The sequence below is a fragment of the Bubalus bubalis genome, chromosome 19 (assembly GCF_019923935.1).
Source record: "Bubalus bubalis isolate 160015118507 breed Murrah chromosome 19, NDDB_SH_1, whole genome shotgun sequence".
Lineage (NCBI taxonomy): Eukaryota > Metazoa > Chordata > Mammalia > Artiodactyla > Bovidae > Bubalus > Bubalus bubalis.
The window spans coordinates 27,538,210-27,610,298 of record NC_059175.1 but is presented as its reverse complement, the minus strand read 5'-3'; the positions used below and the strand labels follow the sequence as shown (position 1 = coordinate 27,610,298).

General features: G+C 41.0%; 1 protein-coding gene and 1 long non-coding RNA gene across 5 annotated transcripts; one reads left to right on the top strand and one right to left on the bottom strand.

Annotated features, from left to right (window-relative positions):
* Positions 1-35,963: 35,963 nt before the first annotated feature.
* Positions 35,964-47,478, top strand: ISL1 (ISL LIM homeobox 1). 2 transcript variants are annotated; one of them, XM_044932444.1, is made up of 6 exons: positions 35,964-36,259; positions 37,095-37,284; positions 40,011-40,270; positions 42,069-42,355; positions 43,568-43,735; positions 45,185-45,723. In XM_044932444.1, the coding sequence occupies exons 1-6, from the start codon at positions 36,232-36,234 to the stop codon at positions 45,197-45,199; spliced, it is 948 nt and encodes a 315-aa protein (XP_044788379.1). In that variant the 5' UTR covers positions 35,964-36,231; the 3' UTR covers positions 45,200-45,723. The 2 variants fall into 2 exon arrangements, with proteins under 2 accessions (XP_044788379.1, XP_006047638.1); XM_006047576.4 differs by lacking the exon at positions 45,185-45,723 and adding an exon at positions 45,740-47,478 and having other exon boundaries at positions 35,967-36,259.
* Positions 46,583-48,295, bottom strand: LOC112580626. 3 transcript variants are annotated; one of them, XR_006546555.1, is made up of 2 exons: positions 48,083-48,295; positions 46,583-46,693 (listed from the first exon to the last, which is right to left on the bottom strand). It is a non-coding gene; the product is annotated as an uncharacterized LOC112580626 (long non-coding RNA). The 3 variants fall into 3 exon arrangements; XR_006546556.1 differs by lacking the exon at positions 48,083-48,295 and adding an exon at positions 47,486-48,000; XR_006546557.1 differs by lacking the exon at positions 48,083-48,295 and adding an exon at positions 47,565-48,000.
* Positions 48,296-72,089: the final 23,794 nt, after the last annotated feature.

Here is a 72,089-nt window from a genome sequence, read left to right as displayed (position 1 = left end):
ACAGTAAATGATAAAGTGTAAGCAAAAAAAAAATAACACAAAAATCAAAGATGCAATATGAGTACAGATGCCTCTCCATACCATGTCAAAAGGTTTTTATATCCTGAGAATCAATCAACAGTGCATCAAGAAGATTTGGGGGAAAATTGCAGAGAATTCCCAAAGAAAAGCTTGAATTTGTCACATCTTTGACAACTGTTAACATAGCAATTACACTGTCTTTACAACTATTTGCATTTATACTGTATTAGGTATTATAAGTAAACTAGAGATGAGTATCCAGGAGAAGGGGTATTAGTTAGATGAAAACACTATGCCATTTTATATAAAGGACATGAGCATTTTATATAAAGGATGTCAGCTGAAAAATTGATGCTTTTGAATTGTGGTGTTGGAGAAGACTCTTGAGAGTCTTGGACTGCAAGGAGATCCAACCAGTCAATCCTAAAGGAAATCAGTCCTGAATACTCATTGGAAGGACTGATGCTGAAGCTGAAACTCCAATACTTTGGCCACTAGATACAAAGAACTGACTCATTAAAAAAGACACTGATGCTTGGAAAGACTGAAGGCAGGAGGAAAAGGGGATGACAGAGGATGAGATGGTTGGGTGGCATCACCAACTCTATGGACGTGAGTTTGAGTAAGCTCTGGGAGTTCACAATGGACAGGGAAGCCTAGCATCCTGCAATCCATGGGGTTGCAAAGAGTTGAACATGACAGAATGACTGAACTGAACTAAGCACGCATTGGTGAATTTGGTAATCATGGGGCTCCTAGAACCAAGCCTTCCTGAAGCTACTGAGGGATGATTTGTTTCAGTAAACCATTACAATTTCATCAAATAGATTCAAAACTATTTAAACTAAGGAAACCCCTTCTTTTAAATATTCAAATTAATTTTTAAATTTATTTTAAATTTATTCACTACTTTAAACCCTTTGCAAGTACGCACACATTCATATTCTTTCTTCCTCTCCCTCTCCCTCTCTGTCTCTCCCTTTCTCTCTCTTCTATACAGATAAATTCAATCCCGTGGTTATTTTTTAAAAGTATAGTATGCATGTCTTAAGGGCTTCCCTGATGGCTCAGATGGTAAAGAATCTGCCTGCAATGGGGGAGGGTTCAATCCCTGCATCATAAAATCCCCTGGAGAACAGAATGACAACCTGCTCCAGTATTCTTGCCTGGAGAATCCCATGGACAGAAGAGCCTGGAGAGCTATAGTCCATGGTATTGCAAAGAGTCTGACATGACTGAGCAGCTAAAAATTTCACTTTCACTTCATAAATGTCTTAAAGACTAATGCTAAAACTATTTAAGATCAACACATAATGCTAAACAAAAATATCCTTATTTTAGCTTTCTAGTTGACAAATATTTATTAGATAAATTATTGACCAAAAAAGTCAAGATAAATTCTTTTGAAACTAAAAATTACAACATTATTTTTACTTCCAAAAATTGTAATACTGCAATTGTTTTTAAAAGTATTATATATTAATAGGTATTATTTTAAATTGATTTGCCCCTATATTTACTTTGCTACAAAATAACTATTATGGATGGCATAATTTATCTCCCAATAATGGTGCAGATTCATGAAAAAAAGAGTGTTTTTTTAATTTCTATTTTAATTATTTATTTTATAGCAGTAATAAACATGTATATTAGATCAGTGTTCTGAGCCCTATATGCTTTAAAAACTGAACAGTTTTTTTAAACATAGGTTATAAAGAACAATAGTGATATACATGAAATACAACATCATTTATATCACTTTCTTAAATCTTTCAGTCCTGGCAGAGACCACAATTAATTCAGAACTTCTCATTTATTTCCTATCAAAGATTTGGCTACAATACAATAAAAAAATAGCAAAATCCAATTTTTTTTCAAACTCTTGATCAAAGTATAGATGCTGAAGCCAAAACTGAAAGTGACTGGATTTTTCTATAAACTAGCTGACCTGTTTATTCCAGAAATAGTCACCATTCAGTCACACTAGCCATGACAGATCAACACCTTGAAGATTTATTGAATGCACCAGATTATGATCAGTAAATGTTTGCTTTATGTAGACTCTGAATACTACAAATTATCAACTACAGATATTTTTTAAGTAAAATTTTTTCTTGGGTTTACCATTGCACCACCTGAGAAACCCTATGGAATAAATGTAAATTGACAAACTGTAAATTAAAATTCTTTCCCAATTCTGAGAATTGTGGGCAGAAAAGGAGGCAAAGTATAGAGCGGCTAAAATTAATATAGCTTATTTGAATGTAGGGATCTCCCTGGTAGTTCAGTGGCAAAAAATCTGTCTGCCAATGCAGGAGACACAGGAGACTTGGGTTTGATCCCTGGGTCAGAAAGATCCCCCGGAGAAAGAAATAGAAACCCACTCTAGTATTCTTGCATGGGAATATTGGACAGCAGTCTGGAGGGTTATAGTCCACGGGGTCGCGTAAGAGTCAGACATGACTTAGAGAATAGACAACAATTTGTAGAGATTAATTTGAAAACACTTCAAGTTCAGAATACTGTGGTACCTCACAAAATAGACATGGAGTATATATTTAAGTGTGAGACAGACAGGTGGGGCACTTCAGTCCTACCATTGATGGACTTGCATATCCATAGGATGGGTCCTCAGAACAGAATCGGTGTCTAGGGAACAGAAAGGAAAAAGTAAGGGTGATAAAGAAAACAAATATATTTACATATGTAGGAACTAGACTGCTTGATGAACAGAAAGAAAAGCTCTTGAAAATAAGGCTTAATATATAGTGTTTAAAGTTATGAGGAAAGAGTAAACAGTACTTTTCTAGTTTCTAGAAAAGGATAAATAGTAAATGACAAATGTCATTTATTTTATAATATCTGTAGCACAAACTAAAGTGAAACAACTGTAATGGAGGGTAGGAAAAAAAAAAAAAAACAAAGTTTTCTTCATTTCCAGACCAAATGCCAACATTAAAACAACATTAAGTACATATAAATGAAGGTAGTTTGGCTCAGACAGGCTGGCAAATATAACATTTAAGTGAAAAAGGCACCAAAATGTTTCCTTCTCTACTAAAACCCCAAAGAAATTTAATTTAAACTTAATTAGAGTTTTAAGTAGAACATTACACATTAATTATCCAGTCTCCAAGGACATGCAAAATAATGTCCTTTTGCAGGAAGTTGGTTCAGCATTGACTAGTTGCCAACTGTCAAACTACGGAATTTCTAAAGAGAATTGAATGCAGAGGTTTAAAAAGGTAGAGGAATTAAGATAATATATACATGTATAAATAATTGGTAGCGCTCTTGTTATAATTCTCTGTGAAACTATACATTTAAAATGAGAGAAGCATAGTGCAAATGGGAAAGTTTTCATTTAAATCTTTTAAAGATAAGAAAATATATTATCATCTTACATAAATTGTCACTTTTTTAAGAAAAATAACTTTAATTTAAAAATTCAAGTTGAGATATATGTCCTTACAATCCACAAATCTTTTATCATTTATTTATGAATGTTTATTCTTTCAAATAAATGATGAATCTGTAAATTAAATATCCAAATGGTGAATAATGGTACCTAAATGAATTTATAGGAATTTCTTATATGCAAAATATGTCATTAATATTTATTATCTTCAAATTGTACATGTACACAATACAAGTAACTGAACACAGGAAATCAGCATGCCTAAGAGTTTGATGTGGATTATGAGCCCAGACATTGGCCAGTCTTCAACAAATGAGAAACTTTAATCAAAAGCTCCGGACCAAACACCATTAACTGTTTGAATAGGAACTGAAGTAAACTTCCATTGGGAGAATTTCATGCTGCCTGAAATTTTCACTCTTAAAAAAGTAACAAAGTTGTAATTTCCCTCCATCTTCCAATGGTATTTGCATATTGCTATGTGTGTACAGTTTCAAAATATGAATTTTACATGTAAGTGTAAAACTATATTCAAATTAGACATTTAAGAATAACAAAATAGTTTGTTTTTAAACTGTATTACCATTCCTCATGTTCATTCTGCTTCTTTTCCTATAACCAGTCATTTTAAAATGCATTAAAAATGCATTTGAATGCATTCTTAGAGGATGTATATTGTGGGTTTGCACTCACATATTTTAACTTTATAAATGTATTTTCTCCATAATTCCTTCTGCTTCTTACTTTGTTTTAATACAACATACTTTCAGGGTCTATAAATTTCCTGTTACATTTCGACTGAGGTAGCCAGCTCCCAGGATGGCCCCCAATGATTCACACTTCTTGATGAGAATGTTCATGTTTGATTACCTCCCACTGCGAATCAGCACTGGCTGTGTGTGTGACCAATAGGATGAAGTAGATAAGAGGCCATGTGACTTCTGTGGCTAGGTCATGAAAAGCAATATGGCTTCAGCCTGATTCTTTCTCTCTTAGGATCCGTGCCCAGGAAACACATAGAGGAGGAAACCCAGGTCAAAGCGAGAGGTCACATATAGACAATCTAGTGAACAGACCCAGCCCAAGTCTTAGCTAAATGCCATCTTAAAAGGTCAAAAATATAGTCCGTTTTCAGATAATTCCAGTTTCTAAGTAGCTCCAGCTGAGGCCAAATGGAACGAGACAAGTCATCCCCATTAAACTGCAGACCTAGGTTACTTTGAAGTTCTGAGAAGTAAGTGCCAAGCAGAGATCAGATGTTCAAGAAATTTGTTCTGAAAAATGCTTGTGAAGGACAAAGCTGGGTGGGGCAGGGGGAGCAGAAGTTGAAAAGAGCCTTCAGATTATAATGTAAGTATAACACTTTTGATAAGAAAGAAGGAAGAAAGGAGAGTTGGTTAAAAAGAATTTCAGACTACACTGATTTTCTAAAAAATCTTGACTAGGCTGATGGGGACGTCCTAGGAAAATGTTGCCCATAAAGGAGTCCAATATTAGGCAAAAATATTGTAATGCTTTTGCCATGCTCAGTCACTGGCTAGGGGGTGCCCTGGGAGAAGATGGCCATGGCATGAACACCATAGCAGATTCAATGGTACGGTAACTGGAGTTTGTCACTTAGCGGTGCTCCACACTGAAGCTTTTCTCCACCATCTACTCCATTCAATGCACAGAGCCACTTTTCTATGAATCTTTGGGTAGTAGGTCCTTTCTACCAAGAGGACGTTCCTTCTTAAAAAGGTTTTATTTCATTGGCTCTGATGGTGCTACACACCAGTGATTTTCTCTGGCTATTCCCCAGTCTCCTTGGCCGATGTAGTTATTTCTCCAGTTTTTTAGTACCAACCCCACTTTTCACAATTTTTTTTTCTTGTTTTACTTTCTCACATGTAGAAAATCATTGCATGCCTGGTAAATGAAGACAAGTGCATTACCAGCTTACATCTTTTATAAGCTCTCCTCTCTCAGTTCAATTTAATGCTTACAATTTTTCTTCCAAAGAATGGGTTTTTCTGGACTTGAGGCTCATCTAACTTCTTAAAGACATTTTTACTTAATGTAAAGAAGACAGTAGATAACACACAATACTTTTAGACAAAGATCATGTTAGGAAAAGAGCTAAAACTGAAACAATCCTCTCATTCGAATTCTTAAAGCAATTTAGATGTTCTTACTAGTATACCAGTCTATGTTCTCAATGATGAGTGTGAGGAAATGTTTGTAAGTATTTATATTCAATATGTGGTTAAGAGTTCAGGTAACTAGAGATACAGACTATTTGCAGTATTAGGTGACTCATTGATGACTCATCCACATGAGAAGAGAACATGTTTTTATTTGGACCTAAAAGGAAATATGAGTGGGATATGGCTGTCAAAAGAATTTGAATTTCTTGAGGATGTAGGTAGAACAATGCTTTCAAACCCAGAAAGAAAATACTATGTACATCTAAAAATATGAGACCACAGGGAAAAAGAAAGATTTATCTGAAATATAAGACTAAATGAGTGTTCTGTCATAAAAGTAAACACAAGAGAGATTATATAATGAATTATGCCAAAAGTTTGAGAAAATATCGTTTTACTTTCACATGGAAAGTGGGGAAGGGATGACCCTAAATCTTCCTTGATTTTTATGACCGATTTAATTATCACTCAAATAACTTTTTGATGTATAGAAAATAGTAAGATAAAGTATATATCAATAGTTACATTTTGTTAGTAAAGAACATTTTCATATTGTATTAACATATTGTATTTTCATATTGTATTAACATCAAACAGTAGCTCTATAAGAATGCCAAAGATGGGGTGGAGGGGGTAGAAATTGGTTGTCTTTGGATCCCTGTTAATATTTGTTCCCAAGTCTATGCTACCTAATAAGAATGCACCACCACCTTGTGGAAATTCCTTCCAACTACAAACACATGATCCCAAGATCCAGATGGATTCAAGGAACAAATTATCAGATCAACCTATTTTATTTTCATTTCATTTAGTTTGACTATTGGTTCTACGTGGGCTTCTCAGTGATGAAGTGATAAGGAATCCACCTGGCAATGGAGGAGATGCAAGAGACTCAGGTTTATATCCTGGGTTGAGAAGATCCCCTGGAGTAGAAAATGACAATCCTCTCCAGTATTTTTGCCTGGACACTTCATCAGACAGAGGAGCCTGCCAGGCCACAGTTGATAGGGTTGCAATGAGGTGGACAGGACTAAGCAGCTGAGCACAGCACAGCATAGTATTGTTTTTATGTGGCTTACAACCAAATCTTAGTCTCTCAACCCAGCCTCTCTCTTCAACTCTAGTACTATCTTTCCAATTGTTTGGTTCAATTTCCCACTTGATAGCTTTGCTTCCACTTAAAATACCATAACTTCCAAACAAAATTCTTCAAAATAGTTCTACTTAAATGCATGGACACTCATATAAGTAGTGTTCAATCATCCAGGTTAAAAACGTTGGCCTTCTTTGACTTATTCTTCACCTTAAAGTTAACCATCAAGTTCTGTTTGTTCTAACCCTAAATGTTTTTCCCTATTGTCCTCTTCTTTTTATCTCTATTGACAAAAATCCTAGATTATGCCTTCAAATTTGCATACCTAAACCATTATACATGCTAAGTCACTTCAGTCATGTCTGCCTCTGTGATGCTATGGACTATAGCCCACCAGACTCCTCTGTCCATGGAATTTTCTAGGCAAGAATACTGGAGTGGGTTGTATTTCCTTCTCCAAGGAATCTTCCCAACCCAGGGACTGAACCCAAGTCTCTTACATCTCCTGTATTGGCAGGTGGGTTCTTTACCACTAGTGCCACCTAGGAAGCCCAACTAAACTTGGAACGATCAACAGTCTTATAACCAGTATATATGCTTCTAACGATGGGACCTAAGATCATGGCATCTGGTCCCATTATTTCATGGCAAATAGAAAGGGAAAAAGTGGAAACAGTGGCAGACTTTATCTTTTTGGGCTCCAAAATCACTGTGTTCAGTGACTGCAGCCACAAAATTAAAAGACATTTGCTTCTTGGAAGAAAAGCTATGACAAACATAGACAGCATATTAAAAAGCAAAGACATCACTTTGCCAACAAAGGTCCATATAGTCAAAGCTATGGTTTTTCCAGTAGTCATATACAGATATGAGAGCTGGACCATCAAGAAATCAGAGCACTGAAGAATGGATGGCTTCAAACTGTGGTGCCAGAGAAGACTCTTGAGAGTCCTTTGAATAGCAAGATCACACCAGTCAATCCTAAAGGAAATCCTCCCTGAATATTCATTGAAGGGCTGATGCTGAAGCTGAAGCTCCAATACTTTGGCCACCTGATGTGAAGAGCCAACTATCTGGAAAAGACCCTGTTGCTGGCAAAGGTTGAGGGCAGAAGAAGAAGGAGACAGAGGATGAGATGGTTGGATGGCATCACCAACTCAATGGATTTGAATCTGAACAAACTCCAGAAGATAGTGAAGGACAGGGACAGGAAAGCCTGGCATGCTGCAGTTCATGGGGTTGCAAAGAGTCTGACCTGACTTGACTGAACAACAGCAGTGCCTTCGGGGTCTCCTCTTCCCCCACCGCCACTATAAGTACTGTATCTCTCTCCTGTGAAACTTTACTTGGTCTATTTAGATTCTATGGCCTCCAATACACTTATTAATGTCTAGACATTCCCTGACTTCTTTCACAGCATTGTGCTGAATACTGATGTTCCAACCATAATCTCTACTATGTCCCAAATGTGCTCTCGTATTTTCCTCCCTCAATTTCTATGCTCACACTCTCTCAGGCATGACCCTTCTACCACATCCAGAAGTCAGAATTTTTGTGTTTGCATATTCTCACAGTGAAGTTTAGCAAACTTAAAGATTTTTGACAGAAAAATTCTTTTACCCACTCTGAAAAATATTCCAACCAGATTTTAAAGAGATACACATGCAGTAATGACTATTGACTTGACAAGTTAGGTAGCTAAATCCAGATTGGTAATCAGTGGCATTAAAAAAGCTGATATATGAAGGAAGAGAATCTATCCTCTCCTATTTTATTTTTTATCTACTTAACTTGCTATGTGGCTTTTTTTTCCTATTGTATTAAATCCTAAACAATTTTTTAACTTAGAGTTTAGAAGGCATTTTGATCTTCCTGTTTTATTTGCTAGCCCAAATTGCCTTACTAACCTTGCATTTTAATCAAATGAATTTTATGCTTTTTCAAGAGAATAATGTGTATAACTTTAGCTTTCAACGGATAACTTTCTTGTACTTGGCAATATAGTTTAGGATGATTTGGGAGTATGGAGTAATAACTAGAACTGGGTATATCTTTAGAATCAGATCAGATCGGAATTGTAATCGTTTTTCAAGAGATTTGGTAGGATTGGGAGGAAGCAAGATAGATCACCTTTTAAGTAAGATATACTAGAGAACGAATGAGATGAGTGGTATTCAAAAGATTATTAAACAGAGGAGACAGACTTTGGTCAAGTTTTTTTAAGCAGCACCAGGGAGAGCTCCCTGCATATGTTAGCCTCTGTTTGAAGGAAACTAATGGTCTGCTCTTTTACTGCTGGCAGCTAGAAACTTTTCATATGGACTTGATTCCCAATCGTAGTCTATGTGACAGCATAGGTCTCAGGCTTGTTAAGTCAGATCCCAATCCTCAGTTGATGAGGCTCCACACTCATATACCTAAAAATTATTGGGATACATTCAGTACAGATCAACTGGGAGTTTAGGCTACAGGATTAATTTTGGTGGAAAGCGATTCTCCTAAAATCTCAAGATCTTCTTAGTCAAAGTTTTTTTCTCCACCATATAATTATCCTGGAGAAATGGGATGAAAAACATCACCTTGCCCAAGATCATACCTCCCTTGACCCCATGTCCCAGGACAGCCTAAAGCCCTAGTTCATACAGGGTTATAAAAACCAAAACTCTCTTTTCCCAATTTTGCGTAACTCTGAAGGGCCATTAAAGCTTTAAGTCCATCATGGGGTCACCTGAAAGCTTGTTGGGATTATACTATAACCCAACTTCTTATTCAGTCCAATCCTGGTTCATTTCCTTTTCCCAGAAGTGTGAATAAATTCCCATCCTGGCAGGAATAATTAACCCAGACCATAAGGAGAAGGTGTGGATGCTGTTACACAATGGAGAGGGGAAGGACATGAATATATTTGGCATTTAGGTTGTCAACTGGGATGTGCATGACACAAGAGCAGCAGCCTCAAAAGAGCACAGTAGCAGGACCTTGCACCCCTCAGATGAGGGTCTTGCCACCCCACCAGATAAGCCATCTAGACCAGCAGCATTTCCAAGGATGAAGCAAATCTAGATAATAGAGGAAGGAGATGCTGAGCATCGGTTGCACCCTTTAGAGGCTGGAGATCAACTAAACTTTCTCTTATTTATTCTGCTGAAGAAAAGAGGCCCATCAGAACCCTGAAGGAGCTGCTCTCAATTTGTCCTGTAAAGCAAGTGGAGGCAAGTAGCTCAAGGTTGGACTGTGAGAGATGCTGTGCTGTCCTATTCAAATCCCCCTTTGGGGCCTGAAGAGATGATTCTCCAGCTGCTGGGAAGTCTGTTGAAAGCTTTTAAATCTGTTCTCAGCCCTTTGCAGAATTATCATAAGCTTAAGAGAGCCAGAGAGCTGTTGTGGCTCTCAGAGCAGCCCATACCCAGTGACTAGTGAGTATGAGACAATCTTGAAGGCCCATCCCAGCTTCAACCAAGAAGTTGGCTAAGACCTTTGTTGCACTTGCATCACAACCCAAATTCTCTTCCTACTTAATTCTGTTTCCTTCCTTTTTTCAAAAAACACACTATTCAACTTCCTACACACTAAATTTCCATTTCAAAGTCTGCTTTCCAGGAGATTCAATCTGATATCTACAACAGTAGGTGAATTAGATATCTCTGAAAACAATATAAACTTTTGCTAATGGTTAAAAAAATATCACCTTCATGGTTTGTGAAGGAAATAACCTTTATATTATGTGTGCTCAACCATATCAATGTGCTCGATTGATGGAAAGGTATAAATTCTCTAGAGTTGTCCTCACTTTTGTCCAGCAGGAATGTAGATATACATATTTCAAAACATTTTTAAATGTTGCAAAGATATCTTAATACTGAAGAGAACTAAAGTTATAAATCCATAATGTTCATATCCCACAAGCATAGCCAAAAATTACATCATATATATAAATTAATTTTCAATCAAAATATCCCAGGTTTCAGTTTCAGGAGGATCATTAGTCAAGGAGAATAAACTCTCTATTATTCATCATGATCAAGAAAAGGAATGTGTCGATTAATTACAGTATTTTTAATAGAGATTCCATGTGCATTATGTTTGAATTACCAATTTTCAAATAATTCAACACATGATATACATTTAAGATCCAATTGACTAAAAATAATCTAACTTTTTTAACAATGTAAAAGTCATTTTAGGATCTTGTTACATCACAGGTTTATCAATATTGACATTGTCATTTAGAATTGCAGGAATGACTACTAATGGAGACTTCTGCTGTTGAATCCCAGAATAATTATTACACTGTTACAGTTTCAACTACATGTTGTAGTTGCAAAGACCACCAGAGACCATCATGCTATCCCTTAACTGTATCTCAGAGTTGAAAAGGAATAGATGAAGCATACATTTAGCTTTCAAGTTATAAACTAGTTGGTCATGATGTGTGACTTAAGAATAAATGGGGAGAAAAAGTGAACAGTAGTAGTAAGCAAATGCAAAAATATGATAGACCAGTGTTAAGAAACATGTGTACCTATCCTGTCGGCTCCATGGAAATAATTGGCAACGTGAAGCTCCTGCATTAGAATCTTTGCTCAAGAAAGAAGACAGGGTTGCTCTGATACATTTCCTATGAACAACTACAATTCACTTCATGAATACATCTGACATGTACTCACTATCATTTCAGGGCTTACTCTACCTTGTTGTCAAGGAAACAGACAGCAGGCTCACTTAGGAAGTAGTGGAAAGAAATCTGTAAAAGAAGAGAAGTATATCATGTGCTGCAGGAGTAAGAGCTCCCTTCTCTGAAGGGGACCTTGATAGGTTTCCAATGTTAATGAATAGAACCCAAAGTCACTGCAAAACATGAAATCTGAGCATGACAGAAAAGATGTTATGAAATGCTTGCAGAAGGCAGAAAATTAATAAAGGTGAACTGGCTTTATATTTACAGAGAGTTTTTTTACATAATACACTCATTATACCCAACATAAGGTATGCTATCTACATTTGAAAATTAATAAACTGGTTGCATTTAGTAAGTTAGCCATTATCTTTAAATTAGTTACTATAAACAAGGATATAAGCAGTTGACCAAATGTAACTAATTTATTTCAAGTTATAAAGTCACCTGCTTGGGGGAATATGATTTTGTTAAAGCCAATACATTGAAATGATTAAGACCTCAGCTTCTAAGTCAAATATCCTTGTAATGAAATTGCAGCTAACTACCAAAGGAATAAAAAAAGATGGTACTTTCAGAGGGGTTTAAATAAGAATTACTGAAAGGATTCTTTGCAGAGGTGTGGGAAAGTTGAAAGGAACAACAAGGTATAAAGGTACACTGAAGAATTCAGGGATGTGCAAAAAATGGAAATCCATTGCTAACCTCAAGAACTCAAGAAAAGAATTACCAGAATTTGATGATTACCCATCAGGAACTATAACTGTATGGAAAACAGACTGCTGTAGCCAGGCAGGAAGGGAGCAGGGTGGCTATAGTATAGGGGAAAAATACCACCACTCTCATCTTATTTCACCCTTAAAAACCCTGCTGAGATCTCCCTTAAGTTGAAGCCTATCAGAAGTCAAAAAAGAAAAAAAAAAAAAAGAGAGAGAGAGAGAGAGAGAGAGAGAGAGAGAAAGAGCCTGATGTGATTTAACAGTTCAACCTTATAGAGCAGGGTAGAGGAAAGCAGAAAATTGATCTAAGAAAGCAAAATATAAAATGATAGTGAACATATCAGCATGTTAATTATATTACCTGAGACATATTACTTATGTTTCTGTTTCATCATCTTGGGAAGTTGAAAACTTGGAAGAGATTCAAAGCATAAAGACCTAAATATATACAACAGTGTTAACACTAAATGGAGCATTAGTTTAACACTTTTTTTGCAGTCTTCCAAAACTTACTTTTCAAATTATGAAAAGCAATTCTTAGTTGTCCCATGTATAACACAGTCTCTAGGTTTAATCTCTTAATAGCAGAAATAGCAGCTTCTTTCACATTCATAGCTAGTTGGGGATCTTTGATCTGAATACAGAAAATGGCTCCCCAAAGATGTCGTTGTTGTTCAGTCGCTCAGTCATGTCTGACTCTTTGCGACCCCATGGACTGCAGCACGTCAGGCCTCCCTGTCCTTCCCTGTCTCCTGGAGTCTGCTCAAACTCATGTCCCCTGAGTTGGTGATACTATCTAACCAAAGATGCTCAAGTCTGAATTCTTAAAACCTGTGAATATGTTACCTTATACTGCAAAGGAACTTCACACCTGGGATTAAGTTAAGAATTTTAAAATGAAGAGAGTGTCCTGGATTATCTAAATGCTCCCAAAGTAACCACAAAGTTCCTGAGGAGAGGGAGGCAATAGGGTCACAGTGCCAGAAGGAAATAAAAAGACAGAAGTAGAGGCTTGAGTGATTTGAGTAAGGGGTGATGAATCAAAGAATGTGTGTAGTCTCTAGAAGCTGGAAAAGGCAAGGAAACGGATTCTCCTCTAGAGCCTGCAGAAGGAATACAGCCCTGCAGACGCCTTACATTTAGAACGTTAGCTGAAGAACTATAAGATAATACATCTGTGTGATTTTAAGGCACTGTTTGTGGCCATTTACTACAGCAAAAATAAGAAACTAATACAGAGTTTCTGTTCTTTCTTTCTGATGCCCCAGATCCATTTCCCACGCCTTCCTGTTTGGGTCTGTGCCAAAGGAGGCTAACCTTTGGCTTCTACCTGAGATCAGTGAATGGGAGGAGGCATTGGCCTGGGGGGGTTGGGCTGGAAGGCTAGAAGAGAGAGGTTAGAGTCCTTACCCCTCCCCTGTCTACTCACTGCAGCTTTGGCCCTTGAAGAGTCTCCCTACAGCCCACAGCTTAAGGCTCCTAGACCGAGGGCGGGTCACTCCCCACTGCTGCTAGACCCAAATGCTCTCCCACCCCTGTTGCTTCCCTTAGTCCTGCCCACACTTTGCTAAATCATTAATAACTATCCAGTTAAGCTCTTTGAGTGTGCCATTTCTTTGCTGCCAGTAAACTGTCTGGTTCAATACAGCATATCTTTTTCACACTATTCATTTAGACTCAGTTAGCAGAGTCTGAGGTGTTCAGAAAGAATACCAAGCATAAGAAAGTTTAAGACAGTATAATCATCTAATATAATTAAAATTTTAGTTTGCTCATCTTTTGAATTGAGTTATAACATGTCTGCTCCCCCCTCTAGAAAAACTGAATCCTCCTTCACTAAAAATCCCACAGTTATGATGGAGATTCATATTTATACAAAAAAATAATATTTACAAAAACCATTACAAAACATATCTTCACTTTCAAGTGTTGTAGGCACTTTTTAACAATAGACAAAGGCACAAAGAAGAGTAGAGAGTGATGCTTTTCATGAAGTAATACAATTCACTGCAATATTGAAGGTCAGTCAGATATTACAGATCATTACAGGAATAAATAAATGGTAAATAGAATCTAAGAATTTAATTTTTTAAATGTATGTGCCCATCAGGAGCCCATTTATTTTGTTTATAGTCTATCAAAAGTATTATCATGGCTGCTTTTGGAAACTATATTAATGAAATGTCAAATATGTGGATTGATCAAAACTATTTTCTAAAACTTCTGAAGATTTGTTATAATATGGAAAATATACAAAATTATTGATATCTAAAATGCCACTTTAGATATCACTTTATATCTAGATTATTATGTATACACATATACATTTGGGCTTCCCAGGTGGCACAGTGGTAAAGAATCTGCTGTCTATGCAGGAGACACAGGCTTAATCCCTGCGAAGATCCCCTGGAGTAGGAAATGGCAACCCACTCCAGTATTCTTGCCTGGGAAACTCCATGAACAAGGAGACCAGTGGGCTACAGTCTGTGGCGCCACAAAGAGTCAGACACAACTCAGCACAGCACAGCACATGTATACATTTAATTATATACACAAATTATATATATGATATACATACAAATATGCTTAATACACATAATTATGCTTAAGTGAGAGCTGGTCAAAGTTCCCAGAAGAAGAACATTTTGTCTGTACATGCTTGAATCACAAACATTCACCCTTTATTAAATTAGACAAATTAAAGTTCAAAGAACCCTCTACCAGTCCCCCTCAAATTGGTCAAATAACCATATTTCATAGAAATCATGAAATTCTCTCTCCATTTGGCAAATATCAAGCCCTAAAAGATTAATTTGTGTTGTACAGAGAGACGATGAAAGATTCTGGGAAATAAAGCCAAAGTTCCCCACCAGGTGGGCTTGAACTTTCTCATATCAATAAAAGTTGTTCTCAGTTACCATTTTGCTACAAAGTCTACCTCAACTAAACACAATCTTTCTACCTTGTCCATGGATGAATGTTACAAAGCAGCAGAAAGGACTGTAGATGACTCAAGACACCTTACTGCTCCTGGAAATGCCACAGTCTTACATATAGAGACAACAGTGTCAGTTCTAAAAGTCTCACTGAAACAAAGATACAAGAACAGATTTCACTCTCTAGATAATGCATACTACAAAAAAAAAAAAAAAGCCTCAAATCGAAGGATTGTGAAAATACAGAGCTAATTAAATATGCACACTAAGATTATAATTTTAGCACTTGCATTTAACTACAAAATAGGTTCCTATCTCTACAGGCATCAGATCAGATCAGTCGCTCAGTTGTGTCCGACTCTTTGTGACCCCATGAATCGCAGCCCGCCAGGCCTCCCTGTCCATCACCAACTCCAGGAGTTCACTGAGATCGGGTCCATCGAGTCAGTGATGCCATCCAGCCATCTCATCCTCTGTCGTCCCCTTCTCCTCTTGCCCCCAATCCCTCCCAGCATCAGAGTCTTTTCCAATGAGTCAACTTTTCGCATGAGGTGGCCAAAGTACTGGAGTTTCAGCTTTAGCATCATTCCTTCCAAAGAAATCCCAGGGCTGATCTCCTTCAGAATGGACTGGTTGGATCTCCTTGAAGTCCAAGGGACTCTCAAGAGTCTTCTCCAACACCACAGTTCAAAAGCATCAATTCTTCAGTGCTCAGCCTTCTTCACAGTCCAACTCTCACATCCATACATGACCACAGGAAAAACCATAGCCTTGACTAGACGAACCTTTGTTGGCAAAGTAATGTCTCTGCTTTTGAATATGCTATCTAGGTTGGTCATAACTTTCCTTCCAAGGAGTAAGCCGTCTTTTAATTTCATGGCTGCAGTCACCATCTGTAGTGATTTTGGAGCCCAGAAAAATAAAGTCTGACACTGTTTCCACTGTTTCCCCATCTATTTCCCATGAAGTGATGGGACCGTGATGGGAAATAGAACTTGAACAAAACTCAACCTTCAAAAAACTAAGATCATGGCATCGGGTCCCATCACTTCATGGCAAATAGAAGGCAAACAGTGACAGGTTTTATTTTCCTGGGCTCCAAAAGCTTGCTCCTTGGAAGAAAAGCCATAACAAACCTAGACAGCATATTAAAAAGCAGAGACATCACTTTGCCAACAAAGTCCCATATAGTCAAAGTTATGGTATTTCCAGTAGTCAGATATGGATAGAGAGTTGGATCATAAAGAAGATTGGCCACCTTCTCATATCAATGGATACGAGTTTGAGCAAACTCCAGGAGATAGTGAAGGGTAGGGAAGCCTGATGTACTGCACTCCATGGGGTCACAAAGAGTTGGACAAGACTTAGTGACTAAACAACAGCAATTATTATTAAGAACAGAAAAGATTCATACTTATAATATCATTCCTAATAGTATTACTATATACCACCAGTAATAATTATAGTAATAATAATGATATTTATACTGCCTTAACTACAGTACCTAAAGAGCCAAAATGCTTTCTATTAAATTAGAATTACTTTCAGATCCATTATTTCATTTTCTTCACATCAATCTGTGATACTCAAATATAATCTTTAATGACAGAGGTATGCATTGCAGTGAGTAGGAAAGAAAAACTAGATTTATTTATGACTCATTTATTTCTTGCAACTAAGGCTTACATTTTATCTTCACTGTGAATAGACTTTTATGCATGCATGGCTTAATGAAATCCTAAGCAAATACCTTCAGAATGCTTTTACTGGGTTGGTGCTTGAAAACCAATAAAACATCATCTGGTATGGGGCTGCCTCAACTCATCAGGGTCATCAGTTGGGAGCATGCAGGTACATGACCAGCCAGACAGGAACAAATCTTGAATGGACAAGCCAGGGCTGAGATAACAGGATCTACTGAATGATAATCCAGATCACAATGTTGGGCACTGGAGCTCAATCAGGAACAGTGTGGGCATCCAAATGACCCCCACCGAGTTCAGAGCTTGCCAGGATGGCTCCTGAGGCATGTGGACCACAGTACCACAGGAAATGGAGGGTCAGGGAGCCTGATTCCTCCAGCTGTGTTTTTCTATCTCAAGATTGCTTTGGGTACTTGAGGTCTTTTGTGTTTCCATACGTACAATAGTCAAGACACGGAAGCAGCCTAAATGTACATCAACAGAGGAATGGATAAAAAAGATGTGATACAATGGAATATTACTGAACCATAAAAAAGAATAAAATAATGCCATTTGCAGCAACATGGATGGACATAGAGCTTATCATACTAAGTGAAATAAGTCAGAGAAAAAGACAAATACCATATGATTTTGCTTATATGTGGAATCCAAAAAAAAATTATACAAATGATATTTACAAAACAGAAACAGACTTAAGACTTCAAAAATAAACTTACAGTTGGTGGTACTTTAGTTGCTAAGTCATGTCTGACTCTTGCGACCCTGTGGACTGTAGCACACCAAGCTCCTCTGTCCATGGGATTTCCCAAGCAAGAATACTAGAGTGGGTTGCTATTTTCTTTTCCAGGGGATCTTCCCAACCCAGAGATCAAACCCAGGTCTCTCTCATTGCAGGTGGATTCTTTACCAACTGCACCACCAGGGAAGCCCAAACTTATGGTTACCAAAGTGGAACAGGGGGGTAAATTAGGAATTGGTGCTTAATATGTATACAATAGCATATATAAAATACATTGTCAATGAGGACCTACTGAATAGCACAGGGAACTCTACTTAGTATTCTATGATGACCTATATGGGAAGGGAATATGAAGAAGAATGGATATGTGTATATGAATGACTGAATCACCTTGCTGTATACTTGAAACTAACATAATATTGCAAATCAACTATATATTTCAGTATGGGCTTTCCTGGTGGTTCCGTGGCAAAGAATCTGCCTGCCAATGCAAGAGACATGTGTTCAATCCCTAGGTCAGGAAGATGCCCCCAGAGAAGGCAGCCCAGTCCAGTATTCTTGCCTGGGAACTTTCATGGACCAAGGAGCTTGGCAAGCTACAGTCCATGGGGTGAGAAGAGAATCTGGCAGTCTATAGTCCATGGGGCTGCAAAAGAGTCAGACACAACTTAGCAATTAAACAATAACTACTTCAATATAAAATTAAATTAAATTTAAAAAGTGGAAGATGTGCTAAAACTCAACTTGCTTCATCATTCTGCCTTCTCAAGAGACCACAAAGCTTATTCTCTTTTCCTTTGATTCACCAGGTAACCTGGATATGAAGCACCATATGAAGCAGATAGAATACCTGGTGGCAACAAGGACCAGGAAGATGAAATAATGAATTGGGTGCCTTTTGGCCACTAAGTTGATCGATGATAACAGCCTACTCACCTCAAGCAGAAACTTGATGTAAACATATTATATGGCACCTTTCCAGAAGTTTTGGAGAGGAAAGAACATACAGCATTGTGCTTATATTACACCTTTTCCCACAACTTTAAATAGAAAGATTTGTGGAAGAGTTCATCCTTTGAATACTGAAATTCAATCTAAACACTTAAGAGATAACTTGCATTTTCTAATTATTTCCCCATGAAACTACAAGTCATCTTAACTAGACAAGCAACCCACAGTCCTTTTCAGATAACTCTGTAATTACTTTGTAGACAAGACTTACAATACTTGAAAGACTAAAAATGTGAAAAAAAAAAATGCACATGACTCCAGTTGGAATTTCAGAATGAACTTTGAAGGGTTCTCTAACAGAAAAATGAGAAAACAGGCTGCTTAGCTCACTTACTCCAACTTTAGAGATAAATTCATTAGAGTCCACATCTATTTTGGACCAAGGATATTTCGATTATTAGAGATGAATGCTGTGAATGCTAGGGGAGAATTGAACTGTTCTTCATTTGGTTTCAGTTGGAAGTATTTATTTGCCCACCCAAAAAGTTTCCCAAAATATAGCTTATTGAGATCATTAAAAAAGATAAATATTTAGAAGGACACAACATACTCGGCATATTTTTAGAAAATGTTGTTGATATTAGCAGCAGCAGTTGGTTGTTTATTTTATACAACTTTGAAACAAAGACCAATCCTACAAGATAAATCCTACAAGTTGTAACTAGTATACTGATTTAGGATGTGATTGTTAATGATACTTTCTTTACCAAAGTATATACAAGTTAAATATTATAAATGCATCTATAGATATCTTTAGAGTAATGCTTTCTCTTAAAAAGTATATGTATATACTTTTATATATATATAAGACATATATAAAACATGTACTTCATATATGTTGTATATATACAAACATTCAGGGGTTTGTATCACAGCAACTTAGGATATTCTAAAACAATACTGAAATGTCCCAAAGTCTAGAATTATCAGCTACATTATGATCCTACATATACAATTATGCATATGATGGATGGCTCATGAGTTCTATCTCCAAATCAATGCAGTCTGTTACCTCATTTTGTGTCTTTCTTTTTCTCTCAGTAGACAGATTCTCTGGAAAGCAGCTCCTGACATCTCGGAACTTAGTCTGACTCAGCTGGGCCTCAGTGTTGCTAGGAGCTGGTCTGACACTCACAGCTAAGGCTCGTTGTTTTCCCATCTGACCCAGCAACACAGTCTCACAGATATCAACATGAGGCCAGGTTTCTCTATGACCATAAAGACCAAGGCCATCTTGTAATCTGGTCTACTCACAAGACAAAAGCCAAGTCACTGTACAAAGCACAAAAATATCAAACAATGGCTGGTTCATTTAAGTGATCTCTGCTTCTCTAGCAAGGACAGCTTTATTTTCATTCTAGTCTTCCCTCCTGCTAGAAAAGATTTGTTAAGCTACCTGATCACAAAATTATCCCCACTTTCTGATAGCATCCAATCCAGACTAAGCAAACTCCCATTTCTTAGAACCCTCCCTTCAATACACCCAACCAAACACAAACCTTCCATTCTTTCTAATACCTTTGATCAAGATCCTCCCCAGTTCTCCATGATGTGTGGTCTCTGCTGCAGCAGTGAACAGTAAACCCAACTTTAGTGGACTTCAGAAGGAAGGCATTAACGCACATAAAAATTCTGCAATATTGTGTACCAAATGATTAATTTTTCAATGAATTAGATGTGCTACATTATATTTTACAAACCTAAATGTTTTAATATATATAATATGTGCATATGGGTGTGTCTATAATCGCATAGGAAAATAACTGTCTCTGATCTAAAGGAATGAAGAGATATTGGGGTGTTTGAAAGAGGGCTTTTGCTTTTGACTCTTCTTTTCAAATTTATAAATATACACTTTTGTATTAATTTTGAAACTGGGGGGGTTTACTCATTTATTTCTTTATATATTTTCCATTACATTTCCAGATATTGTAATAGTTAGGAATTGTATTTGATTGCAGATATCAGAGATGTGTCTGTCTACAGCAAAAGAAGTATGGGGTTTAGTGTCTGAAAGTAAAGGAAGCCAACAAAGGTCCGTCTAGTCAAACCTATGGTTTTTCCAGTGGTCATGTATATGGATGTGAGAATTAGACTATAAAGAAAGCTAAAGAGCCAAAGAATTAATACTTTTGAGCTGTGGTGTTGGAGAAGACTCTTGAGGGTCCCTTGGACTACAAGGAGATCCAACCAGTCAATCCTAAAGGAAATCAGTCCTGAATATTCATTGGCAGGACTGATGCTGAAGCTGAAACTCCAATACTTTGGCCACTTGATACAAAGAACTGACTCATTTGAAAAGACCCTGATGCTGGGAAAGATTGAAGGCAGGAGGAGAAGGGGACAACAGAGGATGAGATGGTTGGATAGCATCACTGACTCTATGGACATTAGTTTGAGTAAATTCTGGGAGTTGGCAATGGACAGGGAGGCCTGGTGTGCTGCAGTCCATGGGGTTGGAAAGAGTTGGATATGACTGAGCGACTGAAATGAACTGAACTGAACTGAAAGGAAGCCCATGCCAGAATTCTAAGACAGCCTCCAAGGTTCTTAACCTCGGTTATATATGCCTTTTCATTGTGGACAGGACCTCTAAATATGATGGCATCTCACTCCAGTGATTAGGAGACAGTATGTAGCAAAAGTGAAAGGACTCTGAAGATGTAATTAAGGTCCCAAATCAGTTGATTTTTGAATTAAAGGGAAATTATTCGGAATCTCCTGACATCGTCAGCTGAAGCCGTTAAAAGGACTGCATCCTTCCGGAAGAGAGAAGGTCCTCTGCTGGCCTTGAAGAATCTAACAGACACGTTGTGAACTATGGAGAAGGCTACATGGCAGACTCCTGAACTAGATGTTGCGAGTAGTTCCTGGCTAAAAGCTGGTATGAAAATGGGAACCTCAGTCCTACAATTGCTAGGAAATGAATCCTGCCAACAACCTGAGTGAGTTTGGGAGCCGATTCTTCCCCCAGTCAAGCCTCCTGATGAGAATGCAGCCTGGCTGACACCTTGACTGTAACCTTGTAAGACCTTGAGCAAAGGATCCACCTAGGCCAGGCCTAGACTCATGATGCAGGGAAATTATGAGATAATAAACAAGTGTGGTTTTAAGTTCATAGATAGGTGGTAATTTGTTATGCAGCAATAGATAACTAGCACAACAGTTCACAGGTGGTATGGTGGGTGACTCTAGAAAATAAAAGAGATCCAGAAAACCCTTCCTCATGGTCATTCCAAAGACACAAAATGGCTGCTGGAACTCCAGGCACAATGCCCAAGTTCCAGTCAAGGAGAGAGAGGAAATAAGAGCAATAAAGATGCATACCAGTTGTCAGTTACCCTTTAAGTAGTTTTCCCAGGAGACCCACGTATATACCCCCACTTAAATCTTACTGGCTACTCCTATCTGCAAGAAAGGCTAGGAAACAGTGTATTTTAGCTGAGAATATAGCCAATAGGCAAACAAACACCAAATAAGATTCTATTAGCAAAGAAGAGGAGAAGGAGAGGAATGGATCTTGGTAAGCAAATAGCAGTTTCTTCCACAGAGAGGGAAAAAAAGGAACAGTTCTCTGGCAACAGCCTTCCAGATGTTCCTTTCTTCTGCTTTAAAAGCAGTAAGCAAAATAGATGAAGGGGGTCACAAGCTGCAAACTTCCAGTCATAAATGCTTTGGGTATATAATGTACAGCATGGCGACTATTGTCAATAATACTGTGCTGCATATTTTGTAACTTTGAATAGTGATGGGGTAAACTCGTATGAAGAAAAGTTTCTAGTCAGCCTTTGTGATCTAGAACTCCTTATTGCCAATTCCAACTTAAATTTAAGAAAGTAAGGAAAACCACTAGACCATTCAGGTATGACCTAAATCAAATTCCCATGATAATACAGCAGAAGTGACAAATAGATTCAAGGGATTATATATCATAGACAGACTGCCTGAAGAACTATGGACAGTTGTTCCTGACATTGCAAAGCGAAAGTGAAGTCGCTCAGTCGTGTCCGACTCTTTGGGATCCCGTGGACTGTAGCCCACCAGGCTCCTCCGTCCATGGGATTCTCCAGGCAACAATACTGGAGTGGGTTGCCATTTCCTTCTCCAGGGGATCTTCCCGACCCAGGGATTGAACTTAGGTCTCCTGCATTGCAGGCAGACGCTTTAACCTCTGAGCCACCAGGAAAGCCCATTGCAAAGGAGGCAGTAATCAAGACCATCCCCAAGAAAAAGAAATGCAAAAAGGCCAAAGGGTTGTCTGAGAAGGCTGTAGAAATAGCTGAGAAAAGAAGCTAAAGGCAAAGGTGAAAAGAAGAGATATACCCATTTGAATGCAGAGATCCAAAGAATAGCACAGAGGGATAAGAAAGCCTTCCTCAGTGATCAGTGCAAAGAAATAGAGGAAAACAATAGAATGGGAAAGACTAGAGATCTCTTCAAGAAAATTAGACATACAAAGGGAATATTTCAGGCAAAGATCAGCACAATAAAGGACAGAAATGCAGAAGATATTAAGAAGAGGTGGCAAGAATACACAGAAGAACTACACAAAAAAGACCTTCATGACCCAGATAACCAGGGTGGTGTAATCATTCACCTAGAGCCAGATATCTTGGAATGTGAAGTCAAGTGGGCCTTAGGAAGCATCACTACGAACAAAGCTGGTGGAGGTGATGGAATTCCAGTTAAGCTATTTGAAATCCTAAAAGATGATGCTGTGAAAGCGCTGCACTCAATAAGCCAGCAAATTTGGAAAACTCAGCAGTGTCCACAGGACTGGCAAAGGTCCAATCCCAAAGAAAGGCAATGCAAAAGAATGCTCTAACTACTGCATATTTGTACTCATCTCATAGGCAAGCAAAATGCTCAAAATTCTCCAAGCCAGGCTTCAACAGTACAAGAACTGAGAACTTCCAGATGTGCAAGCTGGATTTAGAAAAGGCAAAGGAACCAGAGATCAAGTTGCCAACATCCGTTGGATCATACAAAAAGCAAGAGAGTTCCAGAAAAAACATCTATTTCTGCTTTATTGACTATGCCAAAGCCTTTGACTGTGTGGATCACAACAAACTGGAAAATTCTTAAAGACATGGGAATGCCACACCACCTGACCTGCCTCCTGAGAAATCTGTATGCAGGTCAAGAAACACAACAGTTAGAACTGGACATGGAACAACAGATTGGTTCCAAATCGGGAAACAAGTATGTTAAGGCTGTATATTGTCACCCTGCTTATTTAACTTATATGCAGAGTTCAGTTCAGTTCAGTCACTCAGTTGTGTCCAACTCTTTGCGACCCCAAGAACCACAGCACGCCAGGGCTCCCTGTCCATCACCAACTCCCGGAGTTTCCCTAAACTCATGTCCATTGAGTCAGTGATGCCATCCAACCATCTCATCCTCTGTTGCCCCCTTCTCCTCCTGCCCTCAATATTTCCCAGCATAAGGGTCTGTTCAGCTCTTTGCATCAGGTGTCCAAATTATTGGAGTTTCAGCTTCAACATCAGTCCTTCCAATGAACACCCAGGACTGGCTTCCTTTAGGATGGATTGGTTGGATCTTCTTGCAGTCCAAGGGACTCCCAAGAGTCTTCTCCAACACCACAGTTCAAAAGAATCAATTCTTCTGCTCTCAGCTTTCTTTATAGGCCAACTCTCACAACCATACATGACTACAGGAAAAACCATACCCTTGACTAGATGAACCTTTCTTGATAACGTAATGTTTCTGCTTTTTAATATGTTGTCTTAGGTTGGTCCTAACTTTCCTTCCAAGGAGTAAGTGTCTTTTAATTTCAGACTGCAGTCACCATCTGCAGTGATTTTGGAGCCCCCCCAAAATTAAGTCAGCCACTGTTTCTACTGTTTCCCCATCTATTTGCCATGAAGTGATGGGACCGGATGCCATGATCTTTGCTTTGTGAATGTTGAGCTTTAACCCAAATTTTTCACTCTCCTCTTTCACTTTCATCAAGAGGCTATTTAGTTCTTCTTCACTTTCTGCCATAAGGGTGATGTCATCTGCATATCTGAGGTTGTGATATTTCTCCCAGTAATCATGATTCCAGCTTGTGCTTCCTCCAACCCAGCATTTCTCATGATATACTCTGCATATAAGTTAAATAAGCAGCATGACAATATACAGCCTTTATGCACTTCTTTTCCTATTTGGAACCAGTCTATTGTTCTATGTCCAGTTCTAACTATAGCTTCCTGACCTGCATATAGGTTTCTCAAGAGGCAGGTCAGGTGGTCTGGTATTCCCATCTCTTTCAGAATTTTCCACAGTTTATTGTAATCCACACAGTCAAAGGCTTTGGCATAGTCAATAAAGTAGAAATAGATGTTTTCCTGGAACTCTCTTGCTTTTTCAATGATCCAGTGAATGTTGGCAATTTGATCTCTGGTTCCTCTGCCTTTTCTAAAACCAGCTTGAACATCTGGAAGTTCATAGTTCATGTATTGCTGAAGCCTGGCTTGGAGAATTTTGAGCATTACTTTACTAGCATGTGAGATGAATGCAATTGTGCAGTAGTTTGAGCATTCTTTGGCATTGCCTTTCTTTGGGATTGGAATGAAAACTGACCTTTTCCAGTCCTGTGGCCACTGATGAGCTTTCCACATTTGCTGGCATATTGAGTGCAACACATTAACAGCATCATCATCACAATGGTGTGATCACTCACCTAGAGCCAGACATCCTGGAATGTGAAGTCAAGTGGGCCTTAGAAAGCATCACTATGAACAAAACTAGTGGAGGTGATGGAATGCCAGTGGAGCTATTTCAAATCCTGAAAGATGATGCTGTGAAAGTGCTGCACTCAATATGCCAGCAAATTGGGAAAACTCAGCAGTGGCCACAGGACTGGAAAAGGTCAGTTTTCATTCCAATCCCAAAGAAAGGCAATGCCAAAGAATGCTCAAACTACTGCACAATTGCACTCATCTCACACGCTAGTAAAGTAATGCACAAAATTCTCCAAGCCAGGCTTCAGCAATACGTGAACCGTGAACTTTCTGATGATCAAGCTGGTTTTAGAAAAGGCAGAGGAACCAGAGATCAAATTGCCAACATCCGCCGGATCATGGAAAAAGCAAGAGAGTTCCAGAAAAACATCTATTTCTGCTTTATTGACTATGCCAAAGCCTTTGACTGTGTGGATCACAATAAACTGTGGAAAATTCTGAAAGAGATGGGCATACCAGACCACCTGACCTGCCTCTTGAGAAATTTGTCTGCAGGTCAGGAAGCAACAGTTAGAACTGGACATGGAACAACAGACTGGTTCCAAATAGGAAAAGGAGCTCATCAAGGCTGTATATTGTCACCCTGTTTATTTAACTTATATGCAGAGTACATCATGAGAAACGCTGGGCTGAAAGAAACTTATATTATGTCCCTTGATATATACTGGGGGAGGGATGTGGTGCTATGTCATTCTTGGTAGCCTTGTCGAGGGTCACTATTCCGTTACCTATTCAGTCTTTCAAAGGCTGTTATCTAAAGGTTTTACTCATACAAAGAATGTCTTGATGAGGAGAGATTATGAAATGAGGCAAAATGCTAAATCTAGTAACATAAGAGATATACCTGAAAAGTCCTGAAGATCCACAGGCCAATAACAACCAGTAACCTTTCTAAATCAGTGTTACCCCAAAATGAATGGTATTGGTGTTGAGAAAGAATGCAGTTTTGATAACCAACTGTTATCAGGAGTATTTCTATTGTTGAACCACAAATAATTTTCCTCTTTTTTTTAACATTAAAAATCTTTAAGTGTCTTCTGCCATGAGGATGCTCTCAGTAGCTACTTTAGGCCTAGCAAAGATCAACCTGACCTTGGCCAATCAGCTTGTACTTTGAAGAGTGTACTTAGTGAAACACGTGAGTGGAGAAGTAGTCATACTTGGCAGAATTTGCTGTCTCTTCTGCTCAGTATTTTACCATGATTAATCCCCATCCATCTCTCTTCACTGCTGCTGCAGTGGCCGAAGTCAATGCTGTCAGTCTCATATTTCTTCTCTGTAGCAGACGCTTTTCAAATGTTGTTGGGCTCTGGCTGGGTATGACCTTTTATGGGGCACTGCTGCCTCCTATCCGGCTTTTATGGGCTTGCTGGTTTGTGCACATGGGCAGACATTCTGACCTCATGACCTCCAAAGTAGATTCTGTGAGGACAACTGCATCTAACCTTTCCAACATTTTGGACACCCCAACTCTTCCCAAGGGCATGGGTGCAAAGAATGCTTCCTTGTGGTTTTGGCTTACATTCTTCTCACATCAAAAGAACGAAGTCTGGGAGACTGTGAAGCCAGGTCAGAAATGTTAACAGACCAGCGATTTTCTGGCAGCCCTTCAAGTTCCCTGGCATGAATTTGAGCAGAGAGCAATTTTTTCACATCTTTCAGTTTTTATTATGGTTTAAATGAGCAGTTCCAAATAGGTGAATTACATTTTCTGCTATAATCCAACCTGTAGAAAGGGCAACAACTGACCAAAACTCTGGAAAACCCCAAAGACATTTTTGAAAATTCTTTCTCAGTTCTAGTTCTTTCTTTTTTTTGAGTCCTGAATCTTGTTAATGAAATCAGTTACAAGAAAAATTGTAGGAATCCCTTGTATGGTATTTTAGTAACTTTAGTTTGTCTTTTCTATGCTGATTCAGTTTACCAACAATGGGTTTATTTTTGGTGAGCATTCTAGTATTGGTTTGGCAAAAAAAAATTGATTCAGGCTTTTCTGTTCCAAAAACCCTAACAAACTTTTTGGCCAACCAATTTAAGATACTTAAAGATGCAGTGAAACTTTTTAAAATTATTGTCAAATAGTCTACAAAAACCTCCCCCCTAAAAAAAGAGTTTTAAAGTTTAAATGCCAGATTAAAGTAACTATAAAGTCTATTTTTCCCATCTGCTTTCTCAACCTCCATCTACTGCTAGTAAAGATCTGGGTGCTAGATGAATTGGGTCACCAAGGCCTGTTGCTTTGTTCCTCTTGACGTTTACTCTACGTTTTTCTTTTCCTCACTAAGCTTTCTCTTACCCTTCTCAAAACTGAATATTTTACTCATCTTAGTCTAATATCTATTTTCAGCCTCTCTTTTGATGGCGGATAAAGTTATGTACACTCAATTCTTTCTCCACCACCTTATTCAAAGGAGTGATTTTCCATCTACTTACCTTTTCTTCCACTTTGAGAGCTGCATTTATGTTTCTTCCTCACTACTGGCATCATTCAAAAGACTATATTGCCCTAGCACAGCATATCCAAAGTCACATCAGCAGATCTGCAATGACTTGGGTACAGGATCACAAAGAGGCACATCACGTGACATTTGGCTCAGCTAAATTACTGTCTCAGGATTGTAAGAAACATACCATTAAGACCTAAAAAGATAAGATTTCTATTCTTCCATATAGCATAGGAGATTCCAAAGCCAGTGAAACTATACCCAATGCTTCTCATCACTATCACCAGTTGTTCATGCAGCTCATAAAAAGGAGAGCGAATAATAAATTTTCACACTGAGCAAAGAAGACAAAATAGCACATTGTACCACACTCTAAAGTGAGACATAGCATACTTCGAGTCCTGATATACAAGTGAAAGTCAGCAGGATGCTAGTTATAGGTAGTATTGCAATATCCCATTTTGCATTACATTTGATGCAGTGATCTTCCTAGGCTATTACATATATCTGGAGAGTGAAGGGAGGATTCTTAAAACTGGCAAAACATTAACTACACTCAAGTGAGAGCACACGTGATACAATAGTTCAATGTTTTTGTAACTAAACTGAACACTCTGAGATCAGAGTGGATAGCTACATATACACAAGTGAATCTTCTTATTGTTACTATCTTTTGATAGTAGACTCTAAGTAGCATTCTAGAACGTAATATTCACTCTTTCACTTTATATGAATATCTTGTAAATCATGGGGTGATGAAGCTATCTAGTAATATTAATATATTAATATTTACATTTAAATAAAGAAGAGCAAAATACTGTCAAACCACAAAAGTTAATCATAGTCATCCTTAGGCATTATCTAGGACTTATTTCTTGCTGATATGATGTGACTGGAAATTTCAGAATAGAAAATGTAGAATACATATTTTAAATGCACAACTGAAATAAAATGCAATTGTGCAAAACAGAAGGTTATCTCCTTATAGAATTCAACTGTAGCAACCTAGTTAGGAACCATTGTGTTTGATGGGATTTTGGTCCATGAAGTTTCAGATTTTGTTCTTATTACAAAGCACCCTGAATATCATTTTGAAGCTTGCTAATTATTTTCTTGGAAGGAGAGTATTACAGTGTAGTATGAAGTGACATTTCAAACATTTCTTTCTGGAATTACAATATTAAATAATGCTATCATTAGCACATAATTATAACATACACAAATATATACAAAACTTTATAACTTGTAATGTTTTTCATACATCTATGAGGTATGTACCATCTACACACAAAAGTCAGTTAACAGAAACCTCTATTGCCATTATTACCTTTTTGTCTTTTTTTTTTTTTTTCCATTTTTGGATCGAATTTTGTACAATGGAGGCATTCCAGATATAAGTCAACAATAGAGAATCAAGTAAAGGCAACAAGGTAATTGTTGCGTCTCGCCTGATGAACTCTTAAATCAACAAAGAAGCCTGCCTCTATGACTAATCAGCCTGTGAGGGTCTCCCGCCTGATAGGAGAACAGAGAAGTGAATCTACGCTGTGGGGTTTCTCTCTTGTTTTCCAATTCAAACATTTGCCACACGAAGTGAGTAAAATAAACCTAGGGAAAAAATGCCAACTGATACTTGGGGCTACTTATATTTTAGAGGTGATAGTAAGAATTAAACTAGTCACTCCGACGTTCTGTATCAGTAACTATGCCATCACTTCCGGACGCTGCCACCAAGGCAAAAGCAGAGGGAACGTCGTCCTCACAATTTTCCGGAATGTAGGCGCCCAGAGCAAGTTGAGCCTCTGGCAGATGGCATAAAGAGGGGATCTGACAAAGAGTTTGAAGCAGTTAACATGGTACCTTGATTCTTTCATTTCCAAGTACTCATTTGTGGGGGGGAACCCTGGGGATTGGGGTATGGACAGAGAAGGCGTAAAACCTAACACAAAGTTTTACCTTCCGAAAGGGTTTAGTTTTTGCGTCTGTCTGCAGCCGGGAGTTGCGCTTTCTGCTCCACTCCTGGTCTAGAGGGTTAGAGGGTCTCCCAGCAGGTACCCCCCCGCCCCCCCGCAAGGTGGCAGACAGACACTCCTGCCCTTTTAGAGCTCTGGTACCGCGAGCTGGAAATCTGATTCATCTTTCCTTTCGAGTCCCCCCACCTGGGCCCACCAGTGCGCGACAGAGACAGGCCATCAGGGGAGCTCTGCTCCCAAAGATGGGTGGCAAAAATTCACAGTAAGGAAGTGGCCTCTGGGGGCTAGACTCGCCAATCGGACAGAAAGAGGTCTGCAGGACGTTATTTTTTTTTGTTTTGTTTTGTTTTTCCTTAAGTCTAATAGGAATTAGGGCCGGGAGTGTAGCTCCAGTTTGATTTTTCCGCGCCTTACAATGGCAAGACACATTGAAAATGCCCTTAAGCGCAGAACCTTGAGGGTGGCGGAGGTTGGGGGTTCCCAGCAGAGGTTTGCAAATCGGAAATTCGTAAGGGAGGAGGCCAAAGGGACAGAGGTTGCTGGTGGGGGAAGGGGGTGGTCTCTTTGTTTCTCGTTGCTCTTATCCTGGGACTTCGGGTAGGCTAAATTTGTACGACCTACGCGCTTGAACGTAGGCGAGTGGGGTTCTAGGAAATACCAGAAACTTGATCGCAAAGCTCTGAGCCTTCAAAGGAGAGTCAGGCAGGATTTCCTGGGCCTCGGTGAGAGGCTACCTGGGGTAGGAGTGGTCGACCCGGCGCCGCGGGCTGCGCCGGTGCGAAGGGAAGGCGTTCTTGACCCCTTCCGGGAGACCAGTTATTAACTCGGTTGAGTTGATCAAATGACGTTCTTCCTAAAAGGGGTCGTCTCCTGAGCCCCTTTCTCGTGGAATTTAGCAGGTAGAGGAGCGAAGCAAATTCTCCTTTCAACCTAAAGTCGGGGAGAATTAATGAGAGGGCTTAACAGCACGGATCGGGAGGCGTACAAAATTCTAAAGGCACACGCGCCGCGGGCAAAGCCTCCTATTCACCTCCACGGAATCGAATCAGACAACCACCTTTAAGATTTTCCCTAAAATCATATCTTCCGACCTGACTAGCCATTCACTGGGGTTTGCAGAATTTTCTCCAGCCCTGAAACCACATTTTCTCTCACGATCTACGGGTAGATGCCACCAATGACTGCCTCTCCACTTAAAGACAGCCCCCACCCACGCTCCTCTCAAGCTACATTAAACGGCCCTGACACGCTTTAGCCACCAGTTTAATTCATAGAAAGTAGCAATAACTCTTGACATCGCTTCCGCAGCCCACCCGAGGACTCCAGCCCAGGACACCTTATTTTGAGGCTGATTTTTTGAGCGCTGAATTCTGAGACCTGAGAGAATGTTATTTGAGGCTTCCTGGGTAGATTTCCTGGCCTCCAACTCCCTCCCGCGCTGAGCTGGTAATTTTCTGCTGCTCCTCCTCCTCCTCTTGACCTCCAACAAGGTACCTTCGCCTCCCCTCCCCCTCTCCTTCCCAGTAAACCTCCAGTACGAGTTGGAAATCAATCCTTTGGCGCTAAATTCAGACCTGCCGGTTCGACAGGATTGTAGTGGGGGAAATGGTGTCACTTCTTTCAGAAAGAATGTCATTTGATCAGCTACACTTGAGTTAATTCGCTCCGGGTTTCCCGAGAGCTCGGGTGGGTCCGTGGGTGCTTTGCTGGATTCCGTGCATTTCTGGTAGCTTTCAGCTGAACCGCCCAGGACCTTAGGGGATAAAGCTTTTTCGCCCTCAGGACTCCAATTACCAACCCCCCCCCCCCCCCGCCCCCATGATAATCCGGTACATTTAACAAAGGTTTTGCCAGAGGTTGGGTTCAACGCATCCTGGGGGCAGAACCTCTTAGCCCTTTGCACTCATAGGCTCCAACCTGGGCTCCAGGCATAACTCTGGTCCTGTTAAAAACTGTCTGTTCCTAGTCACATAGGGTTTCAAAAAAGAACAAAAAACTTTTTAAAGGAAAGGGTTTCACCTGACATGGCCGGCGCTTTTGTGAAATTATAGTAAATACTTCCAAAAGCACAATTTTAAAAGGAGGGTGCAAATTTCTGTCTTCGCTTGGTCGAAGTCCTATCGGTAATGAGATGCGGAACCTCGCATTTTCAAGACTGATCTGAGGTTTGTGGCTTCGCCGCTGCCGGGAGCGTGGAATTCTATCTTGGCTGGGAACCGAGCAGCAGACCGCACAGGAACGCGGCCTCCCGGGCTGCCGTCTGCCAGTAAAGAAGAGCAGGACTGCTGGTGACAGACACAACTACCTGAACTCAGGCTGAGAAGCTCTGCGTGCGGAAGAAAATTCGTGCTAATTCACCCAGATTGTTTTTACTGGTTAATAAAGCAACTGACACTCAACAAAACCACAATCACAGCAGGAGTCTTTGGCAATATAGTAAGAATCAAGACTAAAGTTTTGTTGTTGTTAACAACTACCTTTATTATTATTATTGCTTAGCATTATGGGGGTGGGGAGTAAAAGGAGAGGGGAAAGAAGAGACAATCGTTTCCTATCCAACGGTACAAACAGAACTTCGCTTTCATTTTTCTGTGAAATTAGAGTGCAGATTCTCTTGATTCATCATTAAGCCACCACCAAAAATTGGAAGAGAGGCAAAGTAGCTCTAAATATCCACATCCACTGCCTTCTGGTTGGAAAATAAATAGTTAATCATGACTCCCTTTATATACATATAATTTATCTGACACTTGGATGTGATTTAAGATACTTATGGTTTGTATAGCTGTATTCTACATGATAGACTACACAGGAAAAGTAAAAACAAAAAGTGTGAGTGGGATAAATATATATGTATCCTATTCCACATTTTCTGAGGTGAATAAAATACATCCATGTTTCATTTTGACCCCCAAATTACATATTTGTGGATATCAGAAAATACAAGTCCTTCAGTTATTTTTTCTGTCAGAACACCTTATTTGTGGAAAATTGGCATTCCAATTGTTATTCACAAACTTGATCTTGGTGTGAGCTAAACACAGCATCACCTCCCTGGGAATAAGTTCAGGGAAAGCTGATCAAAGTTGCCTTTCCTTCCTAATTTTGGTTAGTTGGTGAGGAAAAGCTTTCTCCCTTACTGTACATAATTCCCTCCCCCCCCCAAAAAAAAACTTTTTAACAACAAAATTAAAAATCCACTTATATCTGCCAGAAGTTGTTGGGAAATAAATTCTAAATATGTAATGCTACTTGACAATTGCAGTTAAAACCTATTTAAATATTTGAAATGTATCTTGAGAACATGATATTTGTATAGGAATCTGTATTTGGCATTTTTGATACAGAATGTTTAAAGTTTAATCAAAGCACAGAAAGCAACAACACACAAAAGGCAGGCATAAAGCCCACTAGGAATTTTAGGTGGAAAAGCCCAATAAGCCCATGTGGGCAGATGCCACAGGCTTACATAGAACTTAATAAATCTCAGCATCATTTTTATATTCAAGGACACTAAGTATATTTGGGATGGCCTGGAGGTAATGGTAACTAAGTACTCATATTTTTCTTTTCTTTCTCATCAGTAGAGGAGCTTACAGAGGGGATTCACAAAACTATTTTTAAGGGTAGATTTTTTGACCTAACAGACTATCAAAGGTCAAAATTGAGTCCATTTTTGACAAGAGGGTTTAATCCCCCCTTTGAACACAAGAGGTCGCTCCTGTGATCAAATACTGGGGGAAAATACTGCTAATCACAGTTTGATGTATTCTATAAAAACATTACAATTTTTTTTACAGACATGTTTGATGCATTAATGTGTCTAGAAATCACTTAAAGAAACAGGGGAATAATCTGTGACCAAATCTGAATCTCAAGGTGAAGGGAAACAATAATGCCTGCTATCCTAACTTTGATTTTAATGCAAAATGTATTAGCAACACACAGACCTCCCAAGTACATCCATCGTGGAGCAATGTAACATTGGGTTTCTTCAGCTTGCTCCCTTTGCCAGAGGGTATCTTCTGCATGATCTTTTTACCTCTAACAGCTTAAGAACTTAAGAAAATACTACTTATTTACAGTAACAGTATGGGCTGAAGAGAAACACTCGTTGTCTTCATTATGATGAAACTGCCAGTTACTAACGCTTTTCCTCCAAGCCACATACCAGGTTTTCTTTTTGGACTTGCTATCATCAGCACTAATTCTTTAGTTAGTTAGTTAGTGTGTGTGTGTGTGTGTGTGTGTGTGTGTGTGTGTGTTTGAAGAAGGATGGATAGTGAGGGTGCTTTCTGGATCTCAAATATAAGTCATCAGGCTTCTGGCAGCTTCCGTTGTTTAATTCCATGTTATAAAGGTGACATGATGGAATATGATTGGTTAAAATTCTCTATTTACTTTCTAGGGATATAGTACCTTTTGAAAACAAAACTAAACTAAACTAGTGTCAACTTGGTTATCTGTACAGGAAACATGCCCATATACTGGGACGATTTGCTTCATGTGGTCATTATCAGCATCAGTTTTATCAAAGCAGCCTGACAAAAGACTCCACGCATATAATACCGGAGACACTAGAAAACTGTGAGCAAAAAACAAAAACAGAAACATCCTGCCCCCGACCCCCAACCTGCTAAATCTATCAACATCTAACTTTCGATTTCACACACCCACACCGATATAACTTATAATAGAAATAGAAGGGATGAGATCCAGTTAGAAATTTTCCTTGAGAGAAAACAAAAGCATGTTCTTGGTAAAGCCCCAGCCATATCACGAGGAAATTCACCGTCTTTGCTTCTCTCTGCGCTCTGGAGAAGCATACTGCTGTAAACCGAGCCACTCAGGCCGGCGGAGGGCTCACACCTCTTATCGAGGGCTAGATCTGACGAATGATACAAAGAAAGGAGTTTCCTAACACACCGGGTTTTCTCAAGGCAATGAAACACCGAAATTAAACCTACTACTGCGTGCATTTGCGGAGCTTTTCAGATAAAACTGGCAGTCACACTAGATAAGGAATCAATGTTTAGAAGCTTTTGGAGATGCGGACGGGGAGGGAGGGATTCTTCGTGGCCTCCCTGTGACTTTGTTTTGGAGAGACAGTAAGATATGATGGAACATGTAAGAAATTATTCAAGAGGGTTACCGGCGAGTTGAAGTCACCATTCTTCTCTCTCCAGGTTGTTGATAAGGTAAACACAGCCGGTGAAATGAAATAGGTATTTCGCTGTTCTTCTGTGTTAGACCCCTCCCTACTCAGGCCCTTAGATTGACGCATTTTTAAAATCTCTAGAGACGTGGAGACTTGGCCTTACAATGATCTACACACCACCAGCTAACTGAACACAGTTGCTTAAAAACAAAAGGCAGGAGACCGGCAGAGAGAGGAATCGGATAGGCGTAATAGCTTTGCAAACTTTAAACTACTGGAAGACCACTTTACATTTAGGCTTCGGGTTAGTTCTAGAGTTAAACTGCAAAGCAGACCCCGCGGGTCCGAAAGAGAGAGAAGTCCGCGGAGTCAACTTGGTTAGACCTGTGCACTTCCAACCTGATTCTCCGCTTAGGTAAGAAGCGCCCCTTTACCCCCACCCCGCGTTTCTGGAGATCTGAGGTAAGGGGTTTACGGGGTACTGGGGTAGCAGCAGCGAACAATTCCTCTGGGTCCATTCATCCCAGAACCAGCGTCTTCCCCTAGGCAGCTCCCAGAGCGCCACGCGCAGAAAATTCGGGAACTCACCCGCCCTGGCAACCAAGCCCGGCCGGGCCCGGAGCTGTGTGCCAAAGCGCGAGACCAAACCGAGCCAAACGGCCTGTTCCAAGTCGCCCTTTTCCTAAAGTCCGGAAGGGTCCTCGTCATCTAGAACACCTACCCACCAGCCTCGCCACCAGAGGCGGAAAAGTGAGCCCCGCGCGCAACGCGGCCAGCCGGACTGCGGGGACCCCAGGAGCGCAGGGCGGAGGAGCAGCGCGACAGGAGGCGAGGGCGCTGGCGGCGCGGCCGGCTAGGAGCAAGGGGGAAGGCGGGGCGGAAGGAGGAGAATGGAGGCCAAAAGCCAGAGCCGCCGGAGCACCGGGGGAGAGCGGTCTGAGCCCCGAGCGAGTCGCCTCAGAAGCCCTAATCCTCTCCCGCGGGCTTGCAGAGCGGTCAGTGGCGCACCGCGGCAGCGAGGCTGAAATATGATAATCAGAACAGCTGCGCCGCGCGCCCCGCAGCCAATGGGCGCGGCGCTCGCCTGACGTCCCCGCGCGCTGCGTCAGACCAATGGCGATGGAGCTGAGTTGGAGCAGAGAAGTTTGAGTAAGAGATAAGGAAGAGAGGTGCCCGAGCCGCGCCGAGTCCGCGCCGCCGCAGCGCCTCCGCTCCGCCAACTCCGCCGGCTTAAATTGGACTCCCCGATCAGCGAGGGCGCGGCGCAGCCGGGCAGCGGGCTCTCTCATCCTTGGCAACCCCAGGGGCCACTGTTTCCCACTTAGCCACAGCTCCAGCATCCTCTCTGTGGGCTGTTCACCAACTGTACAACCACCATTTCACTGTGGACATTACTCCCTGTTACAGATATGGGAGACATGGGAGATCCACCAAAAAGTAAGAAGCGATTTTACCTTGTGGGGCTCGGTGTGCTGTTCTTGTGCGGGGGTCTCTCAGGCACGGGTGCCAAGGGCTCTTCGGAGTTGGAGTCATTGCTTGGAGAAAGAGAGAGAAGGTGGCTTTTTCTTGTTGCCGCCACGCCTGCATGCTTGCTGTCGGTTCCGATCTTCGGGAAACTGATCGTACCTTGTGTTTGAATTCGCCTGCGAGTGTCCTCCAAAACCTTAGCCTTCCGGTGCTAAGCGGCGGTTTTCTCCTTGGGACTCTGGAGCTCTCCGAGAAGGTTATTCTGTTGCAAAGATCTGCCAGCACGTACAATACCCGGAGATGTGAATTAGCATTAGACTTGCAAAAGAGAACGAGTGACAACTGTATTGATGTCTGCTCTTGCTAACAATATCCAGTCCTATGTGCTATTTAAGAGCGTGCTTCATGGAAAATATAGACATCCCTGCGTTCACTTAACGCTTCTAGTCAAAACCTTTTCTTTGACTTGACTTATCCATAATCTTTCCCAATGATTATGGCAAAGAGGGAGGAGGGAGGGAAAAGAAATACAAAATGAACGGGTTTGATTGCGTGCTAGGCTTGCAAATGCAGACTATTCAAATCTGCATTTTATATATATTCCACCTCCTTTTAAAAATGAGTCAAGGTTTTGATGGCACACTTCAATTACCATCCCAAAGTGCAATACTCTTAAAAGAAAGAAAGAAAGAAAGAAAGAAAAAAAAACTCCCAGAGTACGCCCTATAAGAGAACGACACTAAAAGTGTGTTTATCTCTGTAGGAAGTAAACGGTTAGTCAATCATGTATTTATTTTCATTTCAGAAAAACGTCTGATTTCCCTGTGTGTTGGTTGCGGCAATCAAATTCACGATCAGTATATTCTGAGGGTTTCTCCGGATTTGGAATGGCATGCGGCATGTTTGAAATGTGCGGAGTGTAATCAGTATTTGGACGAGAGCTGTACGTGCTTTGTTAGAGATGGGAAAACCTACTGTAAAAGAGATTATATCAGGTACGCCATTTATACCGTTTACTTAATTTTGTGCGAGTCCCCTTCCTCTCCCCATTCGCTATTTATTATTTTGTGTGGCTTTGTCTTTTGCCAGAGTATGCCTTAATGGGTACTAGCGTGCAGAAGTTACCCCTGTAAATGTAGTAAATTAAACTATGCTGTTCATTTTACTTTTCAGGGGAAAAAAAATGAGACTCAATAGTGGTTTTCATAAATAATGTGCTTTGAAGCTTTGTTTAATTGCTCTTCGAATTTGTGATGCTGAAATTATTTTCCTGTTATCCTCCCCTTTCCAAAACAAACTTAAAAAATTCAGGATGAATAAGTTGGGGTTTCGAAACTTTTTAAAAGGTTGGATTTTATTCTGTTATACATTGTTTTTCCTTTTTATTTTAATTCAATATTTTATTAGTAACTTCCAGATTCTTTGAAGACGTCAATGCAATAGGTAAAATAAAAGTTTGACCTAGGCATGTTTAAAAGTGTACTTTGCAAGAGCAAATTGAGGTGTTGCCCTTTACTTTTTGGGTAAGGGATCCTGCTTGGAAAATTTAAAAACCAACTCAAATCTTCTCTGTAAAAACCACTGGGAGATTTAATCTTTTTAAATATTAACCCTTTGGTGACATCTGACTGTCTTCTTATCTTATCTGAGCTGATGAACTAGACAGAGCAGATCAAATTGCCCATCATCTGTCTATGAACAAGCGGTATATTTAGATAATTGAACAGCTTCCTTTCTCACATTAAAATCTGGTAACTGATAAAATGAGCGAATTGCCCATACTGACAAGAATAAAATCACATAAGGAACGTCCTGAGTTTTTTTCTTTCAATTTATTTTGCATCTAAACTTCATGCATTGCCAATCTCAAATTTTCTCAGACTTGTGTATACATATGTCAGAAAATTTATTTTCTGCCTAAGGAAGGAAGTAGAATTTCCAAAGAAAATATTATTGTTTTAAGAACAAAACAGAAGAGATAACACCTTCATTATTATGTTGAATAATAAAGAATATTATCTTTAAAAATAAATTGTCCAGTGGCTATTAACAAGTAATTAGCTTTGGAAGTTACAGAGTTTATGGAGCTGAGAACTTAAAGTTTAGTTAGGATTTAAGTATGCAGTTAACGATTTTTTTTTTTCTGCTCACTTGGTGTTCAGTATTTTTTCTTATTTTCAAACCATGAAGTGGAGAGCATAATTTTAATAGATAAAGGTGAACAGTGCAGGGGGGAAAAGTTTATGAATACTTCGGTGGTGGGAGAGGAGAATGAGAGCAAAGAGGGGAAGTGGGGAGCTGGAGGAAGGGGGAGGGATTTTCCCAATTGTTTGGTCACAGGCAAGGTAAAGTCCTCATCCTATGAAATGGCAGATCTCACATGGAGTAGGCGGAGGGAAGGAAAACTTTTGAATCTACCTTCTAACCTCTGACAAATGAGCCGTTTTCAATTGTTTACTTGATTGGTGTATGAGCTCCAGATTCTGGAGAGGGGGCCATTGCTCCTGTGGGGGTCGTGTTTTGCTCAGCTGTATTCAGACCTGCATGTGCCTAATTCTGCATACATGCTTGTGGAAGGAACCAATTGCTTTTACCTTTTCTTCTCCACTCTTTCAACTGTGTGTGTGTGTGTGTGTGTGTGTGTGTGTGCGCGCGCGCGCGCGCGCGCTTGCCCGCGTGCAACTGTGTGTGTCCCTTTGAAATCCTGTAGTTGTAAGAGGAGAACAGAGAGACCGTTGAGATTTCCCAAAACCTTTCTCCCCTTGGGGGAGCGAGGTTCCCCCCACTGCCCCTCTTTGTGTGGATCTTTGCCTCTCCTCCATTCTGTTTGTAGGAATGCCCCCTCTCTGGTTATGTGGAGAGGGGGCCAGGGCAGGGCCTCTAGATGAAACCTACAAGGATTGTCTGTTGGTAAGGAAAGGTGAGCTGCAAGGAAGACTTTACAAGTGAGTCTTTTCATTTTTCTGGCAGGTCAGAGTTCTCAGACAGACAGAAATAGAGGTAGATGTTTCAGCAACTGGATAAAGATGGAAGGAGCCCAAGCAGATTTTAAAAAAATTAATGAGAGGAAGAACGGAGAGGAAACTTTGTGGTAACATTGTTGCCTGAGGAAAAAATCTTTAGCTGGGGAAACAGCAATGGGCTCCTGATCCAGAAAGGACTCTGGAAACCCTCAGAGGTTTCATTTTGTTCTAATGCCTGTACATTTGTGTATGTTTTGTGGGGTGACAATCTCATTGCCCAACCTCCTTTTCTTTTGAAAGGAGGATGCAGGTTGCAGTTTTAGAGACGTTTCTAGCAGCAGAAATTGGGGGATAGGAAGGTGAAAATGTGGGACCAGTGGCTCCCGGATTCACCCCGGGGTTCCTTCCTGCCAAGAGGAGCAAGAGCCACCAGGGTACTGGTCGCTGGAGCAGCCGCCCAGGCTTCCAACACATCAAACATTTCTCTCTAGTTTGGACTGGGCGTTCTCAACTAAGAGGTACAGACCGAGACACAGAGGTTCATAGGCAAGGGAAACGGAGCGGGAAAAGAAAGAAATCTAATCGTTTCCATCCTCCCATTCCCAGCTTGCCTGCTAATGCTGATTTCAGTGTCTCAGGGAGTTGTGGCCGAGGTCGCCAGCGACCCTAGACCCAGGGCAGCGCCCGCCTGAAGTGACTCCCTCTCTCTCTTTGCTTCCCTTCCTTCCCGGCCCGCCCCCCATCCCACTCCCGTGCAGGTTGTACGGGATCAAATGCGCCAAGTGCAGCATCGGCTTCAGCAAAAACGATTTCGTGATGCGCGCACGCTCCAAGGTGTACCACATCGAGTGTTTCCGCTGCGTGGCCTGCAGCCGCCAGCTTATCCCCGGGGATGAGTTCGCGCTGCGGGAGGACGGGCTCTTCTGCCGCGCCGACCACGACGTGGTGGAGAGGGCCAGCCTGGGCGCCGGCGATCCGCTCAGCCCCTTGCACCCGGCGCGGCCGCTGCAAATGGCAGGTACTCCTGGGAGCGGAGGGAGGCCCTCCTCGGGGATGCCGGTGCGAGGCGAGGCCAGCGCCGTGCCGCGATCTTGGGACCCACGCGGCGGCCGCTGCAGCTGCCAGTTACACGGAGGGTTCTAGGTGCGGTTTGCACAGTGCTTCCCTCTTTTTTGCGGCCAGCTTCAATGCACTCAGTGTCTCCCTTGACTCCCCTGGCACACCTACACTACACGTCTGTGTGTCTATGTGTGGGTGCCCGCGAATGTACACCACTTGTGCACGCATGTATACACACGCCCAAACAGTACTTCCAGGTCACCTTGGCCTCCAAACCGTGGCTTTCTGACGACGGGCTTCAGCTTCCCTCCAGGTATTCTCTGCCGCTTCCTAATTAAAGGGGTGGAGCTCTGGGCCCCTGGAGCTTCCTCCTTTAACCCAATGAAGGAAACTTAAGTCAAGTTAGCCCCTCAGTTCCTTTTTTCCTTGCCAACTGCCCCACACTCCAAAATATTTTTGAAGTGTATCTTCATCCCTTTGTTAGACAGGGGACCTAAAAAGATACAGTTTTAATAATTGCAAGCCTTCGCACAGAGCCGTCATTTAAAACTGTCAACAAGGTAATCTGCAGTAATTGCCTTTTAAAGGGAGCCTGCCTCTTTAAACTGTTCATTCTACTTGATTTGGTGAGAATTTCATCTTCAGGCCTGTTGCTGTGACACCTAGTTGACCTCATAGGTGTTGACCTGACCCCGGGGGTCCTGGAAAAATGCAAGATTTGTAACATACAGATCTGAGGGCCCTTGGCCCAGGAAGGAGAGTAGAAATAGAACAGGGTTGGCCCGGAGTGGGGGCCACAGGTAGGAAGGCCGATAAAGTTTCCAAACCTGCCTTTCGGTCTTAAGTGGAACTGTCCGGTGTATAATCCGCCGGGAACCCTGGTGGTGAAAAATCTACAGCTCTTCCCCCTCTGCTTTTCTGGCAGAATTCTTCTCTTAAGAATTCTGTCAGGAGCATGGGAGGGGTTGTGACTTAGCTTGCGGGGGAGCCAAGCCAGTGGTGGCAACTTCTGTTAGTGCAACCTGGGCTCTGCTGTGGAACACGTAGAGTATTGGGAGGGGGTCAGGAGCATGCCCCAACTGTCTTTTCTCTAGAGGCCGGGCAGCTCTAAAGAGTATCGGTTTTCCTTTTTGGGGGAGCAGATAGCATCGGGAACCATCCAGGTAGATTTAGTAGATCCAGGTAGAGTACGAAGGATCAGAAGCTGGAGAGACGGCCGAAATACCGAATTTCTTTATCCTCTTGACATTAACTACCCTCCGGGGACTGAAGTTCAACGCTCTCCGGCAGAATTCTTCTCCGCCTTAGTTGCAGACATCCCACGGGGGTAGTGTCTCTCGGTGTCACTGGGTGTTCTGCCTTTCCTTCCCTTGCGGGGCCTGTGACGGGGGGAGGGGAATCTGGGCCCCGATCTGGGTCCTAGGAAAGGCGAGAAGGGAGGAGAAACTAGGAAGAACGATGCCACCCTTGCTGTGAACCGGGAGACAGAACCTGAGAGATGCGCCCCTTTGCTAACTCCGCCGTGTTGACTCGAGCAGGGGCGGAGGCCGCTTTCTTGGGTCCAGACTACTTAGCATTGACCTCTTAAGATTAGAGAGCGAGATTTCATTCTCCCTTTTGCGTCCCGCACCCCCACCTCTGCCGCCTCTGCTTTGTCTGTCGAGGTCTCAAAGCCCTGGCCATTGTCCCATTTTCCCCGGATCAGCGCGGGCAGGCGGGCAGCCTGGCCCGCGCTCACCGCGCCCCTTGCCCCGCAGCCGAGCCCATCTCCGCCCGGCAGCCGGCCCTGCGGCCCCATGTCCACAAGCAGCCCGAGAAGACCACCCGCGTGCGGACTGTGCTGAACGAGAAGCAGCTGCACACCTTGCGGACCTGCTACGCCGCTAACCCCCGGCCCGATGCGCTCATGAAGGAGCAACTGGTGGAGATGACCGGCCTCAGTCCCCGTGTGATCCGGGTCTGGTTTCAGAACAAGCGGTGCAAGGATAAGAAGCGGAGCATCATGATGAAGCAGCTCCAGCAACAGCAGCCCAATGATAAAACTGTGAGTGGCCCTGGGCCGGGCAGGGGGCTCGAGGAGGCTTGCGTGCTGTCTGCCCATATGGGTTGGCTCTCTCCCTCTGGCTCCCGAGCAGGAGCTGGCCCTGGCGGCCCCTCACTCCCACCCGCACCCCGGGGAGAGGCCACCGGCCCGGCCCACCCGCCAGGGCCCCAGATGCTCCAGGAGGCCCCTCTTGCGGGTTGGAGGCCCACCCGCCCCCAGCCCACATGGGTGGGCTCTCCTGCCCTTCAATTTCGCCCTCTTGCCCCATCCCAGATCAGGAGGGGCAGTCGCCCCCACCGTGGGCAGAGAGGCCTTGAGCTGGTTTGCCAAAGTTCTGGTTGTCAGTTCCTCAGACACCCGAGGGGAGGAAGGGAGGAATCCTTGCTTTCCTATTTAATCCAGGGTCACTCTGGGTGCCCCTTGGTGGGAGGCCTGCTGCAGAGCCCCCAGGCCAGGAAAGTCCCCAAGGTGACCCATGAAAATAGGACACCCTCTGCTCCAGGTCAAGCCCAGGTCTCTAGAGATGTCAGGCCCCTGGCATCCCTGGGCCGGGACAGCACCCACCAGGCAGGCCTCCTGGTTAAGTTAAGAGTTTTTTTTTTTTTTTTTTTTAGCTTTTCCTTTTTACTGCTTAGGCCATATTTTTAAATGCCATAAAACCTGCTGTCATTAAATGTGGCAGACCAGCCAAGCCTGGGCCAGGGCACTTTCGAAGTTGGTTAGTGCATAACAGCACAATAGCTGCCAGACCTAAATGCTTGGAAGTGGGGGTTGGCTCCCAGAGAATTGCCTGGAGAAAATCTAACCAAAAGTCTGATTCACCGAAACTGCCCAGAAAACCACCATGTCTAGAGGCTGAAGGGAGGCCCTTCCTGCTCTAGTTTTCTGCTGAGATGCTGTGGCTTGGGAAGGCAGACAGGGGAAACTGAGATGACTACTGAATATAAGGGGAAAGAAGAAAGTTCAGACAGAATTTCACTTCCTAAGGTTCAAGCATAGCTAATAGCTCAGCCCACAGAAGCAGAAAAACAAAACATAATAAAACAAAACTGAACCCTGGCTAATATCCATAGGTGCAGCAGATTAACTGAGTCAATAAAGGCAACTATATAGATAAGATAATACCAGGGTATATTTGTTTAGCCTGCACAGACAATGGAGGGAGGGAGTTTGCTCATTAACATGTTGGGTTTGGGGGGTGCCTATTCACAGAATATCCAAGGGATGACAGGAACTCCCATGGTGGCTGCCAGTCCAGAGAGACATGACGGTGGCTTACAGGCAAACCCAGTGGAGGTGCAAAGTTACCAGCCGCCTTGGAAAGTACTCAGTGACTTCGCCTTGCAGAGTGACATCGATCAGCCGGCTTTTCAGCAACTGGTAAGTGTCAGCTCCCAGGTTGGGGAGGCTGAATCTCCAAAGAAAGGAGATTCTGATCAAACTGTCACACAATTAAAGATTCTGGGAGTATGGAGGGGGCCACTCTAGCCCCAGGATTGGGGAGAGCCAAGGGAGGCCTGGTGGAAGGAAGGAATGCAAGGAAAACAGGCCTCTTGTGAGTCTACTCTATGAGACTTTGTAATGTGACCATTTACGTTGAATTTTCTATCAATCAGGCCTGCTCTTAGGGATTAGCTTCAAGGTACCTAACTCACTAGACACAATGTGGGAAGGGGTGTACTGGGTTGCAGCATCATACATCTCCAACTTGTAGAGTCAAAAGGGACATTAGAGATCACCTTGGCATTTTGATCAGCAGCTAGTAAATATACTCCTTCCTCAGCTCCTAGAGAATGATCTTGTTAAGGCCCTAAATCAAGGTGATTATAATAATAATCATTGTTGTTATACATAATCAATTTTATTATCAGTGGTTAGCGGGCACCCACATTGCAATTTTCAAACCTATCAATAAAGAGTTCAGTTATTCAGAGATGTGACTGATGCTTTTTGTAACTATATCCCTTTCTGGGACTGTATCTTAATCTAAAATGTTGGACAGCTTAAACATTTTTTTAGGGTATAAGTTCAAATAGCATACACAGTCATGTTCTGTGGGGCATGTATTGCAAACAGAATCAGAGTTCTATCAATCGGATAAGAATATAAAAGCCTCTCTTAGCATTAATGTTTTACACATCCAGAGAAGAGAAAATCAACTCACCTTTCATCTACAAAAGGCTTAAGGGTAAAGAGAACTAAGATTATTAAGTGTATGTCCTTGTGATATGACATATGTTCATAAGGCTTTTTTTCCCTTAAATAATAAACAGCCATATAGAATCTTGTTCTATAAAACATGATCCGTCATAAAAACTTGTTGCCTTCTTTGAAAATAAAGCTTGAATTGAGGTTAGTATTTTACCCTCACATTTACCTGGAGGGCATTTTCTTTCTTTGTGGCAACAGTTGGGTAATGGACCACAGGCAGTGCATTAAAAATTGCTTGGCCCAGGTGTCTGTTTGCAAATAGGCCAGTCTAAAGGAGGCAAAAAAGTCCCTTGACCGTCACAGTGGGAAAGTTCAATAAGGTAGGAAGAAAGGTAGACCCTGGAATTAGGAAAAAGAGCTGATTTTTAGTGTCACGCTAATCTTGCCAGTTATTTGGATCATAGAAGGCAGGTAAGGGGAGGTTTCAGGGCAGCCAAGCGTTTGCACCTTCTGAATCTTTAGTGTCAGCTGAGAGCAGCCAAAGAGTGGGGCGGGGGCGGGAGTGTTGAGAGCAGAGTGGAGAAGAAGGTTTACAACAGCAACACAATACTTTGGACTTAAGGAGCCAGATATTTATAATATGGGTGACGTTATAATATATGGGTCTCCTCTTGGAAGGAAGAGCCTGATTGAAAGAGAAAAAGAGGCCAAAGGCAGCAGGACCAACAAGAAGGAAGAAAGCCCCTGCTGTGAACTCTCTGAGGAGTTAATCATTGTTCTCTGGAGCCTCCTCTGAATCTCCCGTCACAGGATCTAAGCGTTGTGTTATGGATTTTTCAACTGGAGAAGAGAGGCTTTGATGCCTGGAGACTGAGAACTCGTCTGCTCCCAGGGAAACATGTAGCCGGCAGGATAATTTTATTTTCAGTATGCATGGTAGAGTTGCAATGCCATTTTACAGTGGGAAACACATTTGTTCTTAAATAATTTAATGCAACATAATGTTGGGAATTCAGTTTCATTTAAAACAGAGATCTCTTGGAAGATGGGAAAGTGAGAGGATTTCTTCTCATTTTTTTTTCATTATAGGTTTTCTTTAAGCCTGTTAAAATTCAATTATATATGCGGATATCTCTATATCTATCTGTCTATACACACACACAAGACGAGTTTATAATCCTTTTGTGAATACGATCATAGCCTCCTGTATTCATGTCTCAACCTTCTGTGCAGGTTAATTTTTCAGAAGGAGGACCGGGCTCTAATTCCACTGGCAGTGAAGTGGCGTCGATGTCCTCTCAGCTCCCAGATACACCTAACAGCATGGTAGCCAGTCCAATTGAGGCATGAGGAACATTCATTCAGACGTATTTTTTTTTCCCTGTTGGAGAAAGTGGGAAATTATAATGTTGAACTCCGAAACAAAAGTATTTAACGACCCAGTCAATGAAAACTGAATCGAGAAATGAATGCTCCATGAAATGCACGAAGTCTGTTTTAATGACAAGGTGATATGGTAGCAACACTGTGAAGACAATCATGGGATTTTACTAGAATTAAAACAGCAAACAAAACCCAAACCCAACATAACGCTATCCAATGACCTTAGGAATACTGAAAGAAAAAAAAAAAAAGACGTTTTTGAAACGTAGAGGATTTATATTCAAGGATCTCAAAAAAAGCATTTTCATTTCACTGCACATCTAGAGAAAAGCAGAAATAGAGATTTTCTAGTCCATCTTATTCTGAATGGTGCTGTTTCTATATTGGTCATTGCCTTGCCAAACAGGAGCTCCAGCAAATGAGCAGGAAGAGAAACTGGCCTCTTTGGCTGAAAGAGTCCTTTCAAGAAGGTGGAGCTGCTTGGTTTGCGATGTTTTTAGTTGACTTTAACAAGGGGTTAATTGAAATCCTGGGTCTCTAGCATGTCCTGTAGCTGATTACTTTTTTTCCTTTTGCCCCTCCCCCCTCTTTTTTTTTTTTGAGATCCATCCTCTATCAAGAAGTCTGAAGCGACTTTAAAGGTTTTTGAATTCAGATTTAAAAACCAACTTATAAAGCATTGCAACAAGGTTACCTCTATTTTGCCACAAGCGTCTCGGGATTGTGTTCGACTTGTGTCCGTCCAAGAACTTTTCCCCCAAAGATGTGTATAGTTATTGGTTAAAATGACTGTTTTCTCTCTCTCTGGAAATAAAGAGGAAAAAAGGAAACTTTTTTTTTTGTTTGCTCTTGCATTGCAAAAATTATAAAGTAATTTATTATTTATTGTCAGAAGACTTGCCACTTTTCATGTCATTTGACATTATTTTTTGTTTGCTGAAGTAAAAAAGAAAAAGATAAAGGTTGTACCGTGGTCTTTGAATTATATGTCTAATTCTATTTGTTTTGTCTTTTTTTTTTTTCTTAAATATTATGTGAAATGAAAGCGCCATATGTAGAATTATATCTTCAGGACTATTTCACCAATAAATGTTTGGCATAGATAAATAAATAAATGCAATGATCCAGGGTCCCTCTTTTATATGTTTACAAGTTAAGTCATTAAAATGTCTGAAATTAAGGACTGCATGTGAATGGGCTAAACTGAAATACAATAGGTGTGATATTTTATTGCAAATAGTTAAGATGGAGCTTGCAAATTTGCATTTCAATAGTTGGGGAAAACTGGTCGGAAGCTTATAACTCTCAGCTGTGATAATGTTATTGGCTTTTTAAAAAATATCCTCAGTCCTGTTCCCCACCTTTTTTTCCTCCTCTTTTCTTGCCCTACCCTCCATCCTATCCTATGCCACCCCACCGAAAATAGGAAGAAGGTCCTGCTTAAAAAGGATTTTGATCGAGTCACTATTTTTATCTTAGAGTGCTTTCTACCAAAGTCGCCTGCTTAGGATTATTGAAATGACCCATATTTCAAGTATAAGCTCTTGCTAAAAGAGAGGCTTTCTGCCTAGCCAGTGAAGTATGACCATTATTTACCAGTGGCGGCTGTCAGCCGATAGAGAAATGCTGCTTTATTTGCGCAGAAGACCAGGCCAAGAGAGGGGAGTTTTCTCACCAGTTCCCAGACGAGCCAGAGTGGGTCTTTCCTTGCCTCTTCCTCCCACCGCCGCTTCCAACTGGTTTCCTACCCGCCCCCTCCCCTTCTCTCTTCCCCAACTCCGATCCCCCAAACCTTAGGAGGGTGACGGGTTAGGGTGGAGAAGCGCTGCGGGGGCTCGGTCGGGTACTGCCTTTTATGGGCAGGGGTCCTCGTAGCGTGCTCCGCCGCCCCGTCGGCGGTCTGAGTTTCGTGGACGTGCGGGCTCCACACCTTTCTCGCTGGCATTGAGCCGTAGCTCCTGTGCTAGAGGCAGAACTCAGGGACGGAGAAATGGCTCTGCTCGAAATCAGCTGGCTTCTCGGTTCGTTTGCGGGTAAAGAGCCAGGATTTGGGGCTCCACCCTGTCCCCTCTGCTCCCCCCACCCCGCCACCATGATACCCTGGCTCTTTAGAAACGGGATGCATTTGTACGCACGAGTGCAATGCCTTTTTAAACATCTGACAACTCGTAATAAACACGAAAGCTAACGTACCCTCAATCGTGTGTTTCTGGCGTGCGCCCCTACGGACCCTTGGCGAGTGGGGCATGCCGGAGGCCGGGCTGGAGACGGAAGAGCCCCGCGGCTCCCCACCTCTCAAGTCGCTTTCACCCGCTCCAAACCTGCCGCAAGTCGGGAAACGAGCTTCAATTAGGCTTTTGTTTGGCCTCGTTCTACATAACGGGTTAATTACAGGCTCTAACGTGGGGGCAGAGAGAAAACAAACTTTGCATTGAAAATGCTACAGTGCATTAGACATGCCCGTTGATTACTTTGATTGTTGTGTCTAATTCTTGACAGAGGGGTAATAATTTGGCCGGCAGTAATAATGGCTTGTAGTCATCTGTTGAGAAAAACACGAGTTATGTCTTATCTCACAGGGATCGAGAAAGCCTCCCCCCCCCCCTTTTTTTTCTTTTCTTTCCTGTCTCACTCCTCTGTCTCTTGGACCAAACTGGACTTTTTCAGCTTCCCATTCACTGTTCTATTCACCTGTCTTTTCGATTTTAATTTTTCCTCACAGTCATACCTGGGATATGTGCAAGGATGGCAGGTACAACATGAATCTGGTGTCAGGAGCCCAAAGTTATCCATTGCCCAGGCCCTGGTTTGAAAACTGTTAAATCCTCTTCCCCAGGCATAGCCTTTAGTAGACACTTGAAAACCTTAGGGCTTAGAGACGGGGGAATTAGGATTTGAATGCAGTGGAGGTACTTAAGTGAGGCACACATCTTTGTGATAGATTTTCATACTGACATTTATTTCTAAGATTAGGTGTGTGGGGTGGGGGGTAAGAGGAGATACTATTGTATCTCCTGTGTAGATATCTGTCTATTCTGAAGTCCACAGCTCGAATTTAAGTACAGTAATTTGTGAGGGAAGTGTTGAATGATTTTGTTTCACTTGCTAGATTCAAGATATTTGCTGCCTGTTGGCTGAGAATGGATTGAGTGGTCGATAGCATTCCAGTTCTTGTATTATTCATATGAAAGGTGTGTTCCCTTCTAGACTCCTCAGCATGTTCTCTAAAACATGTAGCTGAGATGTCTTCTTGTTTGCAAACCATCTTCAGCACATACTCTCCTTTTCCCTGCACACCTCTGGAGACCGAGTTTTGAGTGGTGCTCTTCTAATGAAATTCCTCCTGTTTGCCATTATCTTTGATCCTCCCTCCCCTTATTACTCTGAATTCTTCCTTCTGGACATTATGACTCATTTCCTCCAGCTTCTGCAAGCTAAAATTGAATGCAACCAAAAAACATCTAGGACACTCTCCTTAAATCAGAGAATCCATATCAACATCTATACTCAAAACGATTGGATTTTTTTTCTCCCTATTGTTTCAGAGCAATAACATCCTGTATTACAGTTTACTATATCTGTCTTTCCCTTGCATCAAATGGACCTGGGTTTTCTTAACGTTTAGAAAGAAGGTCTTCTCAAGTTAGAATCATACTTGAAGAGATTTTTTTTTCTAGGTTGAAATAACACTTTCAGTTATTTGAGACTCTCTGTGGGTGTGTGTACCCATTTCCCAATTCATAACTTTTTTGGAAGTCAAGATTTTGTGATGGCCTGCTGCTCTTCACTCTGACCAACTTGTTAAACTCATCTATTGACTTCCTTTCTGGTCTGTCTTACCTTTTGACTAAAAGGCATAGTGTGCTTTTTAAGGTACCTCAAAGTACTTGATATTTTTCTAGCACCTTGAATTTTTAACCCTTAAAATCAGTCTTATTGAAATCTCTCTTAAAAGTCCCATGTGGATTTTCCCTTTTCTTAAAAAAGAGGGGGAAAAAGTAAAACTAGATCCAAACCACCAGAAGAGCTAAATTTGGATGAAACACAGCCAGTTTGGGTCTAATCTCACCCCTAATACAAGTAAACTATCTGAGCAGAAAGTACTTATTTTCTTATCTGTAAAGTTCAGTTTAGTCCACTTTTGTAAAGGAGATTTATAATCCAAATTATGCTTGGGTTCTATTCATTAAAGACTATTTACTTCTTCACTGCTAATCAACAATTAAAGATTACGTCACAACATGGCAAGTCAGATTTTCTTTGTGGGCACTGGGAGAAAGGGAGAGAGGATTTTTTTCTTTTCTTTTCTGTTTTTGTCTTTAAAGTGTTACTTTCAAAAATGACTCCAAATCCTGAATTCTCATTAACTATTTAAAATAAAAAAATTAACTTGTACAGTGTGAGTTGGTATTTTTAAAGTAAAATGCAAGTAGTTAATTCAGGGCGCTGGCAGCCGATTCTGTTTACTGATCTTTTCTGATTGTTGTTTTCTTGATAACCGAGCAAGCCACTGAATGGCTGTTTGAGCCCAGGCGCCACAAACATAAACTTCACAGCTTACAATGTCCCAAGTCGTGATGGAGGATCTCTCCACACCTCCCGGAGACTTCTGAAGTGTAGACAGAGAAGTTGGTTCACGGGAAGTGAAGGAGGGGGAGGGGCGGGAGGGGCGGCTGCTGAGTGTTTGCTGGGAGCATTGTTACTATCACATCCTTTAATTTTTATGGCGCTTAAGCTGTTGGCTCAGAGAACCCAGTGTCTGTGCATTGGAGAAGCCAGGCTCTCCCAGGAACCCCACTTAAAGGCTACTTGATTCTTTTAATATTTTACAATTTATTTTGCAAGTCTTTCTGCATAATTATGCCTCTGCAGAAGCGCTCAGCAATGATAAGCAAAGCGTTGTAAAAAGAAAACCATTTTCCCCCCAAAAGAGGATGCCTATGATTGGGGGGGGGGGGGCATGAGAGTAGGGGGATTGTGGGGTAAGATTGCTTTTCACCAGGTGGGAAGAAAGTCACCTTAACCTGAGCTTTAGGACAGCCCGAAGCAGAGATTCTGCTCAGCCCCTCTGCATTCCTAGGACCCTCTTTCTCTTCTACTGAGCAAAAATTGGTGCTCATTTTAAGGCGATGTTATTTGTGGATTTGATTGAATTGCAATTTATTTTTCCAGTCTTTCTAGGGGCTTCTCCCCACTGGTGTGTTTCTCACCTCCAGAGAGCAGGGCAGAGCCGGGCTGCACTCGGGTTTTGGTGTTAGGAACGGGAGTGTGTGTGTTTGGTGGGGGGGACCCGACACCGGGACACCGGTCTAACCAGCCCTGTGACCCCCGCGGGCAAGCCAGCCCTTGATCCCTTAACGTAGGGACAGTCCTGGCACCAGAGAGGAAAAAAGGGTGTTGCTGGCCCCTTCTCTTTCAGGGGTTGATCAGGTTGGCAGATCTGGAGGGCTAATCCAAACAAGGCGCTTGACTTGTGAGGTCGCGAGTCTAGACAGAGCTGGTGGCTCGGCGGCTCCTTATCTTTCCCTGGAATCAGCCGAAGAGGCGCTCCCCGGGCCACTGCGCCCGGCTCGCCCTGGCCGGAGCCACCGCGCGGCGCAGACGGCACAACAAACACAGCACCTGAGGCTTTACAGCTCGCTTTATTGTTTAATGGGGAGGGCCGCGAAGCAGTCATTTGTTTTCTCGGCCCCCGAGCCGGGCAGTTCTGCGTGGCGGCGGGCCTCGGACGCCGGGTGGGGGGCTCGCCAGCCCCACCGTCCGCTCTGTGTCCTCGGGCCCCCGCGCACGAGTGGTGGCTACCCGGGCCCGAGGCTAGCCGGAGACCCCAGAGCTGCCCGCATCTGGATCTGAACCCGGGGAGTGAGGGGTGGAGGGGCTGTGGGAGAAAGCTCAGCGTGAGGTGTCCTGGACTGCTCCGGTATCTCTTCCTGCTGCCTGGAAATGACAGTTTTGCGCTATCACCACATATGGTCTTCGGGGTCAGTGGGCTCTGACTCAAGGGCGATCGATAAAAACATTTAGTTCAGTAATAATCTTCTCCCCCCGCCCCCCACCATGTACCGAGAAAGATGCGTCACCATCTTGGACAGGGTGTCCCTGAGCGGCGAGCGCCCTTTCTTTTCCCAGCAAGCACAGAAAGTGGCGTGACTTTCTTGTGTTTTCGTGACCACTTCACTGGGCACACCGTGGAATCCTGCCTTGATCGTCCAACTGGCTTCCACCACAGAGCGGCTAACACTGCCGTCCACTTGGGAGCCGGGGGACCATTGGGAAAGCGCTTGCCCTTTTCGGAATGACGAATAACCCAGCTTGGGGATTTATAATCCAGGATTTTGTGGCTTGCATTTCAAATTAATTGAGCACGATTAAGTTAATTATAATTTTAGTCCTTCCCTGTGGGGTTTTTCTCTTGTTTCAAAAAGAAGGGAGAGTTTCTAGTTAGATCTGGCTACTCACTATTCTCGTTTGCAAACATTGTACGTGTATATGTGTCCTTGGCATGGAACAGATAATACTGCCTCTGTTTAAAAACTAACCATCAGTGGAGGTCAGGAAAATTGGTTATGTGCTTCATGTGATAGTAATACAGACGACCCCATCTCCCAGCTCTGAGGTAGATGAGTTCACATCATGTTCTTCCCTGCCTGGTCCCAGTCTCACCAAAGTGTCAAATGAAAAAAGACAAAACTCAAGTTTTCCTGAAATGAAAGAATTTCCATAGGGAGCTTTAAAGAAAAATTTTTTTCTTTCTCCAGAAAATAATCCTTAACTGTAACTCAGGCACTGACTTTCCTTTGCTCATGGGTAAGAATTGCTGTTTATTTTGAACTGTCACAAATACAAGTGTTGTTTGAAACTTGTTAAACTTAGCAGGTATATGGAGATAATACTAGACAGGCCACTGAATATGATAAGGTAAAATATGGTGGGAATGAACTTTTAGGGGCTATAAAGGAATTTAGTTTTTCCCAATAGCTTTTCAATTAATCTCTTCAAAATGTTTCAACTATTTTTTCACAACATTTCTGTAATATACAGTAAACAGTTGTTCAAGGTGCATTAAAGACATGACTAGCAAAATGCTACTTGTGCAGGTACTGGTCTGCAGTTATTTTGCATATAGTCTCAATTAGTTTTAGATAAGTTTTTTTACCTTTAGTAAAAAAAAAAAATGCCCACACATAGTTAAAAATACATTTTGTCTTAGAAATTTCAATAATTACTTATTAGATCAAATATTGATTTGTTTGTATTATATACAGGAGGTTTGTTGTAAAAATAGGTTTAGCATACTAAAAGGAATATCTGACTTTGGGAGAAAACGATCAGGAAATAGAAAAAAAAGTTATATTTGGGATGAGAGCGTATATTACTTTGAAACAGTATATTTTAAGCAATAAAAGAGAAAGTGCCTGTTGGCCAAATAGTTAAAATCTCATGTTAAATTCACAGACTATAATTGATTGTTATTTGAAATTATGTAACAGTTGTCCAAAAATTTTTGTTGTGGGGATATAAGTTCTCAAGAAGAAATAATTGAAATAAAAATAAACTGGCAACCTAAATAACATTTAAGATTTAATACATCAAACAAAATGAGTGACTTTATTTGTAAAATACAATAATTTTCTTCTATTAACGATGAATGCAGATGTCTAAAATAATTAAATGTAGAGAATACTTTATTGTCGGTTTCTGGAGAATGAAACCGATTATCATTTTTTGGAGAGTAAAAATACAGAGTAAATTCTGAAATCCTTCATTTACTTTCTTCAGTAATGTATGGAAATACTTTAGAGACTTATTGCTTAGACTTTTATTTTTGTATCAAAGTACATTTCCTATTTTAAGACTATGCTGCATCTTTGAAGACTTTGCAACTTCTGAGATACTTGTCACTAAGGCATTCTATGCATGACCAAATATCTACCTATTTACCAGAAGTTGAACACTTGGATGAAGGATTGTAAATCACTAATAAAAATTCACCTTTTAGCTCTATTATCCCATCAATGGATTCATAGGTCTCATTAATGTTAATGGAAAATGTCCTTTTGTGTCATTTGCAAAACAGGGCTTGGACATATTTCACCCAGCAATGTTTTATAACAAGTATGTCAAGGCCAAAACAACCTAAGAAGTAATTTCAATCACATCTGGGCCTAAATAATATATTAATTTCACAGGTGAAAATGAGCATATGAAGTGGTAAGATTAGAATTGACTTTAAAAACAAACACTTTTTTTTTTTAAAGGCTTGAAAGTATTTCCCCCATCTTTTAGAATTCTGAGAGTAACCCTTATTAGTTACCTGATAGTTTAGAAATTTTCCTGCCAGGCAAATCATATAACTTCTCTACCACTGAGATCTAGGACCAAAGCTGGTCCTAGAAATACTGCTTACTCACCATATAGGAACTTGTTTTTAATGAATTATTTACTGGAATTTGAGTGATGCTTTGTTTATTTGTTTTCATTTTGTAGTGGTGATGGACTCTGTGAAATCATTCTTGTGGATAAATGAGTTCATTTACAGTTTTCTCTAGGGCGAAGCCAAGTGGCTGTATTAGAATAGAATCTGTTACATTACAGAATCGAATGATGGTCAAAGAGTATAAATGATGAATATTGTTCATTGTGAATGCTGTTTTGGTTATATTCAAGTTAAACACTTCTAGAATCATTGTACTGTCAAAGAATATTTTAAGTCTTCTTCATAGGGAGTATCAGGGAAGGAGGCTGTTTCTCCTAGAGCAAGAGATGCATAGTGGTTGTTTCTGCCATGACATGACACTTTTCCATCTGTAAAGCACTTTACAGTCATTATTTATGCATGAGAGCCACTGAGCCTGTTTTCCTAATGACCTCTCTACCTGTTTCTCAGCACAATTCTCAGTTCCCTTGTCTTTCCCTCATATGTGTAAGAGCAGAACATCAAAGAAGCAATACTTTGTCCTCGATGGCTTTAGTGAGGACTATGTTAGATCAGAGAATGGAAACTGTTTTATAGACATTTTCAGTGAGGTCCACTCTCCTTACTTCCAGGAAGTGAGGGGAGATGCTGAATGGTGAAGTTGGTGAGTTCAATTGACTACTAGCAACATTGTCCCTCAGTTCAGTTCAGTTCAGTCACTCAGTCTTGTCCAACTCTTTGCTACCCCATGAATTGCAGCACACCAGGCCTCCCTGTCCATCACCAACTCCCGGAGTTCACTCAAAAGTCTGTCAAGTCGGTGATGCCATCCAGCCATCTCATCCTCTGTTGTCCCCTTCTCCTCCTTCCCCAAATCCCTCCCAGCATCAGAGTTTTTTCCAGTGAGTTAACTCTTCACATGAGGTGGCCAAAGTACTGGAGTTTCAGCTTTAGCATCATTCCTTCCAAAGAACACCCAGGACTGATCTCCTTTAGAATGGACTGGTCCCTAATCTCCTTAAATAAGGGACTCTTAAACTTTTGATTTCAGGACCCCTTTAAACTCTTTAAAATTATTGAGAATCTCAAAAAGTTTTGGTTTATGTGAGTTATATTTGTCATTGTTTACTGTATAAATTTTAAGTGATAATTTTGAAATACTTATTACTTGAAATAATATGCCATAGGATCACATAAATTACTTTTTAATGAAAAATAAGTATAGATTGCAAAGCAAAAAATCTAGTGAGAAGAGTGGTATATAGTTTTCTATTTTTGCAAAACTTTTAGATATCTGGCTTAAAGAAGACAGCTTAATTCTCATATCTGCTTCCTCATTCCAGCTGTGGTCATATCATACATCCTGTAGCCTCTGGAACAGTTCATGTCCTCATAAGAGAATGAAAGTTACAAGGTAAAAAATGTCAGCGTTATTATTATGAAAAGACTTTTGAGCTCATAGACCCTCTGAAAAAGTTTCAGAGATACCTCCTAAGAGGTCCCCAGATCACATACTGAGACCCTTTGCCTTAAAAATGTGCTTTTACAAAAGGATTATAGAGAAACCACTGCGTGAGGGAATTTAATTGCTTAGGCTAAGTTCTAGTGATACAGGTTTGCTTTCAAGGCAGATCTTGGTTGCAGTTTTACTTTGTGACTTTTCAATTCCATTATCAAACACTGATCTGAAAATCGCTTAGATCCAGGGCCTTGAAGAAAAAAAAATATTGTGATATTATATAACTGAAAATTTAAGACTTCTTTCTTAGAACCTTTAGGAGAAACAGACCCATGAGTGTGGACTAGCAAATGTCATATGTGCTGGACTCATTTCTCCTTCACTTTAGTGAAGCTGGAGGATGCTGAGCACAGAAATCCATAGCAAATAATTCTGACGATGTATGTGAGAATTGCTAGCCAAAGCATTTTGAGGCAACAAATTAAAAATGATGGTTATAATTTGAAAAAGTCATTTGGATTTAGGAATGAAATAAGCTTGTGAGATGAAAGACTAAAGTCTAGAAAAGTAACAAGTCAAGGATCACAGTGGTTCAGGCAGGGGATGGTCTTTTTTGATTTGGCAGGAAGAGAACAGAAGAAATTGGTCTAAAAAATATTCTGAGAAACTAACTGATGTGGAGCAGACTAGCAATTGTCTCATCAGAATGTGTTTTTCCCTTTTCATAAGCTCTTGAATAATAGGCTCATATTCCAGGTTCCCTTACAGGTGTGTGTTGGGGGAGGGGACACATGATTACATCCTTACCAGTGGAATCTAAGCAGAAATAATGTAGGTTATTCTAGGCTTGAGGATGTGATTCATTCATGTTTTCTTTTTCCGTCTAACTAGCCCAAGAAAGTCCAGCTTTGAAAGGAAAGATGATGAAAGTGCCCTATGGGTATGGTGGCTCAACATGATAGAAATAACTTACGTTCTAAATAATTTCAGGGACTGGCATGCCCAGCTTCCCAGTGGAGCTTGAAATAGCTCAAACTATAAGTGAGAAGTAATTTTTTATCTTCTTTAAGCCATTAAGTTATTTTTAGGTCTATTTATTACTTAAGCCTAGCTTTACCCTAATACAATACTGAAACTCTAATACTTTGGCCACCTCATACAAAGAGTTGACTCATTGGAAAAGACTCTGATGCTGGGAGGGATTGGGGGCAGGAGGAGAAAGGGATGAGATGGATGAGATGGCTGGATGGCATTACTGACTCGATGGACGTGAGTTTGAGTGAACTGTGGGAGTTGGTGATGGACAGGGAGGCCTGGCGTGCTGCGATTCATGGGGTCGCAAAGAGTCAGACATGACTGAGCGGCTGAACTGAACTGAACTGAATATAATAGGATATAGACTAGAGCATTGAGGTAGTGAGAAATCGAAGGATGGTTCTCAAGTTCTGAATCTGAATGACAGATTCTGAATGAATCATGTATTTATTTACTGAGTCATTCACTCATTCATTAACCCATTATAATTCTGATCTTATAGTTACTTCATCCTAGGTACTGTTTTATATGTTGGCTATATAGCAATAAACATGAAGCTTTCATGAAATTTATATTTTTGTGATGCATTCAAATGACATACAAATAAATGCATACTACAGTGAAGACAATAATAAATGCTCTGAAGAAAAATCAAGCATATTTTAGAAAGGTAGACAGAATTTGAGGTAGAGTGATCAAGTACAACTTCTCGGAAGAGGTGACATTTGAAGAGATAGTGAGCACTGGAAAAAATGAAAATGAGATAATATATGTACTGTATCAATTCAATATACTGAAACTGTATATTTGAGTTTAAATGTGCCCTTGATGTACAGAAAGAAATGGATCAATGTTAGAGAGGTAGCCATAAATTATTAGTTTACATAACTTAGCGAAAACAAAAGAATCTCTGTAGAATTAAAAAAAAGCAGGAAGACACAAGGAAAACAGTAATTCATCAGAGATATGTTTGGAAGAAAAGTGACTGGAAAGGTATAAGGAAAAAAAGACAAAGCAACGTGAGAAATAAGTGAAGAGACCAGGGTGGTGATGAAGAAAAATAAATGACAATAGAAGTGTCTCAGGAACTGAAGCCAGAAGCCTTCAAAGGGGCAGGTATGAAAAGCTGTGCCCCATACATCAGAAAGATCAAGGAAGATAAGGACAGAGAAAATGCCTTTGAACTTGGCTGAATTGAGATCATTGGATACCATAAAGAGGCAAAGATGGAAGCCAGATTTAGAGGGGAATTAAGGGGGAAATATTTTAAATATAGTTCATCTAACTCTTCACCATTGTTATTGGACATTTATTGAGTGCAGTGATTCTATAGAGTGCTGCTCTGATAACCAAAGTATTCACTGAGTCCAGTTACCAGTTTTGTGAAGAGTGACAGAAGTACCAGAGCCTGGTACTTCTATTTTAGAAGGGCTCTGGAGGACAGAATTACCTAAAATGTTTTTAATTCCTTGGGCCATCTGGCTTTGCTGATTTCAGGAAGACTCAAGTATCCACAATCTAAGCAGACAAACCAATTAGATGTTAAAATCCCAGCGGCTAGAACTAAGCTGTCAAAAGAGATTGTGAGCGTGGAGAGGTCATTATGCAATAATTATAAGAACCTAGGCAAAAACCTAAAAGAGAAAAAGGCATATTGGCATGTTGTAAAACTCTTTGAGAGGTTAGCAATTTGCTTAGTTTTGTTGACAAGTAGGCTAGAATAGATGATGTTTCATCAGAAACTAGGATTCCTTGGACTGTATATTATCATGCTATTGAAAACTCAGCTGAAAGCACTTTGAGAAAAAGCAACAGGTTTGAAAATCACCTGAAGTAAGGAAAAAAATACTTGGGCCTTAGAAACTCAAGTGGCAAGAAGCAAAGCCTTCATATATTTTGTCTTATAACTCATCATCCAGCTGATGTTTTGCCAGTCTGAAAACACCACAGAATCAGATGGTATGTTGGTTTGCATCACAGAGGTGTCTGTGGGAAGAGAAAGCCAGTGGTAATATCGGCCATAATTTGCCTCTCATGGATTGATTGCCTACCAAGAATATATATTTCTGTTAGTTTTATTTTACTTTCTGAGAAATGATAGGGTATATATGTACCACTACAGATGTGCATAAAATGTAGACACTTTGGAGGGAAAAGTAAAGTCTAAATCTATTAACATAAAAACATACTATGTATTAATAGTTAGATAATTTAAAAAGATTAAATACTTTTAATCCAGTACTTGGAGTATACACAAGAAGGTAAAACATAAAATCTTTGTTAAAAGAAGGAATGGATGGAGGAAGAAGAGAAAGGCTTATGTGATTATAAGGGCCAACGTAGAGGAAATAGGAAACCTCATCTGATGCGTAAATGCACAAGGTATAGTATGGAAAAGTGTGTAAAGACAGAGCAAAGGACTTTAGTAGGGATAGTTGAATTAGTCAGTTTTGAAAATGTTAAATATTGGTGAGTTCTTACTGTTTTCCCCTAAAATGAGAGAGATCCCATCTCTCCCCAACCCCTATCTCTAATTTTGAGATTGTGTTAAAGTGCATCAAACAATAAAATGAAGACACCTCCATAATTGCAAAGGTTTTAGTTATGCTTTTCTTTGTGGAATCCAGAATTGGCATACAAAATACTTTCCATTACAATCTTCTGTTTTCTTCTGAATGAAATATCATTTGTGTTCATCTGATGAACTTTCTAAAATATGCATCATATAAAAAGTATATTAATAATGTAAATGTAATTTACCTGTTATAACTAAATTAATTTGATGGACAGGGAGGCCTGGCGTGCTGCGATTCATGGGGTCGCAAAGAGTCGGACACAACTGAGCGACTGATCTGATCTGATCTGATATTAGTTGTCTTTTTTTCCAAAGACAAAGTTTTGGTTGTTTCTATTTGTGGAAAAAAAATGCCACAGCAATCCAAACTACATTCGTTTTCAGAAAAGTGGCTTTCTGAAACCAATTGATTAGAGAGAAAATCATTTTTCTTCAAAATGAATGATGATAAATCTATTCTTATGCTTGAGAGTTAATGAGAATTGTTTTCTTCCCCACTACCCACTATCTCAGAATGGCAGCTCTGAATTGCTCACTATTGCTTAGCAAGACTGTATGAGCATCATAGTCTAGAAAGTTATAGAGTTAAATAAATGTCTTGGTCTTGACATTATGCAATAAACTCTCAGAAGGAAACATGCCAATAAATTCACGACAGTTAGACTCTCTACCTGAGTCCCCAAACCTCTTGGCATTCAATTAGCTCTATAGCAAGCCGTGCATAAGCCAGATGGGTGGCTAGATGACACAGGCAGTGAATGAGAACTTTTGTGACCCATCCTATGAAGTTGAGGCATGTTCTAACTGTGCCTAGAAGCCTTATCCTCAATGAATCAAGGCTTCCATTCCGATCTATAGCTATTGATCTGTAGCACATATTCTTATAGGCAACATGAATGCATATGGAGTAAGAGAAAGACAGGGGAACTTTTGAGTCATTAACAAGGTTGAAGTTTGCTGTCAGTAAAATAATCATGTATTTAGTCAGTTGGTATTGGGAACAAAGTGTGAGGCAGATAAGCAAATGGTTCTTCCTTCTTCTTTTTTCCCCCTTTCCTCCTTGTCATTAAAATGATACTTTTTGGGTATTTGGCTTTCTAAACTATTCTACTATACATGTGTGCTCATTTGCTTCAGTCGTGTCTGACTGTTTGCATCCCATGGATGGAGATCACTAGGTTCCTCTGTCCCTGGGATTCTCCAGAGGCAAGAATTCTGGAGTGGGTTGCCATTTCTGCCTCCAGAGGATCTTCACAACCCAGAGATCAAACCCGAGTCTCCCGCAGCTCCTGTATTCGCAGGTGGATTCTCTACCACTTGAGCCACCTGGGAAGTCCCACAGTCTTCTACTATAGTTGTTATTTAGTGCTGTCTTCAGAGAAGGCAATGGCACCCCACTCCAGTACTCTTGCCTGGAAAATCACATGGACAGAGGAGCCTGGTAGGCTGGAGTCCATGGGGTCGCCAAGATTCGGACATGACTGAGCGACTTCACTTTCACTTTTCACTTTCATGCATTGGAGAAGGACATGGCAACCCACTCCAGTGTTCTTGCCTGGAGAATCCCAGGGACGGGGGAGCCTGGTGGGCCGCCGTCTCTGGGGTCGCACAGAGTCGGATACGACTGAAGCGACTTAGCAGCAGCAGCAGCAGAGAGGAACAGAAAAAGAGTGCTATTTCAAAGTTATGACTGGACCTTAATAAAATGATGATGATGATGGTGAGGAGAGAGAGATATGTGATGTAGAGCAAAGACAGAATCAGGCAGCAGTCTTGGATATGAACACTTGCTGTTTGACCTTGGACATGTTACTTAGCTTCTCAGAACTTGTTTCCACGTGTCTAGGAATGGCTTGTTAGATTAGTTTGATGTGTGCCTGCTATGTAGGATGATTACTGTATTCTTAAGAGTGTGAGAAAAGTATTATTCTCTTGAGTGAATGTACTTGGTTCTTTGCATCTTTTTCTTTGTTACCTATTGAAATAGATACTGAGCCTTTGTGTTTTTTTCTTATTTTTATTTTTTACACTTGTTTTCCTTTCTGTGGTTACGTTTTCCTTCATGAGAATCCTTGTATGCATAAACTTCTATGGCTTCCTTTAACTGAGGAGAATATGCAAAATTAAAAGGATTTTAGCAAATGACTAAAAGACAATTTTAAAAAATTACACCACCCTACCTAGCACAACCCATTCCCTTTTTACATGTAACTTCCCACAAGCACAGATTATCATATAGTTATGATTATAATGTATATGTATACCTATATTTAATGCATATATATTAAAGTATGACTGAATATAAGATTATATCAATATCATATACATATATATATTTATATGCATTGTTTTCTACACTTTCTGCTCAATATCCCATAGTAAGTGTTATGTGCACTTCCAGAATCAAAAATACCTTGGGAAAATGGCTCTATTACATCTGTGGTTCTTTAAGCCATTTTCATTGGTGACCATTACACAGTCTTAATGCAGTAGTCTATTAAACATTTATTGTGTGTGCTTAATTATTTCATCACCTTTCCTGTGGCATAGACTCCTAACCTTTTAATTATGGGAAAATATTCAAGAGGTTAATGAAACAAGCCCCAGAGGAGCTTCTGGTACAATGCAGTGGCACAGACTTATTTCCTTGGCCGAAATCTGATTGTGTGAAAGAATAGTGTGCACCTCGGTGTAGGCTAGCAATTCCGCCATCAGATAAATGATTGCGCCTTCACTGGGCTGGCTCCCTTTATTTGAGCTACTGGTTGTGGAGCTGAGAAACAGAAGCCTGCATGGAGAATGAAGGCCCAGACTTTTTTTTTTTAACTGAAATGTCAAGCTATGTGACTATGCCCGGCAGAAGACGACCCCCTGCGAGATGTGATAAGCCCCAGGCCTGCTCCACACACTCCACTGAAAATGCCGTGGGAGGGCTTCCCAGGCTGATGGAACTAATGACGGTAATAGCTCTGGGTAATTTGTCTTTTTCCTTACTGTGCACATTCTCTACATGGGGTGCACTTTACACCCACCACCGGGCTCACATCTGGAATGCTACCACCGTCTCAGGCCTGATTCAGCTAGGTTGAATTCTCCTAAAGCAAATCTGACCTCTAATTTTCTTAATAATTCAGGATTATGCTAATGTTACTCAGCAGCCAGTGAAGAGCAGTACAGGAGCACTGAAGAAAGCTTAAGCCAGCGTATTGGGCGCATGACCAAGTTTTCCCTGCATATTGAGTTAGAATTGTTTTCCTCTACATCCTTCTAAGAGAGAAAATGTACATTTTGGAAAAATGTGTACTTTACATTATTTCTACATCATTTCCGGTTGTAGGACATCCTCTGCTTAAGAATTATTCTGTTTCTTTTTCTTGGTAAACGGATTTTCTACAGAGGATTTATAAGAATCCTAACGATAGGTTTGGGTTTTTAATTCTAACTGTAAAAGATACTTAGATAGTTAAAGAGACTGACAAAATAATTTCAGGAATAGATAAAGCAGACCTCACAGCAGCTTAATCTCATAAATGCAGAGTGCTTTCAGGAAAATTTTAACAATAAAAATCCTGTTTTAGTGCTGGTTCCATAACAAAAAGACTCTACTTTTAATATCATATTTATGTCTCATATTTTCTGTATGTATGTATAAAATAGCCATATTATTAAAAGTGTGAACATCAGAGCATATCTTTTAGAAAAACATAAATGGGCTTAAGTTTTTAAGAAATGTTGTATACATTAAAAGGGTCAGCTCTCCAAACCTAGCTCTCTGTGAATAAAGGGAGAATAAAATATCTTCATACATTAGTTTGTGAAAGATTCCCCCAGAGAGCAAGAGATTTTCAGCCATCCTGGAGTGTGGAGAACTACACTATTTGCCAGAAAAAATAGGTATGCTTGTATTGGTATCTGAATCATTCTGTCAACATACCTGCAAAGTTATTTCTAAGTTATAAATAAACACTCAGTTTTATTAGTTTTTTCTTCAATTCAGGTACAGAAAGGTGCTAGTGGAACATTTTATTTCAAAGACTAAAGATTGTGCACAGAAACCCACAAATTACAAATTTTTTTGTTAGTAATTTATGTTTCTCACAAAGTAGAAATTGTAAATAATTTTCTATACATAATGTCTGTGGCTATAATTGGTAAACAAAATGATAAATCATCAGCAATTGTGGACTCTCTCTCAGTATCTCTATTGAATCAATTACTCAAAGTCCACACTGATTTAAAGGCAGAAGAGTTTGCATCTCTAAGTATCGAATCACCTTGGAATTTAACCATGGACTCAGACCACTCTGTTAAATCTAATAAGTACGTCCTAAACAGGTGGTGGGATTTCCCAGGTGGCGCAGTGGTAAAGAATTTGCCTGCCAGTGCAGGCAACGCAGATCTGGTTTCAATCCCTGGGTTGGGAAGATCCCCTGGCTTGGAAATGGCAACCCACCCCAGTATACCTGCCTGAGAAATTCCATGAACCAAGGAGCCTGTGTGTCAGACACAACTGAGGACATGCATACACACACACACACACACAAATGGTACAGGAGGATTTAGCAAAGAATTTTTTTTCTTGGATTCCTAAGAGGTAGGCACTTACTCCTTAGTTTAGGGTAAAACCATTCAAATTAGGGAGGAAAAAAGGGATGAGAGAGGAATGGCAAGCGGAGTGTCCCTCCAGGAACCATTCCCTTCTGCCAGGTCTGAGCTGCTAGAAAGGATTACTTGAGGGAAATAATGATCATCATTATCCCTGGGTGAAGCAAAGGAGGCTGCAGAAGGATTGCTAGAGAGGCTGACTGACAGGTGTACTGTGTGTACTGAGCTGACCCTGCTGGGCCTCATCCCCTTGGGCAAGACTTGGGCACAGAGTGGAGCCTTCTGCCTAAATGACAGATCATGTGGAATGAGGCTGCTAAGAGCAGTTCAGCTCATGAGTCTGGGATTAAATGAGGGTGACCCTTTATATGTATATATATTTAAAGAGTGTGTAATATATTTATATACTGTAATAATATATTTATATATAATATAAATATATATAAAGAGTGCATACTATACTATATTATATATAAAAATATATAAAGTATATAATATATATATATAATCCTTTAAGATATTTTTGACAAACAACAACAACAAATTAGGTGATATAATGTGATACAATGTGATTTCTGTAGAATCTGTGAAGGATGAAATATCATTCAGTTCATTTCACTGAATTAGTTGCTAGTCTAGTGAGGAGAGATCTACAAGGACACTCTATTCATGACAAGACCAAAGTTGACCATACTGGCTGTTTTACCCAACACTTTCCATTGATTGAGTTCAGGATCCTCATATGCACCATCTTAAACACTCCTCACAGCAGCTCCAGATGGTCCATATTGTTACTGAGAAGGAAGCTGAAGATCAGAGGAGTTCAGTACAGATATGAACCAAAATAAGTCTCACAGCAAAACCCTCGGTGGGCTTCCCAGGTGGCTCCATGGTAAAGAATCTACCTGCCAATGCAGGAGATGCAAGTTCAATCCCTGGGACAGGAAGATCCCCTGGAGAAGGGAATTGCAACCTGCTCCAGTATTCTTGCCTGGAAAATTCCATGAACAGAGGAGCCTGGCAAGCTTAAGTACCTTGGGATGGCAAAGAGTCAGACACGACTGAGTAACTGAACAGTAACACTAACGCCCTCTGTTCATTCATCTCCTCTCTCATTCTCTAGACCACTCTTCCTCCTCTTCCTCATCCCTTTCCCCAGCATTGGTCATTTTACTCTCAGTAGTCAGCAGAGTTCTAAGAAAGCCAAGATCTGTAGGAAGAAAGAATCAGGTGTATGGGGCCTTGAATTCTACTTCTGCCAGTTGGGTGACCCCAGGCAGTTACTCAAACTCTCCAGATCTCACTGTTCTTGACAAACCATGGATAATCCTAACTCAGAGAAGACTTAGTGAGAAAAATCAGATAAACTGCCGAGCATGGCAAGCACTCAATGAGTGCCAGGCATTAATTTATAATGACAACTCTCCTAGTCAGAGTTTAAAAGACTTTCTTTTCTTTCCTTTGAGAATCTGAAGTAGAGGTCTTTACAAATCCATATCCCTTTTCTTTAGAAGTCTCCTAAAATTGAAGCACATTTATACAGAAAGGCATATTTACTTATGTTTTTATAAAACAAGGCATCAGGATATTTGGGCACAGTTACCATATGCAAAATAGTCTTTGAAATATTTTTCTTTAAACCAGTTTCTTTAGTTGGTAAAAATGATAAGCATGGAATTTTGATTTAGGAAGTAGTCAAGATTTTATGAGCTTCCTTGGAGGTCTAGTAGGTAAAGAATCCACCTGCAACGCGGGAGGCCTCCTGCAATGCAGGAGACCTAAGTTTGATCCCTGGGTCAGGAAGATCCCCTGAAGGAGAAAATGACAACGTTCTCTAGTATTCTTGCCTGGAAAATTCCATGGACAGAGACTGGCAGGCTATAGTCTGATGGGTCTTATGGGTTGGACATGACTTAGCGATTAAACCACCATCAAGCTTTTATAGCTGATTCTAGAGAGATCCTGATAGTCATTTATCTTGAACTGCCTTCCTGCTAGTACCACCTTTCCTCAAGAGGTGCTTCTTTGTATATTGAGGGTAGAATGGGGATGGTAACTAGTCCTTAAGAGAAGAGAGTGTATAGATAAGTATTTTGGCCACCATCAGCCATTATGCTTTCATTGCTTCATTGATTTCCTATATATTTATTGAACTCAAAAACAATGTCTAAATTCAATGAGATTACAAGAGTATGTTTAAAAAAAGACCCTTTGATGCAAAGCAGCTTATTATTGAGTAGGGGTATATAAACTGATGCAAACCTGTGTAGTGGGGAAAAATTGACTTCAAAAGAGGAAGGAATCACAGCTAAAGGGATTAGCCTTCATGGATGGGTGATTTTAGAACTGGGTTATAGGGTTAGGGTTGGAGTTGAACTGGGTTATAGAGTAGGGGCTTCCCTGGTGGCTCAGAGAGTAGTGTCTGCCTGCAATGTGGGAGACCTGGGTTTGATCCCTGAGTTGGAAAGATCCCCTGGAGAAAAAAATGGCAACCCACTCAAGTACTCTTCCTGGAAAATGCCACAGATGGAGGAGCCTGGTAGGCTGCAGTCAATGGGATTGCAAAGAGTCACACATGACTGAGCAACTTCACTTCTCATAGAGTAGGAAGGATTTGGATGAAGATAAGGAGAAGGAAATAAAACAATAGAATGGGAAAGACTAGAGACCTCTTCAAGAAAATTAGAGATACCAAGGGAACATTTCATGCACAGATGTGCTCAATAAAGGACAGAAATTGTATGGACCTAACAGAAGCAGAAGGTATTAAGAAGAGGTGGTAAAAATACACAGAACTGTACAAAAAAGATCTTCATGACCCAGATAATCATGATAGTGTGATCACTCACCTAGAGCCAGACATCCTGGAATGTGAAGTCAAGTGGGCCTTAGGAAGCATCACTACATACAAAGCCAGTGGAGGTGATAGAATTTCAGTTGAGCTATTTCAAGTCCTAAAAGATGATGCTGTGAAAGTGCTGCACTCAATATGCCAGCAAATTTGGAAAACTTAGCAGTGGCCACAGGACTGGAAAAGATCAGTTTTCATTCCAATTCCAAAGAAAGGCAATGCCAAAGAATGCTCAAACTACCGCACAATTGCACTCATCTCACATGCTAGTAAAGTAATGCTCAAAATTCTCCAAAGCAAGGTTTCAACAATATATGAACCATGAACTTCCAGATGTTCAAGCTGGTATTAGAAAAGGCAAAGGAACCAGAGATCAAATTGCCAACATCCACTGGATCATCAAAAATGCAAGAGAGTTCCAGAAAACCATCTATTTCTGCTTTATTGACTATGCCCAAGCCTTTGACTATGTAGATCACAATAAACTGTGGAAAATTCTTAAAGAGATGGGAATACCAGATACCACCTGACCTGCTTATTGAGAAATCTGTATGCAGGTCAATAAGCAACAGTTAGAACTGGACATGGAACAATAGACTGGTTCCAAATAGGAAAAGGAGTGCATCAAGGCTATATATTGTCACCCTGCTTATTTAACTTATATGCAGAGTACATCATGGGAAACGCTGGGCTGGAGTAAGCACAAGCTAGAATCAAGATTGCCGGGAGAAATACCAATAACCTCAGATATGCAGATGACACCACCCTTATGGCAGAAAGTGAAGAAGAACCAAAGGGCCTCTTGGTGAAAGTGAAGGAAGAGAGTGAAAAAGTTGGCTAAAAGCTCAACATTCAGAAAACAAAAATCATGGCATCTGGTCCCAGTGGAAACAGTGTCAGACTTTGTTTTCTTGGGCTCCAAAATCACTGCAGATGGTGACTGCAGCCATGGAATAAAAAGGTATATACTCTTTGGAAGAAAAGTCTGACCAACCTAGTTCAGTTCAGTTCAGTCGCTCAGTCGTGTCCGATTCTTTGTGACCCCATGAATCGCAGCACGCCAGGCCTCCCTGTCCATCACCAACTCCCAGAGTTTACCCAAACTCATGTCCATTGAGTCGGTGATGCCATCCAGCCATCTCATTCTCTGTCGTAACCTTCTCCTCCTGCCCCCAATCCCTCCCAGCATCAGGGTCTTTCCCAATGACTCAACTCTTCGCATGAGGTGGCCAAAGTACTGGAGTTTGAGCTTCAGCATCAGTCCTTCCAATGAACACCCAGGACTGGTCTCCTTCAGAATGGACTGGTTGGAACTCCTTGCAGTCCAAGGGACTCTCAAGAGTCTTCTCCAACACCACAGTTCAAAAGCTTCAATTCTTCAGTGCTCAGCTTTCTTCACAGTCCAAATCTCACATCCATACATAACCACTGGGAAAACCATGACTAGACGGACCTTTGTTGGCAAACCTAGACAGCATATTAAAAAGCAGAGACACTACTTTGCGTACAAAGGTCCATCTAGTCAAAGCTATGGTCTTTCTAGTAGTCACATGTGGATTTGAGAGTTGGGCTATAAAGAAAGCTGAGTGCTAAAGAACTGATACTTTTGAACTGTGGTGTTGGAGAAGACTCCTGATAGTCCCTTTGACTGCAAGAAGATCCAACAAGTCAGTCCTAAGTGAAATCTGTCCTGAATGTTCATTGGAAGGACTGATGTTGAAGCTGAAACTCCAACACTTTGGCCACCTGATGTGAAGAACTGACTCATTTGAAAAGACCCTGATGCTGGGAAAGATTGAGGGTGAGAGGAGAAGGGGACGAGAGAGGATGAGATGGTTGGATGCATCGCTGACTCAATGGACATGAGTTTAGGCAAACTCCGGGAGTTGGTGATGGACAGGGAGGCCTGGCGAGCTGCAGTCTATAAGGTCATAAAGAGTTGGACAGGCCTGAGTGACTGAAGTGAACTGACTGAAAGAAAAGGCATTTCAGATGGGGAAAGAGCTGAGCAGAACAAACAAAGGTTCACAACCAGTAGCCCGAGAGGCACGTGTGCAGAGAACAACAGAAGGCTTGCTCTGATAAGCACAGAGAAGGAGTTCAGCCTAAGCTGACAGCCAGTGACCTGTGGAGCTTATGAAATGTCCATGCTCCCAGGCCCCTCCCCAACCTGAGACGAGGTTCAGGAATCAACATATTTAGCACACGTGTACTAAGTCATTTCAGTCATGTCCAACTCTTTGTAACATAATGGACTGTAACCTGCCAGGCTCCTCTGTCCATGGGATTCTCCAGGTACAGATACTGGAGTGGGTTACCATGCCTTCCTCAAGGGGATTTTCCTGAGCCAGGGATAGAACCTGTGTCTCTTATCTCCTGCATTGGCAGACAGATTCTTTACCTCTAATTGCTGATAGAACCACTGAGAAACAGAGGCATGGCTGGGTGACTGAAGTAAAGGGATGGCTGGAGGGTAGACAAGTAGCTCTTTGCCCAGGATGCTCCTGCAGTAGGGTCACAGGGAGAGTTCCCTCCTCCTTCCTACTTTCCTTCCTCTTTCCCTTCCTCCCTATCTTCATTCCTTTCTTCTTTCTGTAATTTTCTTTCTTCCTCCTCTTCTATTCTTCCTCCTGCTTCTTCTTCTCCTTCCTCTTTATTTCTGCTTCCTCTTTTTATTCTCTCTCTCCCTCTCCTACCTGAGCTTCAGGCCAATTACATTTGAATTTCTGAGGTTAGGGCCTTTGTATCAATGTATATATGCATTTTGCTTTTTGTTATGGGAAGATTTAAAATATGTATAAAAGTAGGCAGTACAGGATAGTGAACACCTCTGCACCCACCCCATCACCCAACTTCTGCAACTGCAACCAGTCTCATTTCACTTGTACCCCTACCGCTCCCCATCTTCTATATTGTTATGAGGCAGATCTTGGACATTATAAAATTTCATCCATAACATTTCAGTTCGTGTGTCCTAAGTCGCTTCAGTCATGTCTGACTCTTTGTGACCCTGTGTTCCTCTGTCCATGGGATTCTCCAGGCAAGAATACTGAGGTGGGCCGCCATGCCCTCCTCCAGCGGATCTTCCCGAGATCAAACCCACATCTCCTGTGTCTCCTGCATTAGCAGGCAGATTTTTACTGCTGAGCTTCCAGGGAAGCTGCAACATTTCAGTTTGTATTGCTAAATAAGGATATACAATGCTACCATTCTTTTATAATATCATGAAATAGCCAGTTGTGTTTTAATTGGTTACTGTTTCATCAGTGTGAGTGTTTGTGCACAGTTTTCTACAGATTGAATTAGAATTTTGATGGTTAGATAGCATCACCAACTCAATGGACATGACTCTGAGCAAATGCTGGGAGATTATGAAGGACAAGAAAGCCTGGTGTGCTGCTCTGGGTTTCCAAGAGTCAGAAATGACTTAGTGACTGAACAACAGCAACACAATAATGTTGGCTGGTATATCTCTTTTAATATATAATATTTCCTCTCCATTTCTCTCTCTCTTTGTTCAAAAAACTAGATTGTTCTACAAAATTTTCTTTACTCTGCGTTTTGCTGGTTTCTTTCCTATGGTATCATTTAGCATCAGTTCAATCACTTAGTCATGTCTGACTCTGCAACCCCATGTACTGCAACATGCCAGGCTTCCCTGTCCATCACCAACTCCCAGAGTTTGCTCAAACTCATGTCCATAGAGTCGGTGATGGAGTCAGTGATGCCATCCAACCATCTCATCTTCTGTTGTCCCCGTCCTCTCCTGCCTTCAATCTTTTCTTTCCCAGCATAAGTGTCTTTTCTAATGAGTCAGTTCTTCACATCAAGTGGCCAAAGTATTGGAGCTGTAGCTTCAGCATTAGTCCTTCCATTGACCATTTAGGACATATTTCCAACTGGTTTTGATCCTCTTGCAGTCCAAGGGACTCTCAAGAGTCTTCTCCATCACCACAATTCAAAAGCATCAATTCTTTGGCACTCAACTTTCTTTATGGTCCAACTCTCACATCCATATATGACTACTGGAAAAAACCGAATTGGACTATAAGGACCTTTTTGGCAAAGTAATGTCTCTGATTTTAATATGCTGTCTGCTGCTGTTGTTGCTAAGTCGTTTCAGTCATGTCCGACTCTGTGCGACCCCATGGACTGCAGCCCATCAGGCTTCTCCATCCATGGGATTCTCCAGGCAAGAACACTGGAGTGGGTTGCCATTTCCTTCTCCAATGCATGAAAGTGGAAAGTGAAAGTGAAGTCGCTCAGTCATGTCTGCCTCTTAGCGACCCCATGGACTGCAGCCCACCAGGCTCCTCCATCCATGGGATTTTCTGAAAACTGAAAACAGTACTGGAGTGGGGTGCCATTGCCTTCTCCAATATACTGTCTAGGTTTGTCATAGCTTTTCTTCCAAGAAGCAAGCGTCTTTTAATTTCATGGCTGTAGTCACCATCTGCAGTGATTTTGGATCCCAAGAAAATAAAGTCTCTCACTGTTTCCATTGTTTCTCCATCTATTTGCCATGAAGTCAGGGGACTGGATGCCATGAACTTTGTTTTTTGAATGTTGAGTTTTAAGCTAGCTCTTTCACTCTCCTCTTTCACCTTCATCAAGAGGTTCTTTAGTTCTTCTTCACTTTCTACTATAAGGGTAGTGTCATCTGCACATCTGAGGTTGTTGATATTTCTCCCAGCAGTCTTGATTCCCTCTTCTTCTTCATCCATTCTGGCATTTTGCATGATGTCCTCTGCATGTAAATTAAATAAGCAGGGTGACAATATATAGCCTTGACTTACTCCTTTCCCAATTTGGAACCAATCCATTGTTCCCTGTCTGGTTCTAACTGTTGCTTATTGACCTACATAACAGATTTCTCAGGAGGCAGGTCAGGTGATCTGATATTCATATCTCTTTAAGAATTTTCCATAGTTTTTTTGTGATCCACACAGTCAAATGCTTTGGCATAGTCAATGAAGCAGAAGTTGATGTTTTTCAGGAATTTTCTTACTTTCTCTATGATTCAGCAAATGTTGGCAATTTGATCTCTGGTTCCTCTGCTTTTTCTAAATCCAGCTTGACCATCTGGGAGTTCTTGGTTCACGTACTATTGAAGCCTGACTTGGAGATTTTTGAGCATCACTTTGCTAGTGTGTGAGATGAGTGTAATTGTACAATAATTTGAACATTCTTTGGCATTGCTTTTCTTTGGGATTGGAATGAAAACTGACCTTTTCCAGTCCTGTGGCCACTGCTGAGTTT

Coding starts and splice junctions, on each gene's coding strand:
- ISL1 (XM_006047576.4), top strand. CDS start 36,232: ATGGGAGACATGGGAGATCCACCAAAAA. Junction 40,271..42,068: donor GCGGCCGCTGCAAATGGCAG/GTACTCCTGGGA, acceptor CTTGCCCCGCAG/CCGAGCCCATCTCCGCCCGG. Junction 43,736..45,739: donor AGCCGGCTTTTCAGCAACTG/GTAAGTGTCAGC, acceptor CCTTCTGTGCAG/GTTAATTTTTCAGAAGGAGG.